General features: G+C 46.3%; 16 non-coding genes across 16 annotated transcripts; 2 read left to right on the forward strand and 14 right to left on the reverse strand.

Moving 5' to 3' along the window:
• The first annotated feature begins 13,897 nt into the window (after positions 1-13,897).
• On the forward strand, positions 13,898-13,969 carry trnaw-cca (transfer RNA tryptophan (anticodon CCA)). Its single transcript has one exon. It is a non-coding gene; the product is annotated as a tRNA-Trp (tRNA).
• Positions 13,970-16,631: 2,662 nt separating this feature from the next.
• trnav-uac (transfer RNA valine (anticodon UAC)) lies at positions 16,632-16,704 on the forward strand. Its single transcript has one exon. It is a non-coding gene; the product is annotated as a tRNA-Val (tRNA).
• A 2,374-nt stretch (positions 16,705-19,078) lies between these two features.
• On the reverse strand, positions 19,079-19,151 carry trnav-aac (transfer RNA valine (anticodon AAC)). Its single transcript has one exon. It is a non-coding gene; the product is annotated as a tRNA-Val (tRNA).
• Positions 19,152-22,544: 3,393 nt separating this feature from the next.
• Positions 22,545-22,617, reverse strand: trnav-aac (transfer RNA valine (anticodon AAC)). The gene has a single exon. It is a non-coding gene; the product is annotated as a tRNA-Val (tRNA).
• A 5,451-nt stretch (positions 22,618-28,068) lies between these two features.
• Positions 28,069-28,141, reverse strand: trnav-uac (transfer RNA valine (anticodon UAC)). Its single transcript has one exon. It is a non-coding gene; the product is annotated as a tRNA-Val (tRNA).
• Positions 28,142-30,469: 2,328 nt separating this feature from the next.
• Positions 30,470-30,542, reverse strand: trnav-aac (transfer RNA valine (anticodon AAC)). The gene has a single exon. It is a non-coding gene; the product is annotated as a tRNA-Val (tRNA).
• A 3,539-nt stretch (positions 30,543-34,081) lies between these two features.
• On the reverse strand, positions 34,082-34,154 carry trnav-aac (transfer RNA valine (anticodon AAC)). The gene has a single exon. It is a non-coding gene; the product is annotated as a tRNA-Val (tRNA).
• A 3,763-nt stretch (positions 34,155-37,917) lies between these two features.
• Positions 37,918-37,990, reverse strand: trnav-aac (transfer RNA valine (anticodon AAC)). Its single transcript has one exon. It is a non-coding gene; the product is annotated as a tRNA-Val (tRNA).
• A 2,928-nt stretch (positions 37,991-40,918) lies between these two features.
• On the reverse strand, positions 40,919-40,991 carry trnav-aac (transfer RNA valine (anticodon AAC)). Its single transcript has one exon. It is a non-coding gene; the product is annotated as a tRNA-Val (tRNA).
• Positions 40,992-44,417: 3,426 nt separating this feature from the next.
• trnav-aac (transfer RNA valine (anticodon AAC)) lies at positions 44,418-44,490 on the reverse strand. The gene has a single exon. It is a non-coding gene; the product is annotated as a tRNA-Val (tRNA).
• Positions 44,491-49,255: 4,765 nt separating this feature from the next.
• On the reverse strand, positions 49,256-49,328 carry trnav-aac (transfer RNA valine (anticodon AAC)). The gene has a single exon. It is a non-coding gene; the product is annotated as a tRNA-Val (tRNA).
• A 4,013-nt stretch (positions 49,329-53,341) lies between these two features.
• Positions 53,342-53,414, reverse strand: trnav-uac (transfer RNA valine (anticodon UAC)). The gene has a single exon. It is a non-coding gene; the product is annotated as a tRNA-Val (tRNA).
• Positions 53,415-54,227: 813 nt separating this feature from the next.
• On the reverse strand, positions 54,228-54,300 carry trnav-aac (transfer RNA valine (anticodon AAC)). The gene has a single exon. It is a non-coding gene; the product is annotated as a tRNA-Val (tRNA).
• A 9,459-nt stretch (positions 54,301-63,759) lies between these two features.
• Positions 63,760-63,832, reverse strand: trnav-aac (transfer RNA valine (anticodon AAC)). The gene has a single exon. It is a non-coding gene; the product is annotated as a tRNA-Val (tRNA).
• A 2,913-nt stretch (positions 63,833-66,745) lies between these two features.
• Positions 66,746-66,818, reverse strand: trnav-aac (transfer RNA valine (anticodon AAC)). Its single transcript has one exon. It is a non-coding gene; the product is annotated as a tRNA-Val (tRNA).
• A 2,780-nt stretch (positions 66,819-69,598) lies between these two features.
• Positions 69,599-69,671, reverse strand: trnav-aac (transfer RNA valine (anticodon AAC)). Its single transcript has one exon. It is a non-coding gene; the product is annotated as a tRNA-Val (tRNA).
• Between the last annotated feature and the right edge of the window lie 1,761 nt (positions 69,672-71,432).

Raw genomic sequence — 71,432 nt, forward strand, 5'->3', positions numbered from 1 at the left:
CAAGGAATCTCGTCTGTTCTTCTGACTATGGAATCTCCTTTCAACACTGCAGCCCTCTAAACCTCTCTGCTTTTCTGAGCCACAACGCAAGACTCACTTTCAGAGACCCGGTCACTGTGGATCCACGCCCGGAAAGGTCGACCCCCTCAATAGCATCTGAAGCTGTATGCTTCTTATTGAGGGGGATGGTCTCTGTACTCTGCACTGGATGTGCATTTCCCCTCCTTATCCCGACAGACACTCAATTCCTCTCTCTTGCACTCCCGGGCTGACTACCTCCCTATAGGTCCTATCTACCTCTTCTTCATTCTCCCTCTCAGTCGGAGATCACCAAACTGCAGCTCCAGTTCCTTAATCCGTTCTCTCAGGAGCTGCAGGCCTGTAGTCCGTTGGGGGCTAAATCTGGGATTTTCAATATCCAGGACGATTTAAAAAAGCCAAGTATGAATTGCAAATTACCATCTCAAGAGCAAAAGAACAATTTTGAACAAGGTTGGAGGTGGAATCGGATGCACGTCAACTCTGGCTGGGTTTGTAGGCCATTAGTTCCTACAAAGCGAAGTCTGGTATCGTGAAAGGCAGTGATGCTTCACTAGTAGACAATCTTAATGCCTTTTACGCACACTTTTTTGAGAGAATCTTTAATGGGAGACGGTTATTTCTTGAGTGGTTTGATGGGAGCACGACTGCGCAAGCGCGAGGACGTCAGCCAGTGAGAACAACGAGAGGAGTTCAACAGGAGATTTCTTATAGAGCGGACGTCGGAGGAGCGGGCGACGGTGTAGAGCTGGATAGAGTAGAAAGGCTATGGCTCAACGGGGCTTCGGCGATAACGGGTGGAGGCGAGGTAGGTTGTCTGTGTGGAATACAGACAGGAAGAATATGTGTGAGGCCCGTGTTCTGTGCTCGGCGTCAGGTGTGGGAGGTCCTGGAGACTCCCAGCCTCCCGGACGGCCATCTCTGTACCGGGTGCGTCGAGCAGCAACTCCTTAGGGACCGCGTTAGGGAACTGGAGATACAGCTCGATGTCCTTCGTCTGGTCAGGCAGAGTGAGGAGGTGATAGAGAGCAGCTATAGGCAGGTAGTCACACCAGGGCCTGGGGAGATAGATAAGCGGGTAACAGTCAAGAGAGGGAAGGCCAGCAGTCAGACGCTAGAGAGCACGCCTGTGGCTGTACCCCTTGACAATAAGTACTCTAGTTTGAGTACTGTTGGTGGGGGAGGGGGGGGGAGACGGCCTACCTGGGGGAAGAAACAATGGCTGCGTCTCTGGCCCTGTTGCTCGAAGCGTAGGGGGAGTAACAGGATGGCAGCAGTGATAGGGGACTCTATAGTTTGGGGGTCGGACAGGCGATTCTGTGGATGCAGCAAAAAAGCACGGGTGGTAGTTTGCCTCCCAGGTGCCAGGATCCGGGATGTTTCGGATCGCGTCCACAATATCCTGAAATGGGAAGGAGAACAGCCAGAGGTCGTGGTACATATTGGTTCCAACGACATAGGCAGGAAAAGGGAGGTGGTCCTGAAAGCAGACTGCAGGGAGTTAGGAAGGAAATTGAGAAGCAGGACCACAAAGGTAGTCATCTCGGGATTACTGCCTGTGCCACGTGACAGTGAGTATAGGAATAGAGTGAAATGGAGGATAAATGCGTGGCTGAGGGATTGGAGCAGGGGGCTGGGATTCAGATTTCTGGATCATTGGTGCCTCTTTTAGTGCAGGAATTACTTGTACACAAAGGACTGGTTGCACTTGAATCTGACAGGGACCAATATCCTGGTGGGGAGGATTGCTAAGGCTACTGGAGCGAGTTTAAACTAGAATTGCTGTGGGTGGGAACCAAACTGAAGAGACGGAGGAAGAGGCGGTTGGCTCACAAATAGAGAAAGCTTGGAGACAGTGCGAGAGGGAGGATAGATAGGTGATAGAGAAAGGATGCGCTCAGACCGATGGTTTGAGATGTGTTGATATTAGTGCAAGGGGTATTATGAACAAAGTGGATGACTTTCGAACTTGGAGCGATGATGTTAGGGCCATTACAGAGACTTGGATGGCTCAGGGACAGGACTGGTTACTTCGAGTGCCAGGCTTAAGATGTTTCAGAAAGGACAGGGAGGGAGGCAAAAGAGGTGGGGGAATGGCCCTGTTGATTAGAGATATTGTCACGGCTGCAGAGAAGGAGGAAGACATGGAGGGATTGTCTACGGAGTCTCTGTGGGTAGAAGTTAGGAATAGGAAGGGGTCAATAACTCTACTGGGTGTTTTTTATAGATGTAACAGGGAGCTCGAAGAGCAGAGAGGGAGACAGATTCTGGAAAGGTGCAAAAATAACAGGGTTGTTGGGGTGGGAGGTTTTAATTTCCCAAATACCGATTGGCATGTCCCTAGAGCGAGGGGTTTAGATGGGGTGGAGTTTGTTAGGTGTGTTCAAGAAGGTTTCTTGACACCGTATGTAGATAAGCCTACAACAGGAGAGGATGTACTTGATCTGGTATTGGGAAATGAACCTGGTCAGGTGTCAGATCTCTCAGTGGGAGAGAATTTTGGAGATAGTGATCAGAATTCTATCTCCTTTACCATAGCATTGGAGAGGGATAGGAACAGACAAGTTAAGAAAGCGTTTAAATTGAGTATGGGGAAATATGAGGCTACCAGGCAAGAACTTGCAAGCAGAAATTGAGAACGCATGTTCTCAAGGAAATGTACGGAAGAAATGTGGCAAATGTTCTGGGGATATTTGCATGGATTTCTGCACAATACATTCCAATCAGACAGGGAAAGGACGGTAGGGTACAGGAACAGTGGTGTACAAAGGCTGTTGGAAATCTAGTGAAGAAAAAAAGAAGAGCTTACGAAAGGTTCATAAAACTGGGTAATGATAGAGATCTAGAAGATTATAAGGATAGCAGGAAGGAGTTTAAGAAAGAAAATAGGAGAGCCAGAAGGGGCCACGAGAAGGCCTTGGCGTGCAGGATTAGGGAAAACCCCAAGGTATTCCACAAGTATGTGAAGACCAAGAGAATATGACCAAGCAAGTGTGACAGTGGAAGCGGAGGAGATAGCAGAGGTTCTTAATGAGTACTTTGCTTCAGTATTCACTACACAAAAGGATCTTGATGATTGTAGGGATGACTTACAGCGGACTGAAAAGTTTGAGCATGTAGATATTCAGAAAGAGGATGTGCTGGAGATTTTGGAAAGCATCAAGCTGGATAAGTCTCCCGGAGCGGGAGAGATGTACCCCAGGCTGCAGTGGGAGGAGAGGAATGAAATTGCTGAGCCTCTGGTGATGATCTTTGTATCATCAATGAGGACGGGAGAGGTTCCGGAGCATTGAAGAGTTGTGAATGTTGTTCCATTATTCAAGAAAGGGAGGAGAGATAGCCCAGGAAATTATAGACGAGTGAGTCTACCTCAGTGGTTAGTAAGTTGATGGAGAAGATCCTGAGAGGAGGATTTATGAATATTTGGAGAGGCATAATATGATTGGGAATATTCAGCATGGCTTTGTCAAGGGCAGGTCGTGCCTTACGAGCCTGATTGAATATTTTGAGGATGTGGCTAAACACATTGATGAAGGTAGAGCAGTACATGTAGTGTATATGGATTTCAGCAAGGCATTTGACAAGGTACCCTATGCAAGGCTTACCGAGGAAGCGAGGAGGCATGGGATCCACGGGGACACTGCTTTGTGGATCCAGAATTGACTTGCCCACAGAAGACAAAGAGTGGTTACAGGTGGTTCATATTCTGCATGGAGGTCGGTGACCAGTGGTGTGCATCAGGGATCTGTTCCTGGACTCCTAATCTTCGTGATTTTTAAAAATGACCTGGATGAGGAAATGTAAGGATCGGATTAGTAAATCTGCTGATGACACAAAGGTTGGATGCGCTGTGGATAGCGTGGAGGGCATTCAGAGGTACAGTGGGACATTGACAGGATGCAAAACTGGGCTGAGAAGCGGCAGATGTTCAACCTAGGTAAGTGTAAGGTGGTTCATTTTAGTTGGTCAAATATGATGACAGAATATAGTATCAATGGTAAGACTATTGGCAGTGTGCAGGATCAGAGGGATCTTGGGGACCGAGTCCATAGGACATTCAAAGCTGCTGCGCAGGTTGACTCTGTGATTAAGAAAGCATACGGTGCATTGGCCTTCATCAATCGTGGGATTGAGTTTACGAGCCGAGAGGTAATGTTGCAGCTCTATCGGACCCTGGTCAGACCCCACTTGGAATACTGTGCACAGTTCTGGTCGCCTCACTATAGGAAGGATGTGGAAACCATAAAAATGGTGCAGAGAAGATTTACAAAGATGTTGACTGAATTAGGGAGCATGACTTATGAGAATAGGTTGAGCGAACTCGGCCTTTTCTCCTTGGAGCGTTGGAGGATGAGAGGTGACCTGATAGAGGTGTATAAGATAATGAGAGGCATTGATCATGTGGATAGTCAGAGGCTTTTTCCCAGGGCTGAAATGGCTAGCACGAGAGGGCACAGTTTTAAGGTGCTTGGAAGTAGGTACAGAGGAAATGTCAGGAGTAAGTTTTTTACACAGAGAGTGGTGAGCGCGTGGAATGGGCTGCCGGCGACAGTGGTGGAGGCGGATACGATAGGGTCTTTTAAGAGACACCTGGGCAGGTACATGGAGCTCAGAAAATTAGAGGGCTATGGGCAACTCCAGGTAATTTCTAAGGTAAGGACATATTGGGGACAGCTTTGTGGGCTGAAGGGCCTGTATTGTGCTGTAGGTTTTCTATGTTTCGATGTTTAGAATAAAACTACCGCTCTGAGTATCCTTGCAGCACCCGGTGATCCTGCGATCTTTGTCTCGGAGGTCGACGTCGGAACGTCTTTCAAAAGGGTGAACGGTTGCAAGGCGACAGGCCCCGATGGGGTACCTGGTAGGGTTCTGAAATCCTGTGTCAGCCACCTGGAGGGTGTGTTCAAAGACATTTCAATCTCTAATTGCTACAGTCGGACGTTCCCTCCTGCTTCTAAAGGGCAACAATCATACCCGTCCCTTTTGTGCTGAACTTACCTTCACCAAAAAAGACCCCAGTGATCCATAAATCCGACCCCTGCCCCTTGCACCATTTCACAGCAACGTATTCACCTGCCAAATCATCCTCTTCTTACCACTTCTGGTGCGTGGCACAAGCATCCAGGCCCAAGAAGAGTAGGGCGAGTTGACTTAACGACTATCGTCCAGCGGCACTCACATACACAGTGGCGAAATGGTTTCAGAGGTAGTAATCTTGTTGTTTTGAGAAGCAGGAGACGTTAAGGCGATGAACTGCTAAACCATTTCCTTTGAACGTGTGGTTCCGAAACCGATCCGCGCAGTGAGTTGTTTTAATGGGGGACCAACTGTTGAAGCTTTAAGTTGAATGACTTCCGAGCCTTCAACTTTTGTTATTTGGAAGCATGGAGTATGTGGTTTGTGATTCATTAAAACCAACATTCACAATTAGATTTTGTCACCAGGTTTGGCGCAGTGGGAGTGACATGAAAGTCGAGTTAAAATGTGATGACCGAGATCGCTCTTCCCTTGTTTCTTCGCAGAGTTGAACGCTGATTGGACGAGTACTGCGATAACTTCTGAGGACGCGGCACATTGCACACTTACTGAAGGACTTGCGGTCGAAATAATCTCTCAGAGTGGACATAAGCAATTATTAAACATAGATCGGTGCTTATCCATGCGCTAGGATGCCGACTGCGGACCAAAAACAGATCTAATGTTCTGCATGAGATACAGGTGGTAGCGGAAGAGGGAAGCAATATCTGGTCCGACGAACTGAAGAGCAACAGCTGTTGTCAAGCAGGCACGGAGCTAATAAGTTATGACGCCCAATGGCTTCGTTGTGTCGTTGGGGGAGTCGGAACACCTGCTGTGTGCCTGGGGATCCGGGATCTTAGCGATCTTCAGGCACAGGGCTCGAAAAAAGCTACGTAACGGACTTATAACATCGTAATCCATCGAGTTGTTTGTTATGTCTCCCAGCTCGTTGGAAACTGGAGTCACCCCTTTCTCCCTTATTAGGAGAGAGAGAGTCTGCAGCATGTCGAATTATCGGGTGAACAATGTAGTCTTTGGGGTAACTGCAAGTCTGTGTCTTTGGCATTGCTTTGCTCACGCTTGAGTGCTGGTAGCGGGTGTGCTTTACTTTTGCCAATGGGGGGAGAGGGATTTTTGCTCGCTGCCGCTTACGCGAGGGAGGGAGGGGAGCTGAGGGGGCACTTTGGGGTTCTAACATTTAACTGTCGTACAATCTTGGGGCACTCCTCTGTTTTCGTGGATGGTTGCGAAGAAAAAACATTTCAGGATGCATATTGTTTACATTTCTCTGACATTAAATTGCACCTTTGAAACCTTTCAAATCTTCGAAACATAGAAACGCTGCTATGAGTGAAAGCGATTATACTGCCGGTTATCCTACATCGGGCTGTGGAAGATTACGCCAGCGAGCCACGAAAGTACTTTCACTTCTTTTCCTTTCAAATGGAGTTCTGCTACAGTGATCTTCATTTTGGTGGTGCGTCTTCGGGCCGATTGAGCCGTCCTCAAAGTGGTACCGTAAGGTTTCGAGCGAACTGTGAGGCCGTGAGGCCAAGAAGCGCGTACCCAGGGCGCAGGCCCACTGTTGACTAAATTTCTTGCAGATTTTGCTGGTGAAAGTGTCTAGGGAGACTGAAATCATCGAGGAGTGATGGTGGTCAGCGCTATCTATCAGCCTGTCGCTTGATGCCAATGGAGGAAGGTACTAGCTTCTTCCTCCCGCTAAATGCTGCCGGAGGATGGTCCAGGTCCTCGACCTCCGGCGAGGTTTACTCGACACTCTTTGTAGATTGGACGTTGTAGTTGAGGTTCCTGTGTGCTTTTGGTTTCTGGTCTCTCCTTTTTGCTGCTATTTTGTGCGATTTTGGATCGGGGGCCGACTGCATCTGCGTCCTGAAGTTAACAAACGACACAGGGATGTACCGAGTTGAACTGAACTGAACTGAATCGACGGTTTCGATGCTTTATGCTTTAACGTTTTATATTCTGTGTTTTTCGATCTTTTTTTCTCCATTTGTCCGATTTGCTTGGAACGGAGCCGTTGGTTTTCCTTCTTTGTTTCGTGGCTGACTATCGGAAGGCAAAACTCACGGTTTTATACTGTATATATACTTTCTTAGTGGGCACGTGGCCAAGTGGTTAAGGCATTGGACTAGTGACCTGAAGGTCGTGAGTTTGAGCCCCAGCCGAGGGAACGCGTTGTGTCCTTGAGCAAGGCACTTAATCACACATTACTCTGCGACGACTCTGGTGCCAAGCTGCATGGGTCCTAATGCCCTTCCCTTCGACAACACTGGTGTCGTGGAGAGGGGAGACTTGCAGCATGGGCAAATGCTGGTCTTCCATACAACCTCGCCCAGGCCTGTGCCCTGGAGAGTGAAGACTTTCCAGGCGCAGATCCATGGTCTCGCAAGACTAACGGATGCCTTTACTTTATACTTTCTTAATAAATTGCCAATCGCAGACCCAGTACTGTGCACACAGTGATATTAATTGAGTAACAAATCCCTAGGTGCAAACAAAGTCGGCGTAAAAATTCAGGCTGAGATCAAAATATCCAGAGAAATCCAAAAACCCAGAATCAGGAAACAGGCAGAGTCGATATTCAGACAGACAGGGCACCGATACGAATTCTAGAAAGGCTCAGAAAAATTCACTGGCATAATCTGGCAACAAACAGGTGAAAACACAGGATTAAAATACACTGAGCAATGAACAGAGAGGCAGATGATAGGTGGAGCACAATGAGACGCAGGTGGCAACAATACAGGCAATAAAGAGAAACAGGTGAGAGACGGAGTACTCAGTAATACGGGGCCGGAGTAGAGCAGGAGCGGGGATTGGAGCACATGGCAATACAAAACCACAGACTGACAGCTAGGGGGAAATGCACAGAAAGACAGAGTTCTACTGGAGGTACTAACATACATGCACTTTAAATCTCTTAATCTGTTTCTTAAATTCCAGTGTCCAGTTTTCCGGTTGCCCCTACACCCAATCATGTATACTAATATTATATATATTATCATATATTATACTGTATATATTAATCGTCTTTGGTCAAAGCTGATGAGCCATATGAGTGGAGTTTGGCCAATGTATACATTTATTGGAGGCGGACATAAGTATTAGACTTAATTAGACAGTCAATTAACGACATGCTCATCTAAAGTTCAAAGTTCTAAGAGCATCTATTATCAAAGTATGTGTACCGATGTAACCTCGAGGTGCATCTCCTACAGGCAGCCACAAAACAGAGAAACACAACAAAAAGAAGACTCTCAACCACCCAACGTGCAGAGAGGGAAAACAGTCGTGCCGGACCCTCAGTTCAGCGCAGAGCCGAGTAAACGAACCGAACCTCGGGGCTTTCCTCGCTCTAGCGGACGGACCCAGGCTCCGCCTGCACTCCGCTCGTCTCGCCATTGTTTGCAGTGATCATTTATCAGAAAAAAAAACGTGACTAATAAGGTATTTCGTTGTTTTCGTTGTTCCGTTTGCCACCAATGCTGCTAAGCTTCACCAGCGCCAATTTAGAACACTCCGCGTTAAATATCGTGAACAAAAATCCAAACATCTGGAATAATCTACTGAAATTCCGTAGGGAGTTCACGGAGTAGATTGTGCCTGAATACCCTGATACACATTCTTGAGGAAATAATTGTTATATACAAAATAATAAACTACCCACTTGATCACCGTGGTTTAAAGTTCTGCTGACTAAGTGCCCGTAACTGGGTTTCGTGTGCCTTGTTAAGAGGGTGGAATGATGGGGCAAAGTGCCTGTCATGGCGCTGTCAGCCCCACGTGGGGCGGAGCGGCACAGCTTCGCCAGAGATTCGCTGTCTGAAACCGGGAGAAGCGCATTGAAACACTTCAACGGCTTCTGCTTCTTGCGTCAACCATTCTGTTCACTGAAATTGCATATTTCTATTCTCCCCATTTCCATTTTTTTTAACTTCCTGCTGGTTTCCATGGTCTGTATTATTGCCCTAGCTAGCTCTGTGATACCCAGGTTATCATGTTCTCATTGCACGCCAAATGTCCCAAGTTCGATCCTGTTTTTCAGCGGAATGCAATGTCTGGCTGTTCCGTTTACATTGACTACAGTTGCCCGAAGCCCTGCTGGAGAAGCATTGGAATACACTGGTACTTTGAAACATCCCGCCGAACTTTATACTTCCATGACCACCTCCAGCTGGACGAAGGAAAGGAATAGTGCACAGCCGTACAGCTGGTACGGACACAATTATCCGCCCCGTGTTGTCGATGTGCCTGAGCCAATGTTCCAGCCTACATTCAACACGCATTCTGGTGGCTCTCTCCATCCCTCCCTCTCCCTCCCTCCTTCCCCCCGCCCCCCCCTCTCTCTCTCTCTCTTTCTCTTTCAGGCCGTCTTCGTGTGATAACCCACCTCCCTTGACCTATTAAGTAATATCACACTTTATTATCTTTTGTGTCAGGAAACATCAGTGTTTGCCCACGTTTCTTTGTTTTTGTTTGGGTTTCTAGGGAGCCTTGGAAATTAAACTTTAAAATTTATGCAGGGTGTGCGCAGTTAACAAGGTTCGCACTTCTCAACAAGTGGTGATTTTCAATATTTCCGACCCGCAGAAGAATTTGAAAATTGAATACAAATACCTTAACTGACCGTCTCTGACTCGGCGGGCTCGCGGTTTCGGTTAACAACCGAAACTGGTGGCTGATTACGCCGGAGGTAGAGGATACCGATGCTGATTTACACTTCATGTGAAGCTGCAAAGGCAGAAATATCGTTACGTTGCAGAGACACAAATGAATGAAATCAAGCAACACACATCAAAGTTGCTGGTTGAACGCAGCAGGCCAGGCAGCATCTATAGGAAGAGGCGCAGTCGACGTTTCAGGCCGAGACCCTTCGTCAGGACTAACTGAAGGAAGAGTGAGTAAGGGATTTGAAAGGTGGAGGGGGAGGGGGAGATGCAAAATGATAGGAGAAGACAGGAGGGGGAGGGATAGAGCCGAGAGCTGGACAGGTGATAGGCAAAAGGGGATACGAGAGGATCATGGGACAGGAGGTCCGGGAAGAAATACGGGGGGGGGGGGATGACCCAGAGGATGGGCAAGAGGTATATACAGAGGGACAGAGGGAGAAAAAGGAGAGTGAGAGAAAGAATGTGTGCATACAAATGAGTAACAGATGGGGTACGAGGGGGAGGTGGGGCCTAGCAGAAGTTAGAGAAGTCAATGTTCATGCCATCAGGCTGGAGCCTACCCAGACGGAATATAAGGTGTTGTTCCTCCAACCTGAGTGTGGCTTCATCTTTACAGTACAGGAGGCCGTGGATAGACGTGTCAGAATGGGAATGGGATGTGGAATTAAAATGTGTGGCCACTGGGAGATCCTGCTTTCTCTGGCGGACAGAGCGTAGATGTTCAGCAAAGCGGTCTCCCAGTCTGCGTCGGGTCTCACCAATATATAAAAGGCCACATCGGGAGCACCGGACGCAGTATATCACCCCAGTCGACTCACAGGTGAAGTGATGCCTCACCTGGAAGGACTGTTTGGGGCCCTGAATGGTGGTAAGGGAGGAAGTGTAAGGACATGTGTAGCACTTGTTCCGCTTACACGGATAAGTGCCAGGAGGGAGATCAGTGGGGAGGGATGGCGGGGACGAATGGACAAGGGAGTTGTGTAGGGAGCGATCCCTGCGGAATGCAGAGAGAGGGGGGGGAGGGAAAGATGTGCTTAGTGGTGGGATCCCGTTGGAGGTGGCGGAAGTTACGGAGGATAATATGTTGGACCCGGAGGCTGGTGGGGTGGTAGGTGAGGACCAGGGGAACCCTATTCCTAGTGGGGTGGTGGGAGGATGGAGTGAGAGCAGATGTACGTGAAATGGGGGAGATGCGTTTAAGAGCAGAGTTGAATGAATGAAATCAATTGCGATTCCCATTCTGCGCTTTCGCTGCTACTGGACGGTACAAAGTTTCGCTGTCCTTACATCAATTGTAATTGATAGGAAAGGATGGGGCTTTCCCAGTGGAACAAGATCTAAAAGAACAAAAAAATACATAGAACATAGAATAGTACAGCTCAGTACAGGCCCTTCAGCCCACAATGTTGTGCCGACCCTCAAACCCTGCCTCTTATGTAAGCCCCCACCTTAAATTCCTCCATATACCTGTCTAGTAGTCTCTTAAACTTCACTAGTGTATCTGCCTCCACCACTGACTCAGGCAGTGCATTCTACGCACCAACCACTCTCTGAGTAAAAAACCTTTCTCTAATATCCCCCTTGAACTTCCCACCCCTTACCTTAAAGCCATGTCCTCTTGCATTGAGCAGTGGTGCCCTGGGCAAGAGACGCTAGCTATCCACTCTATCTATTCCTCTTATTATCTTGTACACCTCTATCATGTCTCCTGTCATCCCCCCTCTCTCTAAAGAGTAAAGCCCTAGCTCCCTTAATCTCTGATCATAATCCATACTCTCTAAACCAGGTAGCATCCTAGTAAATCTCCTCTGTACCCTTTCCAATGCTTCCAGATCCTTCCTATAGTGAGGCGACCAGAACTGGACCCAGTACTCCAAGTGTGGACTAACCAGGGTTTTATAGAGCTGCATATTACCTCGCGACTCTTAAACTCTATCCCTCGATTTATGAAAGTTAACACCCTATAAGCTTTCTTAACTACCCTATCGATCTGTGAGGTAACTTTCAGGGATCTGTGGACATGTACCCCGAGATCCCTCTGCTCCTCCACACTACCGAGTATCCTGCCATTTACTTTGTACTCTGCCTTGGAGTTTGTCCTTCCAAAGTGTACCACCTCACACTTCTCCGGGTCGAACTCCATCTGCCACTTCTCAGCCCATTTCTGCATCCTACCAATGTCTCTCTGCAATCTTTGACAATCCTCTACACTATCTACAACACCACCAACCTTTGTGTAGTCTGCAAACTTGCCAACCCAGACTTCTACCCCCACATCCAGGTCGTTAATAAAAATCACGGAAAGTAGAGGACCCAGAACCGATCCTTGTGGGACACCACTAGTCACAATCCTCCAATCTGAATGTACTCCCTCCACCACCACCCTCTGCCTTCTGCAGGCAAGCCAATTCTGAATCCACCCGGCCAAACTTCCCTGGATCCCATACCTTCTAACTTTCTGAATAAGCCTTCCGTGTGGAACCTTGTCAAATGCCTTACTAAAATCCATATAGATCACATCCACTGCACTACCCTCATCTATATGCCTGGTCACCTCCTCAAAGAACGTCGAAAAATACTTCCAAGGGCTTACTGCAGTGTTTTTTTTGTTTCCTTTAATTGACGCTTTGCACATCTGTTTACATTGGAGTCATTTTGCAATGTATCGAACAGAGCTGTAGAGCAGTTCGTAGTCAGTACAAGTGGCTACAAAGGGATATAACCGATGTCACGATCCTGATTCATGATGTCTCATCGAGCGTGAGAAAAGCTTTCTTCGCCATCTTCTGTCTGTGTCACCATAAATCGAAATACCTACGCTCAGATGTCTCACTGATCTGCAACACTCCCCAGAGCTCTGGCGTTTACTGTGTAGGCCCTGCCCTGATATAAAATACCAAGATGCCGCAAGTCGCACTTGTCCGACCTGAATTCCATCTTCTACTCATTGGCCCATAATCCCAGTAGATCCAGATCCTTATATGTTCTTACTGTCCACCACGCTACCAACATCGGTGTCATTCGCTACCTCACTCAGCATGCCACTAATATTCTTAACAAAACATTTAATAGAGATGACAGACCACGGGAGGTGCGGCAGGGAGCACTGGGTAATGTCACTGCTCAGAGGCGTCCAGTCTAGAAGAAAAAGTCGACTCCACTACCATCCATTGATTCCTCCTCAAGTTAGTGCAGTAATCAGTTGAAGACCTCACATCGGATCCCATGTGATATGATTTTCCGGACAACAATACGCATGAGTCCTTCTAAAAGGGCCTTCCAAAAGACAGGTAGACATGTATCGCCCTGTCTCTTCAATCCTGTTGGACGGTCACCTCCGCAGAAAACTCTGCTTAAAACGTGAGGCCCAAAGCCATATGGACTATCTCTAACCAGTCCTTGTCTTTCTAAATGCAGGTAGATCTCGTCTCTCAGAAACCCTTCGATAAATTACTCACATTATTACGCTGATCACACGTCCTCTTGTTACCCGGCTTGTCCTTACGGCTGTTCTCAGATAAACGTGCCACTTTAGTCAGTTGTCAGTAGCTGATCTATGTGTTGCATACCACAATGCCATTACTTTCGAAGTAAATATGCAAAAAGATAGGTCTGGTTCGCTGGTTGAGATTCTAACTTGGAGGAAGGACTATTTTGATAGCATTAGATACGATTTGGCAAGCTGTTTGTTGGCAAAAATGTACTTGGTAAGCGGGAGGCCTTCAAAAGTGAAATTGTGCGAGTACAAAAAGCCTGTCAGAATAAAGGATAAAGATATCAGGTGTAGGAAACTTTGGTTTTCAAGTGATATCGAAGCCTTGGTTAAGAATGAGAGGTGATTTACAGGTATACGTAGGTTGGACAGATGAGGTGCTTATATCAAATGTAAGGAAACACATAAGGATGAAATCAGGGTGGCTAAAAATAAAACATGAGCTTGCCTTAGCATACAAGGTGAAGAAAAAGCCAAAGGCATTCTACATTAAAGACGAGAAGGGAGACAGTTACAGTCGGAGAAAACAGTTTCCTCGACTGATTTACGGAAACAGAAAGTTTGCCAAGTTCAAGTGGGAAAGTGAGCGACAGATGGATCTAAAGAAATTCCTGAGATGCATATTAATTTCAGTATTTCAGCAGGTCCCTCAGACCTCGTGGCGCAACGGTAGCGCGTCTGACTCCAGATCAGAAGGCTGCGTGTTCGAATCACGTCGGGGTCATGTTTGTCTCGTGTTTTATAGCGCTCGTGGCGAGGCTGCTCTTCAGTTTAAAGCGTTTTCACTGCAATGTGCACAGTCCATTAGTGTAGCCTCGCTTAGAGGTTCCATGTTTCCTTTTGTCATCAGGCCTTCCATTGCTATTCCTTACAAAGAACGGGTACTTGGTTGAGAGAGAAGTGGTGAGATGATATTCTAAAACGGAAAACAATGTAGAGCGGCTTCACATTCTGCATTTCTCTACTTCACCTCTCTGTGAGTTTATGAATCTGTTATTGTTCTGCTATTTGCTTCCAGTACGGTGGCAGCGCGCTCGGTACAAAGACGTTATTGTCTGTTGTAAACGATCACAAGACCCAGCTGTACATTAAGAACTCATTGTTCGGCAGATCTGCTCCATCAGCGATTTGCTTGTTAGCGGAGAAGCTGAAGGAGTCGGGCTTGGTCAGAGAGGCGTCGGAGGAGTTCGGTCGGGAAGGCGGTGTGCAGTCAAACAACGAGTGATTGCTTTAGTCGCTCTTCCTGTGACCTTGTTACTGTAATGTGGAAGGCAGCGTCCGATTCACCGGTTACAGTCACAACACGCTGGAGGAACTCAGCAGGTCGGGCAGCAACCGTGGAAACGATCAGTCAACGTTTCGGGCCGGAACCCTTCGTCAGGACTGTAGGGGGAAGGGGCAGAGACCCTATAAAGAAGGTGGGGGGAGGATGGGAAGAAAAAGGCTGGTGGGTTCCAGGTGAAAAGCCAGTAAGGGGAAAGATAAAGGGGCGGGGGAGGGGAAGCAGGGAGGTGATAGGCAGCAAAGGTGAAGAAAGAATAGGGGAAAACACAATGGGTAGTAGAAGGAGGCGGAACCATGAGGGAGGTGGTAGGCAGTTGGGGGAGGGGGAAGAGTGAAATAGAGATTGGGGAAGACAGGGGGAGGGAATTACCGGAAGTTGGAGAATTCTGTGTTCATACCAAGGAGCTGGAGACCACCTAGATGGTATATGAGGTGCTGCTCCTCCAACCTGAGTTTGGCCTCATCATGGCAGTAGAGGAGGCCATGTAGGGACATATCGGAATGGGAATGGGAAGCAGAGTTGAAGTGGGTGGCTACCGGGAGATCCTGTCTGTTGTGGCGGACGGCGGGGTATCTGCCTTACCTCAATCATATCGCCTATTTCCAGCCGCCCAGAAGAGCCGGAGGAGTCAGAGTCGGACTGCTCACCGTAATGCTGGAGGCTGTGCGGCGAGGCGTCTCTGCTGGAGTCGGTATTATTCCCCAGTGTTTGCCCGGCAGATGACAAGCTACGCTGTGTCCGACTGCAGACGGTTGCAATATTCTCAGACACTTGGACTATTATTGGTTGGATTATATTTTATTCTTAACCTATCTGCGCTTGCTGTCTTATATGTGCTGTATGTGCCATTTACTGTGCATGCCTGTTTGTAATGTGCTTTACATATTCATCCCAGCATAATTCTATTTCGTCTGCTGTAATCATGGCTACTCCTGCCTGGTTGAGTGACAATTAATCTTCAGCTTGTGTTTATTCCTGTGCTGAGCGCATCAGACCATCATTCTGTTTAGTTATCACCTCTCCACTCCTCCACTGTTAGCTTTTATGAGTTTTTGCTGCATAATATTAGTGAGCTCGTTGTTTATTTCTTATTTATTTTTCCTTATTTAACTCTTGAGAGAATAGAGGGGTGTTTCTGCAGATCGAGTGTTACATTTCTATTTTTGACCACGATCGGAATGGGGACCTTCCGCGTGTGATGCGAACGTCATAACCTCGATCAAATAAAACTGCCCCGGAGAAACATACACAAAATGACAAAAACCGGACGGTAAAAACGAAATGAAAGGATGCAATTTCATTTAACTGATCGGATATGGGAAGAAGCAAAACCTGTTGAAAGGTTTCAACACGTTTCCCTGGTTTCACATGGCATGAACCTGTTAATTTCCGCACCACTTGGTGCGAACACCACCATGAGAAAGCGAATGCACAACCAAGGAATAATTCCAGGGCAGGTTGCGACTCAGTTTAAGCACAGCAGTCTTGTTGCAGAAACATGGGAACACTCCGGCAGTTTGAAAATACGCTACCAAACTTTCAAATATCCATGTCCACCTCTGGCTAGAGGAAGGGAAGAATCAGTTCAATGATATGAACACAATTACTTCCACTGTGTTCTCGTTTTGTCTCGGTCTCTAGTACCGTCTACTTTCAACACTCGTCCTCATCGTGGGTCCGCCTCTCTCTCTCTCTCTCTCTCTCTCTCTCTCTCTCTATCTATCTATCTATCTATCTCTCGCTTGTACTCGTTCTCTGTCTCCGATTTTTCTCCCCTTTTACACAGTACGCGGCGTTTTGTGTTTCCTTTTCTCTCTGGATTTGAAACTCCGGCTCGCGTCACAGAAAGTGACTCAATGTGCAAAGCGTGAGGGCAGTTCAAACGGCAACTTTCAATTGCGGCAGAAGTGTCAGTCATTAAGGTTGTTGTCAGAAGAAATGCCCCAAGGATTATTTTTTATTGATAATGAAAATAATTTAAATAAATAAATGTTTTAGCTGTCAGTGTCGTGTCGCAAAGTTGAACAATCATCCAGACGTGTGAATTATAGCTTGGGCTGTTGGAATTTGTACATGTGGAATATATTATTGCGTGCGTTATGTTTCTGTAGTGTAGTGGTTATCACGTTCGCCTTACACGCGAAAGGTCCCTGGTTCGAAACCAGGCAGAAACATTTTAAAAAATCCCAATAACACAAAAGGGGCACAATCAGATATTTAAAAACGCAAACAACAGGAATTCTGCAGATGCTGGAAATTCAAGCAACACACATCAAAGTTGCTGGTGAACGCAGCAGGCCAAGCAGCATCTATAGGAAGAGTGGCAGTCGACGTTTCAGGCCGAGACCCTTCGTCAGGACTAACTGAAGGAAGAGTGAGTAAGAGATTTGAAAGTGGGATGTGGAGGGGGAGATCCAAAATGATAGGAGAAGACAGGAGGGGGAGGGATAGAGCCAAGAGCTGGACAGGTGATTGGCAAAAGGGATACGAGAGGATCATGGGACAGGAGGTCCGGGAAGAAAGACCGGGTGGGGGGGGGGAACCAGAGGATGGGCAAAGGGTATATTCAGAGGGACGGGGGAGAAAAAGGAGAGTGAGAGAAAGAATGTGTGTATAAAAATAAGTAACAGACGGGGTACGAGGGGGAGGTGGGGCATTAGCGGAAGTTAGAGAAGTCGATGTTCATGCCATCAGGTTGGAGGCTACACAGACGGAATATAAGGTATTGTTCCTCCAACCTGAGTGTGGCTTCATCTTCACGGTAGAGGAGGCCGTAGATAGACATATCAGAATGCGAATGGGATGTGGAGTTAAAATGTGAGGCCAGTGGCCTCCTCTACTGTAAAGATGAAGCCACACTCAGTTTGGAGGAACAAGACCTTATATTCCGTCTGGGTAGCCTCCAACCTGATGGCATGAACATTGACTTGTCTAACTTCCGCTAATGCCCCACCTCTCCCTCGTACCCCATCCGTTATTTATATACACACATTCTTTCTCTCTCTCTCCTTTTTCTCCCTCTGTCCCTCTGAATATACCGCTTGCCCATCCTCCGGTTTCCCCCCCCACCCCCCGTCTTTCTTCCCGGACCTCCTGTCCCATGATCCTCTCGTATCCCTTTTGTCAATCACCTGTCCAGCTCTTGGCTCCATCCCTCCCCTTCCTGTCTTCTCCTATCATTTTGGATCTCCCCCTCCCCCTCCAACTTTCAAATCTCTTACTCACTCTTCCTTCAGTCTGTCCTGACGAAGGGTCTCGGTCTGAAACGTCAACTGCACCTCTTCCTAGAGATTCTGCCTGGCCTGCTGCGTTCACCAGCAACTTTGATGTGTGTTGCTTACAATCAGATATTTATTCAATTAAATGCAGAGGGTGCGGGTTTGAATAAAATGACGCTCACTGAATGTAACGAAGGTTACGTCGTGACGGGAAAATGCGTTGTACTATCTTCAGATAGACTGTCAAAAAGGGAAAACAGATTCCCAGCAATGCTGAGGCAGAGATAGGTCACTATCCTACCGCAACTCCTCCGTGACAAATTAGTGAATGGAGATTCTTGCATGAAACGCCTCATCAATAAAGGGAGCTCACCCAGTAAAGTATAATCGTCGCAGGGAGGTCCAAGCCGGCATCTTGTTTTCACTGGGCAGATTTTTGACCACTTAAGCTACGTGGCTATCGCACCCTCCTCGATCTGTACTGATGAGATGTAGCTTGCACTGTATCGTCTGACAGTGAGGGAATTATTTCAGCTTCTGCTAACTTCTTCAAATCCACGGTTTCCTTTCATGTGAAACGTTACATAACCGTGTTCAGGGACGGATTCTCCCCGGTGCTGTGTACTCCTGATTTACTAAATGCTGCATTTGCAACATCCGAATCCTTTTCCCGCCATTTCACGATCAGTGAAGCCAGGTACTGGAGGAGACGTGGGTAGGGGAAGATGGGGGATGAAATTGCAAACTGGCTGGTGAGTGAATCGAACGCACGTACCTGAGATCGAAGAGTCGCAGGTCAGAGGAAATCGCAATGTGAGAACAGAGAGCTGGTACAATGGGGTACTTCAGAGACCGGTGGTCGCCCCGCGGTATTGACGGCTTTATAGACGGTAATAACCATATTTTCTTTTGAGTATACGGGCTGCCTTGTAAATATTCATTGTTGCACCTTTGCGTATTTTTTTGTAAATTAACTCTTATAGTTTTGTCAAAAAATCAGAGAGAGTGCTTCACCGTGAAAGTCGTCTGAGATGAGAATTCTAAACAAATCTTCGCCACTCCCCCTACACCTTACCTTCCCTTTCAGCTTCACCTCCTATCCCCCGACGGTGTGTACACACCTTTACCAACCTTCTTATTTTGGTTAGCGCCCCTTCTTTTCCAGTCCCGATAAATGATCACGGCATAAATGCTGACTGCTCTTGCTCCAGCGTTTTGAGTACTGGGGATGCTTTGTTTATGGAACCAGACACAGAAGTACTTTATTCAATAAACGTCTGGTTGCATCCCTTTCCAAGGACTTGATTTATTAAAAATAAGTATAGCGGAGTGTTTCTGCCTGGTTTCGAACCAGGGACCTTTCGCGTGTTAGGCGAACGTGATAACCACTACACTACAGAAACACTGCGACTACCTACGCTTTTCCGGATGCAGCAAATACGAAAAGACTCAGAGACAACACTTACTTCCAGTTCGTAGAAACCGACACTAGCAGATAAATTATATACTGTAATAATATCATACTCAATATCAATAAAATAATAAATAATATGGCTCATTTTCATCGATAACAATCTTCACGAATCGCACCAGAACTCAATCTGGCTCCCGCTGAGTCCGATTGAGGCTGTAGAAATGCACTACGTGTTTCAAAATCAGCGTGTCGTCCTGTGACTTCCTTCATGTGTGTGCGAAATGGAGTTTTGAACGCGAAGGAAAACAATAAACAATTTTAAAATTGTCCATTACGGCCGATACTGAGAAAGTGGGGACAGAAACGAAGATGCAGACAGGCGCCCGAGAGGGGTAAGGCTTTGAACGTAGACTGAACGAGAGATTCAGACACACAGAGTAGATAGCGATTGGTAATTCTGTTCATCCCATGTGCGCCGTATTGAACACGTCCTGCCCGTCTTCCCGTCTGGGAACTATTGGCGTGTAATCTGATCATGATAACCACTGCACTACAATAACCTCTGGGGTGTGAAAAACAAAGCAACACACATCAAAGTTGCTGGTGAACGCAGCAGGCCAGGCAGCATCTCTAGGAAGAGGTACAGTCGACATTTCGGCCCGAGACCCTTCGTCAGGACTAACTGAAGGAAGGGCTAGTAAGAGATTTGAAAGTGGGAGGGGGAGGGGGAGATCCAAAATGATAGGAGAAGACAGGAGTGGGAGGGATGGAGCCAAGAGCTGGACAGGTGATTGGTAAAAGGGATATGAGAGGATCATGGGACAGGACTCCCAGGGAGAAGGAAAAGGGTGGGGGGGGGGACCCAGAGGATGGGCAAGGGGTATAGTCAGAGGGACAGAGGGAGAAAAAGGAGAGAGAGAGAGAGAAAGAATGTGTGTATATAAATAAATAACGGATGGGGTACGAGGGGGAGGTGGGGCATTAGCGGAAGTTAGAGAAGTCAATGTTCATGCCATCAGGTTGGAGGCTACCCAGACGGAATATAAGGTGTTGTTCCTCCAACCTGAGTGTGGCTTCATCTTTACAGTAGGGGAGGCCGTAGATGGACATATTAGAATGGGAATGGGATGTGGAATTAAAATTTATGGCCACTGGGAGCTCCTGCTTTCTCTGGCGGACAGAGCGTAGGTGTTCAGCAAAACGATCTCCCAGTCTGCGTCGGATCTCGCCAATATATAGAAGGCCACATAGGGAGTACCGGACGCAGTATATCACTCCAGCCCACTCACAGGTGAAGTGTCGCCTCACCTGGAAGGACTGTCTGCGGCCCTGAGTGGTGGTAAGGGAGGAAGTGTAAGGGCATGTGTAGCTCTTGTTCTGCTTACGAGGATAAGTGCCAGGAGGGAGATCAATGAGGAGGGATGGGGGGGGGGGGGACGAATGGACAAGGGAGTCGCGTAGGGAGTGATCCCTGCGGAAAGCAGGGGGGGGGGTGGAGGGAAAGATGTGCTTAGTGGTGGGATCCCATTGGAGGTGGCGGAAGTTACGGAGAATGACATGTTGGACCCGGAAGCTGGTGGGGTGGTAGGTGAGGACCAGGGGAACCCTATACCTAGTGGGGTGGCGGGAGGATGGAGTGAGAGCAGATGTGCGTGAAATGCGGGAGTTGCGTTTGAGAGCAGAGTTGATGGTTCCCATTCTCATTCTTATTCCCATTCCCATTCTGATATAGCTATCCACGGCCTCCTCTACTGTAAAGATGAAGCCACACTCAGGTTGGAGGAACAACACCTTATATTCCGTCTGGGTAGCCTCCAACCTGATGGCATGAACATTGACTTCTCTAACTTCCGCTAATGCCCCACCTCCCCCTCGTACCCCATCCGTTATTTATTTATATACACACATTCTTTCTCTCTCTCTCCTTTTTCTCCCTCTTTCCCTCTGTCTATACCCCTTGCCCATCCTCTAGGTCCCCCCCCCTTTTTCCTTCTCCCTGGCCCTCCTGTCCTATGATCCTCTCATATCCCTTTTGCCAATCACCTGTCCAGCTCTTGGCTCCATCCCTCCCCCTCCTGTCTTCTCCTATCATTTTGCATCTCCCCCTCCCCCTCCTACTTTGAAATCTCTTACTAACTCTTCCTTCAGTTAGTCCTGACGAAGGGTCTTGGCCCGAAACGTTGAATGTACCTCTTCCTAGAGATGCTGCCTGGCCTGCTGCGTTCACCAGCAACTTTGATGTGTGTTGCTTGAATTTCCAGCATCTGCAGAATTCCTCGTGTTTACGTGTGAAAAACAAAAACAGCTTACACAGAACGTGGAAACAAAGAAATTTACAGAACATTACAGACCCTTCGGTTCACAAATGTTGCGCCGACCTTGTAACCTACTGTAGAGAATGTCTAAAATTTCCCTCGCTCATAGCCCTCTATTTTTCTAAGAGGCTCTTAAAAAACCCTATTGTATCCACTTCCACCACTACCACCGGTAGTGCATCCCAGGAACCGACCACTTAATGTGTGATAAATTACCCCTGATACACCTTCGATACCTATTTCCAAGCACCTTAAAACTATGCCCCCTCGTGTTTGCCATTTCAGCCCTGGGAAAAATCCTCTGGTGATCCGGGACAATGTCCAATCCCACCACTGTTGCTTCCCCCAGGTAAGCTGTCCCCCCCAACAGTACTCAAACAGGAGTACTTATTGTCAAGGGGCACAGCCACTGGGATACTCTCTAGAACCTGACCCTTCCCCTTCCCCTTCCTAACCGTGACCCTCTTGTCTTCCTGCCGTGGCCTCGGTGTGACCACCTGCCTGTAACTCCTCTCTATCAACTCCTCACTCTCCCTGACCAGACGAAGGTCATCGAGCTGCAGCTCCAGTTCCCTAACGCGGTCCTTTAGGAGCTGCAGCTCGGCGCACCTGGCGCAGATGTGGACGTCCGGGAGGCTGGGAGACTCCAGGACCTCCCACATCCGACACCGAGAACAGCAAGCTGCCCTCACTCTCATACTTCCCCTCTTTCCTCAAATAACAGGAAAAATTGAAAACCAAACCTTCTTCGCCTCGCCCGTTTCCACCTAAACCCGTTGAGCCAAAGCCCTTAGGCCTTCACTCTGCTCCCGGCTCACTTCGCAGCCCGCAAAACTATGCTGCCCGCTGTATCAGGCTGTGTTCCTTTTAAAACTTCTGCGCTTCACGGCCCGACGTCACACGTCTGCGCAGTCCGGCTTCTCAACACCAATGATGAAAAAACCGAAAAATTCAAAATGGCTTTCGCCGCACTCCCGCTCCGATTCTCAGAACAGAAGTATTCCATTGAATAAACGTGTGGTTGCGTCCTTTTCCAAAGACTTGATTTAAACAAAAGTATCTCAGAGTGTTTCTGCCTGGTTTCGAACCAGGGACCTTTCGCGTGTTAGGCGAACGTGATAACCACTACACTACAGAAACACTACGGCTACATATCATGTAGCCTGCAGCAGATATGAGTGGCCTTATACAAAACAGGGTTGGGGTTCCTCCAACCTGGTGGCACCCGGTTGGAGGAACAACACCTTATATTCCGTCTGTGTAGGCTCCAACCTGATGGCATGAACTTTGACTTCTCAAATTTCCGCTAATGCCCCACCTCCCGCTCGTACCCCATCCGTTATCTATTTATATACACACATTCTTTCTCTCACTCTCTCCTTTTTCTCCCTCTGTCCCTCTGACTATACCCTTTGCCCATCCTCTGGGTTCCCCGCTCCCCCTTTTCCTTCTCCCTGGGCCTCCTGTCCCATGATCATCTCATACCCCTTTTGCCAATCAACTGTCCAGCTCTTGGCTCCATGCCTCCCCCTCCTGTCTTCTCCTATCATTTTGGATCTGCCCCTCCCCGTCCCACTTTCAAATCTCTTACTAGCTCTTCTCTCCTGACGAAGGGTCTCGGCCTGAAACGTCGACTGTACCTCCTCCTATAGATGCTGCCTGGCCTGCTGCGTTCACCAGCAACTTTGATGTGTGTTGCTTATACAAAACACTCACTTTCCGCTGATAGAATCCCGACAGTAACGACTGAATTATATACTTAACTCATAGTTAATATCAAGAAAAAAAATAAAAGCCATGGATTATTTTTTCTCATAATGATCTTAAAGAATCCCGCTATGAATGAACCCCGCTCCCGCTGAGTCCAGATGAGGATGTACAATTGCACCACGTATTTCAAAATCCGCCTGTCGTCCTGTGACTTTCTTCATATGTGTACGAAATGGAGTGTTCAACACGAAGGAAAAAAATAAATGAAAACAAAATCGTTCATAACAGCCGATAGTGAACAAACGGGTAAAGAAACGACGATGTAGACAGACGCCCCATAAGGAGAAGTAGTCTGAATGAGAGACACACACACACAGAGTAGATAGCGATGGTAACCCTCAGTATACACGCTCTTCCTGACAAACTGGAGCACGAGTAATGTTCACGCTCCCGTACTCTATCGCCTTGGGGAGTCTTGGTCTATAATATGACCGTGATAACCAGTTCACTATAAAAACCGCTGGGGTGTTAAAAACAAGAGCAGTTTATATAGAACGTGGTAACTGCTGGCCGTTGAAGAGGAAATGGAAGGATACCACTCTGGTGAATCTGTCGGCTGTGAGAGAAAGCGGAATCTGGCGAAAAGTTGCAACGCGTTGCACCCCGATCCTGATTGTGAATTTCTGTCACAATGCGCACACAATGGTGGTGTAACTCCTTTGGTCATGCAGCAGCGGCGAGAGAGAGGAATAACTAAGAAGGCCTAAGGGGATACTACGCTTCATTAATTTATTTTTTTAGATTATGAAGACACGCAGCCCTCTTTTATTGTCATTTAGTAATGCATGCATTAAGAAATGATAGAATATTTTCCACTGAGGCAAGGGGAGAAAAAAACCAGAGGACATGGATTAAGGGTGAGGGGGGAAAAGTTTAAAGGGAACATTGGGGGGGGGCTTCTTCACACAGAGAGTGGTGGGAGCTGCCAGATGAGGTGGTAAATGCGGGTTCTTTTTTAATATTTAAGAATAAACTGGACAGATACATGGATGGGAGGTGTATGGAGGGATATGGTCCGTGTGCCGGTCAGTGGGACTAGGCAGAAAATGGTTCGGCACAGCCAAGAAGGGCCAAAAGGCCTGTTTCTGTTTCTATGGTTTCTATGGTTTCTATTTCCTCCGGTGTGATATCACAAAACACAGGACAGACCAAGACTGAAAAAAACTAACAAAACCATTTAATTATAACATATAGTTACAACAGTGCAACAATACCATAACTTGGTGAAGAAGTCCATGAGCACAGTGGAAGTTCAAAGTCTCTCAAATGTTGCACATCTCACGCAGACGGAGAGAAGGAAGAAAAACTCTCCCTGCCATACCCGACCACGGTCCGACTCTGTGTCATTCGAAAACTTCGAGCTCTGATCAGCTCTCCGACACTGAGTACTGAGCGCCATCTCTGTCCGAACGATTCGACCTCCTTCTCGGTCGCCAACAGTAGGCAAAGCAGGGGATTTTGAGGACTACCCTCTGAAAGATTCCCGACAGCGCAGTAACGACAGCAGCGAACGAGAATTTCAGAAATTTTTCCAGATGTTCCTCTGTGCTTTCACGTCCATCTTCATCAAATCAGAATTGTCCACGGCCCCTATTTAACAGATACGATATCATTTTTCATTGGCGGGCTGCGCACACGCGGCGCGCTGCTCCTCTTCTCCTCCCGCCGTATTGGGGGATTGAGGTCAAGAGTAGACAGGTCATGTTGCAACTCTATAAATCTCTGTTGAGACCAGACTTGGAGTATTGTGTTCAGTTCTGGGCACCTCATTACAGGAAGGATGTGGAAGCTATGGAGAGCGTGCAGAGCAGATCTACCAGGATGTTGCCTGGATTGGAAAACGAGTCTTATCAGGCAAGGTTAGCAGAGCTGGGACTTTTCTCTTTGGAGCGTAGAAGGGTGAGAGGGATCTTGATAGAGGTCATCATGTACCGCGTGCAGCGGATACCACTGGAACTACACACATCACACACTTCCAGCCTGTAGAAACCAAACACTAACAACCGAATTATATACTAAAATCATTCTAAATATCAATAAAATGAATGCCATGAAACATTCCCTGTAGTAGTAATCTTAACGAATCACTCCACAACTGAAACTGTCCCCTTCTGAGCCCAGATGAGGACGTAGACATGCACCACGTATCTCAAAATCGGCCTTTTGTCCTGTGACTTCATTCAAGTGTGTGTCAAATGGAGCTTTTAACGCGAAGGAACAAATTGTCCCTAACGGCTGATACCAAGAAAATGGGGACAGAAACGAAGATGCAGACAAACCCGCGAGGCCGGGGTGGGGGTGCGGGAAAAGTGAGGCTTGAAAGTAGACTGAAGGAGAGATTCAGACACGCAGAGTACATGGCGATGGTAATTCTGTTCATCCCGTGTGCGTCGTGTTGAACTGATCCTGCCCTTCTTCCCGTCTGTGCTGGACGAACAAAATTGACCGAATATTTGCAAGGTACAAAAGATAACTTGGGGCAGCAGTTGTCCATTTGAGTAGTGATCTTCACTCTATACTCTCTTACTGAGACACTGGAGCACGGGCGATAGTTACGTTGCCGTTCTCTATCGAATTGGGAACTATTGGCGTGTAAGTTGACCGTGATAACCACTGAAGTATAAAAACTGCTGGGCTGTAAAAAACACAAACAGTTTACATAGAACGTGAAGGCTTGCTAGGGCGTTGAAGAGTAAATGGAAAGATACCATTTCAGTGAATATTTCGGCTGTGAGAGAAAGCGGAATCTGGTGAAATGTTTCACAGTGTTTCTCCCGCATCCAGATTGTGAATTCCTGTTACAATGCGCACACAATAGTAGAATAACTCCTCTGGTCTTGCAGTAGCGAGCGAGAGGAATTCGCCGTCAACGATTTCTGGCGCAGTCGCTTTATTCGAGCAACGATGGGGCGAACCCGTTCATCACCGCACCACTGAATCCGTCGGTTGGTCTATGACGCCTTAAGTGAAAGGGACCAGAGGAACGATCCCCGTACATTTTCAGTGCCGATTGGGAGACAGTTTCAAACAAGCAGGCCCGGTGCTGAAATTCATCAATTGTCTTTGCCTTCCTCTTGCTTTCTTCCCTTCAATCTTTCCCATAATTACCGTGCATTCTAACTCCTCTTTCGTAATCACATGTCCAATTAAGTTACATTGCCTTTTCATGATCTCATACATTATTTCTCTTTTTCTGTTTTCTATGTTCATGACATCCTCGTTAGATAATTCGTTTCGTCCATGATATTCTTTGCATCCTACTCACTGTACTGGCCAGGTTTTACCAATTCATTTCCATGTTGAAATCCCCAACTATTATCAGAGCATTACCTTTCTGATACGCCTTTTCCATCTCCTGCTAAAATTTGTAATCCACATCCCAGCTGCTGTTTGGAGGCCTGGATACAACTGCTATTACGATCCATTTACCCTTTCCATGTCTTAACTCAACCCACAGAAGTTCTAGACCTTCTGATCCTATGTCATCCCTTTCTAATGATGGAATATTATTTCTTATACACAGGGCCACACTATCTCCTCTGCCTACTAACCTACCTGTCCGATACACCGCATATCTTTGGACGTTCAGCTCCCAATAGCAGTCATCCTTTAGCCAAGTTTCAGAGATGGCCATATGGTCATACTTGCCAATCTGTAGCTGAATTTCAAGATCATCCATTTTATTTCTTATGCTGTGTTGATTTAAATATAACACTTTCAGTCCAATATTTGTCGCTTTCTGTTTTAACTGCACCACGCCTCTGTTGTCCTGTAAATCACCCCACTTGCTGTGATTATCCCTCCTCTCCTGCCTGTCCTTTCTATCATCTCTGTTGCACGCTATCTTTGATTTATTTCTATTTTCCCCTTCCTCAGCCCTATCATTCCGGTTACCATCTCCTTGCTAATTTTCATTTAAATCCTAGCTAACAGCTCTATTAAACCTGCCTGCTAGGATACTGGACCCCTTTGGGTTCAGGTGTAGCTCATTCTTCTTGTGAAGGTTATACCTCCCCCAGAAGAGGCCCCAAATGACCCAGCAACCCTACGCCCGCCCCCTTTACCAGTCTGTCAGCCACGCATTAATATGCCTGATCATACTATTCTTGCGTTCGTTTGCACGTGGCACAGGCAGCAATCCTGAGTTTACTACCTGCTTTTCAGTTTCCTACCCAACTCGCTGAACTCGCTCTTCAGGCCACCTCCCTTACTCTACCAATGTCATTGGAACCAACGTGTACCAAGTCTTCTGGCTGTTTACCATCTGCCTTCAGAATACTCTGCACCCGATCAGAGACATCCCGTACCCTGACACCTGGGAAGCAATACTGCATGCGGGTATCTCTATCAGACTGATAGAACCTCATATCTGTACCCCTGAATATTGGGAAAGATTGGGGATGAAATGACAAGTTGGGTGCTGAATTAATCGAACGCACGTACCTGGGATGAGAAAAGTCGCATATCAGAAGAGATCACAGTGCAGGACAGAGAGAATGTGTCACCGCTAACAGCGGTCTCAGATGAGAATTTTATACATTTCTTCTCTAGGCTCACTACATCTTACGTTCCCTCTCAACTCCCTCTTCCTATCACCTGCCGGGGTGTACACACCTTTACCAAACTTCTTATTCTGGTTCGTGCCCCTTCTTTTTCAGTCCTGGTGAACGGTCACGGCATAAATGCTAACTGCTCTTGCTGCAGAGTTCTGTGGGTGAGGGAATGCTCTGCTTACGGAACAAGTAACAGAAGTACTCCATTGAACTAACGTGTGGTTGTGTCCCTTTCCAAGGACTCGTTGTATACAAAAATATCACAGAATGTTTCTGCCTGGTTTCGAACCAGGGACCTTTCGCGTGTAAGGCGAACGTGATAACCACTACACTACAGAAACTCTACGGCTGCCTATTATCTACCACATGCAGCAGATACGAATAGACTTATACGAAACACTCACTTCCAGCTTTTAGAAAACCGATTTTAATGACTGAATTGTATAAGAAATTCAATCTCATATCAATAAAAATTGTAAGCAATGGCTTATTTACACACCTAATATTCTTCACGAATCCTGCCCCAACTGTAACTAGCTCCCGTTGAGTCCAGCTGGCGCTGTAGGAACTCACCACTTATTTCAAAATCCGCTTGTCGCCCTGTGACTTCCTACATGTGCGGTCGAAATAGAGTTTTCAGCACGAAGGAAAACAATAAACAAATTAAAAGGTTAATAACGGCAGACACTGAGAAAATGCGGCAGAAACCAAGGTGGGGAATGGGCCCGATAGGGGGTAGGCTTCAAACTCGACTGAACGAGAAATTCAGACACACAGATGATAATTCTGTTCATCCCATGTGCGCCACATTGAATCGGTCATGCCCTCCTTCCCACCTGTGATGGGCAAACAAACTTGTCCGAATGCTTGCAAAGTACAGCAGTTGTCCGTTTGAATAGAAACACACAATATACACGCTCATAGTGACAAACTGGAGCACGAGAAATATTTACTTTGCCGTCCACTATCGAACTGGGAACTATTGGCGTGTAAGTTGACCGTGATAACCACTGCACTATAAAAACCGCTGGAGTGCAAAAAAACAAGACCAGTTTATATAGAACACGGAAAGCTACTCGGCGTTGAAGTAAATGGAAGGATACGATTTCAGTGAATATGTCGGCTGTGAGAGAAAGGGGAAATTGGTGAAATGTTTCACCGTGTTTCTCCCGGATCCAGATTGTGAATTCCTGTCACAATACGCACACAATAGTGGAGTAACTCCTCTGGTCATGCAGCAACGAGAGAGAGGAATTCGCCATCAGCGATTCGGGCGCAGACCCATTATCCGAGCAACGAGCGGCCGAACGTGTTCATCACCGCACCACTGAATCCGTCGGTTAGTTGACGGCGCCTTAAGGGAAGGGATCAGATGAACGCCACACTAACCGTATATTTTCAGTGCAGATTGGGGGTCAGTTTCAAACAAGCAGGCCGGGGGCTGAAGTTCTTGAAATCAAGCCAGTGAACTATAGGTTGCCGCTACGCTGAATTCCAGAGATCTCCGCATCAGTTTAAACAAGGTATCGATCAAGTGTCTTGGCATGAATTGGCTATTGTTTATTCTCGTCGAGAGATACCGCCTGACATCTTGATTTCCGCGCACATTTGAGCATTTGCGGAGTTTCTGTTGCTGGTTGATTCCTGCAGCATTTTGTATTTCTTGCAACATACAAACTCGGCGGGAAGAACGGAGCTGTGGGGACGGGATGCAGTTGCGAATTAAATCAAACTCAGTTAATGCAACGAAAATTAAGTCGTGTCAGGAAAATCCGTTCTTCTGCCTGCGGATGGATTGAGTCAGAGAAGGAAAAGAGGTTCCCAACGCTGCTCAGGCTGAGATGGGTCGTTCTCCTGCGGAAACTGCTGCGTGACACATCACGGAATGGCTATTCTTGCATGGAACGCTCCTTCAGAAAAGGAAGTTCACCGTATAAACGGAGTTCCAAACCGCTGACTCCTTTTCACTGGACAGACGTCGTGACCTGTTAATCTACGTGGCATTCGCACCGTCCACGAGCTGTACTGATGGGACGAGACTTGCTCTGAATCGTCTGACCGATGGATTTGCTTCAAATTCTGCCAACTGCTTTAAATGCAGTATTCCATCTAATTGCAAATGTTACATAACTGTGTTCAGAGACGGATTCTCCCCAGTGTAATGTACGCCTGGTTTGCTAAATACTGCATTTGCTCCATCCGAATCCTTTTCCTGCAACTTGTCGATCAGTGAAGCCAGGTGCCAGAAGACACGTAAATAGGGGAAGATTGGGGATGAAATGAGAAACTGAGTGCTGAGTGAATCAAACGCACGCTCCTGGAATGAGAAGAATCGCAGTTCAGAAGAGATCACTGCGTGGTACAGAGTGCGTCACGGCGAACAGCGTTCTCAGAGGAGGATTTTACACTATTCCTCTCCAGGCTCCCTAGATCTTACCTTCCCTCTCAACTGCCTCCTCCTCTCACCTGCTGGCGTGAGCACACCTTTACCAATCTTTTTATTTTGGATCCTGCCCATTCTATTCCAGTCCTGATGAACGGTTGCGACGTAAGTACTGACTGCGCTTACTGGAGAGTTTTGAGGGTCCGGGGATGCTTTTTTTACAGAACGAGTAACGGAATAAACGTGCGGTTGCCAACGACTTGACTTATACAAAAGTATGACAGAATGTTTCTGCCTGGTTTCGAACCAGGGACCTTTCGCGTGTTAGGCGAACGTGATAACCACTACACTACAGAAACGCCACGGCTACCTGTCATGTACCGCATTCAGCAGATACGAATGGACCCATACAAAACACTCACTTCCGGCTAATAGAAACCCGACAATAATAAGTGAATTATATTCTTAAATCATACATATTATCAAAGTAATGCAATCGATCATATCCTGTAATGATAATCTTGAAGGATCCCGCTACGATTGGATCTGACTCCCACTGAGTCCAGATGAGGATGTACAATTGCATCACGTATTTCAAAATCCGCGCGTCGTCCTGTGATTTCATTCATGTGTGTGCGAAATGGATTTTTCAGCGCGAAGGAATAGACTATATGGTATAATATGATACCATAATTTCAGTGAATCTGTCGACTGTGAGTGAAAGTGGAATCTGGGGACAAGTTTCAGCGTGTTGCACCCCGATCCGGATTGTGAATTACAGTCACAATGCGCACAGAATAGTGGAGTAACTCCTCTGGTCACGCAGCAGCGAGAGAGAGGAATTCGCCGTCAACGTTTCGGGCGAAGACCCTTTATCCGATCAACGATCAGGCGAACCTGTTGCCTGTTAACCGACCGCACCACTGAATCCGTCGGTTTGTTGAAGGCGCCTTAAGGGAAGGGATCAGATGAACGACACACTCACCGTATATTTTCAGTTGGGTTGGGGACAGTTTCAAACAAGCAGGCCGGGTGCTGAAGTTTTTCAAGCCAAACTGGTAAATCATAAGTAGCCGTCACGCTGTATTCCAGAGATCTCAGTATCAGTGTAAATAAAGTATCGATCAAGTCTCTTGGCATGAATTGTCAATTGTTTATTCTCCTCCGTAGCTACCGTTTGACTTGTTGATTTCCCCGCACATTTGAGCATTCGTTCTGGGACCCGTACTCTTCGTGATTTTTATGAATGACCAGGAAGAAAACGTGGAGGGATGGGTTAGTAAATTTGCTGCAGACGCAAGGGTTGGGGTGTTGTGGATAGTGTGGAGGGCTGTCAGAGGTTACAGTGGGACATTGATAAGATGCAAAACTGGGCTGAGAAGAGGCAGGTTGAGTTCAACCCAAATAAGTGTGCAATGGTTATTTTGGTAGGTCAATATAATGGCAGAATATAGTATTAATGGTAAGACACTTGGCAGTATGGAGCATCATACTTGGGGTCCGAGTCCATAGGATACTCAAAGCTGCTGTGCAGGTTGACTCTGTGGTTAAGAAGGCATACAGTGCATTGGCCTTCATCAATCATGGGACTGAGTTTAGGAGCCGAGAGGTAATGTTGCAGCTATATATGTCCCTGGTCAGACCCCACTTGGAGTACTATGCTCAGTTCTGATCACCTCCCTACAGGAAGGATGTGGAAACCATAGAAAGGGTGCAGAGAAGATTTACAAGGATGTTGCCTGGATTGGGGAGCATGCTTTATGAGAATAGATTGAGTGAACTCGGACTTTACTCTTTGGAGTGACGGAGGATGAGAGACGTCTTGATAGAGGTGTACAAAATGACGAGAGGCATTGGTCGTATGGATAGTCAGATGCATTTTCCCCAGGGTTGAAATGGCTAGCACGAGAAAGCTCAGTTTTAAGATATTTGGAGGTAGGTACATAGGAGATCCCAGGGGTAAGTTTTTTAAGCAGAGAGTGGCGAGTGCGCGGAATGGGCTGCCGTCGACGGTGGTGGAGACGGATACGATAGGGTCTTTGAAGAGACACCTGGATAGGTAGATGGCGCTTAGGAAAATAGAGGGCAATGGGTAAGCTTGGGTAATTTCTAAGGTAAGGACATGTTCGACACAGCTTTGTGGGCCGAAGGGCCTGTATTGTGCTGTAGGGTTTCTATGTTTCTATGTTTAGAATTATACTACCGCTCTGAGTATCATTGCAGTACGCGGTGATCCTGCGATCTTTGTCTCGGAGGTCGACGTCAAAACGGCTTTCAAAAGGGTGAACGGTTGCAAGGCGACAGGCCCCGATCGGTGTTTCTTCCCCTATCCAGATTGTAAATTCCTGTCACAACACGCACACAATAGTGGAGTGACTCCTCTGGTCATGCTGCAGCGAAAGAGAGGAATTCGCCGTCAACGATTACGGGCGAAGACCCTTCATCTGAGCAACGATGGGACAAACTGTTCATCACCGCAACACTGAATCCATCGGTAGTGTTGATGGCGCCTTAAGGGAAGGAATCAGAGGAACGACACATTCACCGTATATTTTCAGTGCGGATTGGGAGACAGTTTCAATCAAGCAAGTCGGGTACTGAAGTTGCTCAAGTCTTGGTGAATCATAAGTACCCGCCACGCTGCATTCCCGAGATCTCTGTAGATGCCGTCTGACTTGTAGATTTCCCCGCATATTTTCAGCATTTGCGGAATTTCTTGTGCTGTTGCGTTCCTCCAACACTTTGGGTTTCTTGCTACATACAAACTAGACGGGGCGAACGGAGGTGTGTGGATGGGGTGCGGTTTTGAGTTAAATTCCACTTAGTGAATGTAACGAAGATTCAGTCATGTTAGAAAAATGCGTTCTACGACCTTCGGATGGACAGAGTCAGAAAAGGAAAAAGAGGTTCCCAGCGCTGCAGAGGCAGAGAGAGAGGGTTGTCCTACGGCAACACCTGCGTGACATATCAGGGAATGGCGATTCTTGTAAGTAACGCCCATTCAATCAAGGAAGTTCACCCTATAAGCCAAAAGCGCCTCTGGGAGTTCCAAACTACAGTCTCCTTTTCACCTGACGACGAAGGGTCTCGGCCTGAAACGTCGACTGCGCTTCTTCCTATAGATGCTGCCTGGCCTTCTGCGTTCACCAGCAACTTTGATGTATGTTGCTTGAATTTCCAGCATCTGCGGAATTCCTGTTGTCTCCTTTTCACCGGATAGATTTCCTGACCAGTTAAGCTACGTGGCATTCGCACGGTCCGTGAGCTGTACTGTTGAAATGGAACCTGCTCTGTAACGCTTCAAATTCTGCTAACTTCTTTAAATTGAATATTTCATCTAATCTGGAATTTGGAGTAACCGCGTTCAGGGAAGGATTCTCCCCAGTGCGATGTACGCCTGGTTTGCTAAAAACTGCATTTTGCAACATCCGAATTCTTCTCCCGCCATTTGACGATCAGTGAAGCCTGGTGCTAGAAGGCACGTAGATAGGGGAAGATTGGGTATGAAATGAGAAACTGGTTGCTCAGCAAATCGAACGCACGTACCTGAGATGAGAGGAGTCGCAGGTCAGAAGCCATCACAGTGTGCGACAGAGAGTGTGCTACCGTGTACAGTGGTCTCAGATTAGAGTTTTACACAATTCATCTGCACGCTTCCTCTCATCTTCCACCTCCTATCACGAGCCGGCTTTACCAAACTTCTTATTCTGGTTCGTACCACATCTTTTCTAGTCCTGATAGACGGTCACGGTCTAAAGGCTGACGTCTCTATCTCCAGCGTTTTGTGGGTGACGCAATGCTCAGTTTATAGAACGAGTAACAGAGGTACAGTACTCCATTGAATAAACGTGGTTTTGTCCCTTTCCAGGAAACTCTTCTATACAAAAGTATCACCTTCTGTTTCTGCCTGGTTTCGAACCAGGGACCTTTCGCGTGTTAGGCGAACGTGATAACCACTACACTACAGAAACATTGCGACTGCCTGTCATGTACCGCATGCAGCGAATAACACAACACACAGTTCCGGCTGAGGGAATCCAAACGCTAAGGACTGAATTATATTCTAAAATCATACTCAATATCAAGGAGAGAAATACACACTTTCGAAATTGTCCATGATGGCCGATACCGAGAAAATCGGGACAGAAACGAAGATGGAGACAGGCACACGAGAGGGGGAGGGCTTCAGAGCAGACTGACCGAGAGGTTCAGACACACGGAGTACATAGCGATGGTAATTCTGCTCATCCCATGTGCGCCATATTGAACTGGCCCTGCCGTTACGATCCCGTCCTCTATCGAACTGGGAACTATTGGCGTGAAATGTGACTGTCAGAACCACCGCACTATAAAAATCGCGGGCGTGTGAAAAACAAGACCAATTTACATCGAACGTGGAAACTAGCTAGGCGTTGAAGAGTGAATGGAAGCATACCATTTCAGTGAATCTGTCGACGTCGAGAGAAAGCGGAATCTGGTGAAATGTTTCAACGTGTTTCTCCCGGATCCAGATTGTGAATTCCTGTTGCAATACGTACACAATAGTGGAGTAACTCCTCTGGACATGCAGGAGCGAGAGAGAGAAGAATTTGCCGTCAACGTTCGGGGCGAAGACCCTTTATCCGAACAACGATCAGGCTAACCTGTTCATCACTGCACTGCTGAATCCGTCGGTGGGGTTGACGGCGGTTTATGGGAAGAGATCAGAGGAACGGCACATTCACCGTGTATTTTCAGTGCGGATTGGGAGACAGTTTCAAATCAGCTGGACGGGTGCTGAAGTTCTTCAAGTGAAGCCCATGAATCATAAGTAGCCGCCCGCTGCCTTCCAGAATTCTCAATATCTGTGTAAATAGTGTATCGATCAAGTGTCTTGGTATGAATTGTCAGTTGCTTATTCTCCTCCGTAGATCCCATCTGACTTGTTCATATTCCCGCACATTCCCATCTTTTGCGCATTTTCTTGAGTTGTCGCGTTCCTCCAGCACTTTGTGTTTCCTGCTACATACAAACAAGGCGGAACGAACGGAGGTGTGTTGATTTAAATTCCACTTAGTGAATGTAACGAAGATTAAGTCAAGTCAGAAAAATGCGTTCTACTATCTTCGGATGGACAGAGTCTGAAAGGGCACAAGGGTTCCCAGCGCTGTTAATGCTGAGGTAGGTCGTTCTCCTCCGGCAACATCTGCGTGACAAATCAGGGAATGGCGATTCTTGCAAGTAACGCCACTTGAATAAAGGAAGTTCATCCTATAAGCTAAAAGCACCTCAGGGCGTTCTAAACCGCAGTCTCTTTTTTACTAGACAGACTTCGTGGCATCCACACCGTCCTGGAGCTGTACTGATGAGGTGGAACTTGCTCTGTATCGCCTGACCGATGTAATTGCTCCAAATTCTGCTAACTTCTTTAAATTCAGTATTCCCTCTATTTTGAAATGTTGCATAGCCGTATTCAGGGACGGATTCTCCGCAGTGCAATGTACGCCTAATTTGCTAAATACTGCATTTGCTACATCCGAATCCTTCACTCACCACTTGTCGATCAGTGAAGCCAGGTGCTAGAAGGCACGTAGATAGGGGAAGACTGGGGATGAAATGACTAACTGGGTGCTGAGTGAATCGAAAGCATATACCTGGGATGAGAAGAGCCGTAGTTCAGGAGAGTTCACAGCGTGGGGCAGAGAGAGTGTGTCACGGTACACAGTGGTCTCAGAGGAGAACTTTACACAATTCTTCTCCACGCTCCCTACACCTTACCTTCCCTCTCATCTGTCTCCTCCTATCACCAGCCGGCTTTATGAAAGTTCTGTGTGACAGTGTGACAGTGGGAAAGTATGTATGGAACTGGAGGAAATAGCAGAGGCAGTCAATGAATACTTTACTTCAGCGTTCACTATGGAAAAGAATCTTGGTGATTGTAGTGATGGCTTTCAGCAGACTGAAAAGCTTGAGCATGTAGATATTAAGAAAGAGGATGCGATGGAGCTTTTGGAAAGCATGAAGTTGAATAAGTAGCCGGGACCGGTTGAGATGTACCCTAGGCTATTGTGGGAGGTGAGGGAGGAGATTGCTGAGCCTCTGGCAATGGTCTTTGCATCATCAATGGGGACAGGAGAGGTTCCGGAGGATTGGAGGGTTGCGAATGTTGTTCCTTTATTCAAGAAAGGGAGTAGAAATAGCCCAGGAAATTAATAGTAAGTTGATGGAGAAGGTCCTGAGAGGCAGAATTTATGAACATTTGGAGAGGCATAATATGATTAGCAATAGTCAGCATGGCTTTGTCAAGAGCAAGTTGTACCTTTCGAGCTTGATTTAATTTTCTGCGGTTGTGATTAAACACATTGATGAAGGAAGAGCAGTAGATGTAGCGTATACAGATTTCAGCAAGGCATTTGATAAGGTACCCCATGCAAGACTTATTGAGAAAGTAAGTAGGCATGGGATCGAAGGGGACATTGCTTTATGGATCCAGAACTGGCTTGCCCACAGAAGGCAAAGAGTGGTTGTAGAAGGGTCATATTCTGCATGGAGGTCGGTCACCAGTGGTGTGCCTCAGGGATCTATTCTGGGACCCTTAGTCTTCGTGGTTTTTATAAATGACCTAGATGAGGAAGTGGAGGGATGGGTTAGTAAGTTTGCTGATGACACAAAGGTTGGAGATGTTGTGGATAGTGTAGAGGGCTGTCAGAGGTTACAACGGGATATTGATAGGATGCAAAACTGGGCTGAGAAGTGGCAGATGGAGTGCAACCCAGATAAGTGTGGAGTGGTTCATTTTGGTTGGTCAAATATGATGGTAGAATATAGTACTAATGATAAGACACTTGTCACTGTGGATGATCAGAGGGATCTTGGGTCCGAGTCCATAGGACACTCAAAGCAGCTGCGCAGGTTGACTCTGTGGTTAAGAAAGCGTACGGTTTATTGGCATTCGTCAATCGTGGAATTGAATTTAGGAGCCGAGGGGGAATGTTGCAACTATATAGGACCCTGGTCAGACCCCACTTGGAGTACTGTGCTCAGTTCTGATCGCCTCACTAATATACAGGAAGGATGTGGAAGCCATAGAAAGGGTTCAGAGAAGATGTACAAGGATGATGCCTGTATTGGGGAGCATGCATTATGAGAATAGGTTGAATGAACTCGGCCTTTTTTCCTTGGAGCGACGGAGGATGAGGGGTGACCTGATAGAGGTGTATAAGATGCTGAGAGGCATTGATCGTGTGAATAGTCAGAGGCTTTTTCCCAGGGCTGGAATGGTTGCCACAAGAGGACATAGTTTTAAGGTGCTTGGAAGTAGGTACAGAGGAGTAGTCAGGGTTATGTTTTTTACTCAGAGGGTGGTGAGTGCGTGGAATGGGCTGCCAGCAACGGTGGTGGAAACGGATACGATAGCGTCTTTTAAGAGGCCTTTGGACAGGTACATGGAGCTTAGAAAAACAGAGGGCTATAAGTAAGCCTAGTAATTTCTAAGGTAGGGACATGTTCGGCACAACTTTGTGGGCCGAAGGGCCTGTATTGTGCTGTAGGTTTTCTATGTTTCCATGTTTCTTATTGTGGTTCGTGCTTCATCTTCTTTAGTCCTGATAGACGGTCACAGCACAAATGCTGACTTCTCCTTGTCTGTGTGTGAGGTTGAGCTCAGTTCATGCAACAAATAACAGAAGTACCTCATTGGATTAACCAGGATGCGACCCTTTCTAATGATTTGATTTATGCAAAAGTATGATAGAATGCTTCTGCCTGGTTTCGAACCAGGGACCTTTCGCGTGTTAGGCGAACGTGATAACCGCTACACTACAGAAACATTGCGGCCGCCTATCTTTTACCGCATGCAGCGAATACCAATGGAACTAGACACAACTGACACTTCCAGCCAATAGAATCCAAACACTAACGACTGAATTATATACTAAAATCAACCTCAATGTCAACAAAAAATGATTGCAATGAATCATTTCCTCTCATAATAATCTTAAAGAATCCCGCCAGAACTGAATCTGGCTCCCGCTGAGTCCACATGAGGATGTAGAATTGCACCACGTATTTCAAAATCCGCCTATTATTCTGAGACATCGTTCATGACTGTGTCAAATGGAGTTTTCAACGCGGAGGAAAAAATAAACACTTTCAAAATTGTCCATAACGGCCGATACTGCGAAAATGGGGACAGAAACGAAGGTGCAGACGGGGGAGGGGTGGCTTCAAAGTAGACTGAACGAGAGATTGAGACACACAATCTCTGGCAATTCTGGTGGTAATTCTGTTCATCCCATGTGCGCTGTTTTGAACTGGTCCTGCGCTTCTCTCCGCCTGTGACGGGCAAAAAATATTGACCGAATGCTTGCAATGTACAAAAAATAACTTGGGACAGAAGTTGCCCGTTTGAGTAGTAACCTTCAGTATAAACGCTTTTACTGAGAATCTGGAGCCCGAGTAATATTTACGTTACCGTCCTCTTACGTTTCCTCAATTAGAAAATTTCTTCTTGTTTGGAACGTATCTGTCCTGCACTTCCCACATTTTTCGCAGAAACTCCAGCCATTGCTGCTGTGCTGTCCTTCCTGCTCGTGTCCCTTTCCATTCAACTTTTGCCATTTCCCCTCTCATGCCATTGTAAGTTTCTCTATTCCTCTGAAATACTGACACATTCTCAAATTTCAAAGTGAACTCGATCATATTGCGATCTCGGTACCCTAAGGATTCCTTAACTATAAGCACCCTTAGCACCCAATCCAGCACAGTCGATCGCCTAGTGGGCTCAACAACAAGCTGTTCTAAAAAGCTATCCCTTAAGATATTCCACAAATTCTCTCTCTTGTGGTCCAGTACTGGCCTCGTTTTCTCAATCCACTTTCATGTTAAAATCCCCAACGATTATCATGACATTGCCCTTCTAACACGCCTTTCCTATTTCCTGCTATAGCTGTAATTTGTAACCCACATCCCAGCCGCTGTTTGGAAGTCTGTCACTAGGATCCTTTTACACTTGCCATTTCTTAACCCATAGAGACTCCAGACCTTCCGATCTTATCTCATTCCTTTCTATTGGTTTAATATTATTTCTTATACACAGGACCACACTACCCTCTCTGGTTACTAACCTATCTTTCCGATACTCCGTATATCTTTGGACGTTCAGCTTCCAATGGCAGTCATCCTTTAGCCAAGTTTCAGAGTCGGCCAAATGCCCATACTTGCCAATCTGTAGCTGAATTTTAAGATCGTCCGTTTTGTTTCTTATGCAGCGTGTTTCTAAATATAACACTTTCAGTCCAGCATTTGTTGCTTTCTGTTTTAACTGCAACACGCCTCTGTTGCACTGTAAATCACCCCACTGCCTGTGACGATGTAATATTTCCTGCCTGTCCTTTCTATCATATCTGTTGCACGCTATCTTTAATTTATTTCTATTTTTCCCTTCCTCAGCCCTATCATCGGTTCCCATCCCCTTCCCAAATTCATTTAAACCCTTTCTAACAGCTCTATTCAACCTGCCTGCTGGGATACTGGACCCCTTTGGGTTCAGATGCAGCATATTCCTTTTGTACAGCTTATACCTCCCACAGAAGAGGTCCCAATGATCCAGGAGCCCAAGGTCTGCCCCCTACAGCACTTTCTCAGCCACGCATGAATATGCCTGATCATACTGTTCTTGCTCTCGTTAGCACGTGGCACAGGCAGCAATCCTGAGATTACTACCCGGGAGGTCCAACCCAACTCTCTTCAGGCCACTTCCCTTTCTCTACCAATGATATTGATACCAACGGGTCCCAAGACTTCTGACCGTTCACCCCGTGCCTTCTGCACCCGATCCGAGACTACCCGTAGCCTGGCACCAGGGAGGCAAAGCACCATGCGGGCATCTCTATCAGGCTGATAGAACCTCCTGCCTGTTCCCTTGAATATTGAGGAAGACTGGGGATGAAATGGCAAACTGGGTGCTGAGTGAATCGAACGCATGTACCTGGGATGTGAAGCGTCACAGGGCAGGAGCCAACACAATGTGCGACGGAGAGAGTGTGTCATAGTGTACACTAGTCTCTGATGAGAATTCGAAACAATTCTTCTCCACGCTCCCTACACCTTATCTTCCCTCTCAGCTGTCTCCTCCTGTCAACAGCCGGCTTTACCAAACTTACTATTCTGGTTCGTGCCCCATCATTTCTAGCCCTGACAGACGGTCACGGCATAAATGCTGACTTCTCTTTGTCCAGCGATTTCTGGGTGAAGGTATGCTCAGTTTACGGGACGAGTAATAGAAGTACTCCATTGAATAAAAGCGGTTTCGTCCCTTTCCAAGGATTTGATTTGTACAAAAGTATCAGAAACTGGGTGCTGAGCGAATCGAACGCACGTAGCTGGGATGAGAAAAGTCGCATTTCATGAGAGATCACAGTGTGGGACAGAGAGAATGTGCCACCGCTAACAGTGTCTCAAATGAGAATTTTCCACAATTCTTCTCTATGCTCCTTGAACCTTACCTTCCTTCTTAACTGCCTCCTCCGATCACCTGCCGGGGTGTACACACATTTACCAAACTTCTTATTCTGGTTCGTGCCCCTTATTTTGCAGTCCGGATGAACGGTCACGGCATAAATGTTAACTGCTCTTGCTCCAGAGTTTTGTGGGTGAGGGGATGCTCTGTTTATGGAACGAGTAACAGAAGTACTCCATTGAATTAGCGTGTTGTTGCGTCCCCTTCCAAGGACTTGCATACAAAAGTATGATAGAATGTTTCTGCCTGGTTTCGAACCAGGGACCTTTCACGTGTTAGGCGAACGTGATAACCACTACACTACAGAAACTCTACGGCTGCCTATCCTCTACTACATGCAACGGATAAGAATGGAGCTATACAAAACACCCACTTCCAGCTGATGGAAAATCGATATGAACGACCGAATTGTATACTAAAATCAAACTCAATATCAATAAAAAATGAATGCAATGGCTTATTTCCACTCCTAACAATCTTCACAAATGCCGCCCCAACTTTAACTGGCTCCCGCTGAGTCCATTTGGAGCTGTAGGAACGCACCACGTATTTCAAAATCCGCTTGCCTTTTTTCACGTGTGGTAGATAAGGAGTTTTTAACGCCAAGGAAAAGAATAAACAAATTACAAAATGTCAATAACGCCCGACACGGAGAAAATGGGGCAGAAATCTGTCATGGTCCGGTCCGAACTCAGCATTCCTGTTCACGGTCCGGTCCGTGGACTCTGGACTCCGGGCCCTCAGCCTGTCCCTGGTTTCGGTTGAACTTAACCATAAGCACCTGATGCTCATCTTGGGGTTGGGAATATAAGTGGTCCTGGGATCGAGTGTGATTGCTAGGTCGTCTCTTCAGTCTCCCTCTGGAACAACCCACCGGTGGAAGGCTAGTGCAGTCATCGAGGTATGGATTTGGCTGTTCCGTAGCCCGCCGAGATTACCGGCCGCCTCGACTCTTGGAGCAACCCCGGACCTAGATCCCTTCCTGGCCCTTGTTGCCGTCGGGTAAGCCAGGCCAATTGCTGTTACCCTGCGATTGGGTCTATTGCTCACTGTCCTTGCCTCTGTGGGGTGGAGTCCCGCGTCCTGCCCAGGAATTGCTTCGAAGTACCCTTGCCTCGTCAAGTCCTCGTCTAACCTTCATGAACCCAAGCCTCGTCATGTCTTCGCCTGATCTCCAGGAACCACAGCCTCGTCACGTCTTCGCCTGGTCTCCAGGAACCAAAGCCTCGTCACGTCTTCGTCTGGTCTCCAGGAACACAAGCCTCATCACGTCTTCGCCTGGTCTCCAGGAACCCAGGTCTCTTCATGTCTTTGCCTGGTCTCCAGGAACCCAAGCCTCATCACGTGGTCACCTGGTCTCCAGGATCCCAGGCCTCGTCACGTCTTTGTCTGCTCTCCAGAAACCTAAGCCTCGTCACGTCTTCGCCTGGTCTCTAGGAACCCAAGCCTCGTCACGTCTTCGCATGGTTTTAGGGTCCGAGCCCGAGTCAAGACCCAGGTTCTGGGTCCTTGTCCAGTCTCCGGCTCGGAGTCTACGCCCAGGATCCTTGCTCCCAATCCCTCGTCCTGGTCCTGTTCCCCTACCCTAGTCTGTGTTCCTGTCCCTACTCCTAGTCTGCGTCCCGTCCCGACATTTAGTTTTGTCCGTTCCTGTTCCTAGTACTGTAGTGTCTGTGTCTTGCATTTGGGTCCGTTCCCAACGCCTTCTTCCCATATGTCAAAATTACGATGGAGACAGGGCCCGAGAGGGGGAAGGCTTGAAGGTCGACTGAACGAGAGATTCAGACACACACTGTACATAGCGATGGTAATTCTGTTCATCCCATGTGCGCCGCATTGAACCGGTCCTGCCCTACTTCCCGCCTGTGACAGGCAAACAAACTCGTCCGAATGCTTGCAAAGTAGAAAGTTATCTTTGGGCACCAGTTGTCTGTTAATCGATACACACAATATACACACTCTTACTGACAAACTGGAACACGAGCAATATTTACGTCGTCGTCTTCCGTCGAACTGGGAACTATTGGCGTGTAATTTGACCGTGATAACTACCGCAGAATAAAAACCTGGGAGGTAAGAAATAAGACCAGTTTACATAGGACGTGAAAACCGGCTGAGAGTCGAAGAGTAAATGGAAGGATACTTTTTCAGTGAATATGTCGGCTGTGAGAGAAAGGGGAATCTGGGATAATGTTTCAACGTGTTTCTCCCCGACCCAGATTGCGAATTCCTGTTACAAAACGCACGCAATTGTGGAGTAACTCCTCTGTTCTTGCAGCAGCGAGTGAGAGGAATATGCCGTCAATGTTGCGGACGAACACTCCTTACCCGAGCAACGATGGGGCGCACCTGCTGATCATCGCACCACTGAATCCGTCGGTGGTGTTGACGGCGCCTGAACAGAAGGGATCAGAGGAACGACACACTCACAGTGTATTTTCAGTGCGGATTGGCGGACAGTTTCAAACAAGCAGGCCCGATGCTGAAGTTCTTCAAGTCAGGCCGGTGAATTATAAATAGCCGCAACTCTGCATTCCAAAGATCTCTGTGATAGTGTAAATAAATTATCGATCAAGTACCTTGGCATCAATTGTCAATTGTTTATTCTCTTCCGTAGATGCCGTCTGACATCTTGATTTCCCCGCACATTTGAGCATTTGCGGAATTTCTTTTGTTGTTGATTCCTGCAGCACTTTGTGTTTCTGGCAGCATACAAACTAGGCGGGAGGAACGGAGATGTGGGGAGGAGATGCTGTTGTGACTTAAATTCCACTCAGTGAATGTAACGAAGATTAAGTCGTGTTAGGAAAATTCGTTCTTCTAACTGCGGATGGGCTGAGTCAGAAAAGGAAAAGAGGTTCCCAGCGCTGCTCAGGCTGAGACAGGTCGTTCTCCTACGGAAACCCCTGCGTGACAAATCACAGAATGGCTATTCTTGCATGGAACGCACGTTCAGTAAAGAAAGTTTACCATATAAACTAAAAGCGCCTCTGGGAGTTCCAAACCGCCCTGTCCTTTTCACTGGACAGGCTTCTGGACCAGTTAACCGACGTGACATTCGTCCGTTCTCGAGCTGTACTGATGAGATGAGACTTGTTATGTATCGTATGATGGAGGGAATTGCTTCAACTTCTGCTTTGAATTCAGTATTCCATCTATTTTGAAATGTTGCATAACCATGTTCAGGGACGGTTTCACCCCTGTGCAAGCTACGCCTGATTTGCTAAATACTGCATTTGCTACATCCGAATCCTTCTCCATCCACTTGTCGATCAGTGAAGCCAGGTGCTAGAAGGCACGTAGATAGGGGAAGATTGGGAAAGAAACGAGAAGCTGGGTGCTGAGTGAATCGAACGCACATACCTTGGATGAGAACAGTCACACGTCAGAAGAGATCACGGTGTGGGACTGAGTGTGTCACCGCTAACAGCGGTCTCAGAGGAGAATTTTACATATTTTTTCTCCACGCTCTCTACATCTTACCTTCCCTCTCGACTGCCCCTGCTATCACCTGTCGGCGTGTGAACACCTTTAGCAAACTTTTTATTTTGTATCCTGCCCCTTCTTTTCCAGTCCTCAGGAAGGATTGCGATATAAATGCTAACTGCGCTTATTCTAGCGTTTTGTGGGTGAGTGGATACTTTGCCTATGGAACGCGTAACGGGAGTACTCAATTTACTAAATGTGTGGTTGCGATCCTTTCCAAGGACTTGAATTATACAAAAGTATCATCGAATGTTTCTGCCTGGTTTCGAACCAGGGATCTTTCGCGTGTTAGGCGAACGTGATAACCACTACACTACAGAAACGCGACGGCTTCCTATCATCTACCGCATGTCCCGGATACTAATGGAGCAGTGCAAAACACTCACTTTCGGTAACAGAAACTCGACAGGAACGAGTGAATTATATACTAAAATCATACACAATACCAATAAAAATGAAAGCAATGGATCTTTTCCTCTCCTAGCAATCTTCACGAACGCCGTCACGACTGAATCTGGTTCCCGCTGAGTCTAGATGAGGATGTAAAATTGCACCACGTACTTCAAAATTCGCGTGTCGTCACGTGACTTCTGTCATGTCTGTGCGAAATGGAGTTTTCAACGCGAAGGAATAGAATAGGCGGTATAATAGGATACCATTTCAGTCAATATGTCGACTCTGAGATAAAGCGGAATCTGTTGAAGGCATTTGATAAGGTACCCCATGCAAGGCTTACTGAAAAAGTAAGGAGGCATGGGATCCAAGGGGACATTGCTTTGTGGACCCAGAACTGGCTTGCCCACAGAAGGCAAAGAGTGGTTGCAGACCGGTCATATTTTGCGTGCAGATCGGTGACCAGCTGTGCCTCAGGGATCTTCGTGATTTTTATACATGACCTGGATGAGGGAGTGGAGGAAATGGTTAGGTTAATAAATTTGCTGAAGGTTGGAGGTGTTGTGGATAGTGTGGAGGGCTGTCAGAAGTTACAGCGGGACATTGATAGGATGCAAAACTGGGCTGAGAGTTGGCAGATTAAGTTCAACCCAGATAAGTATGAAGTGGTTCATTTTGGTAGGTCAAATATTATAGCTTTCAGGTACCCCGTGACGGGAATAAAGAACCAGCAGAAATAAAAAGCACTTTGGAGTCCAGTATTGCTATTACCTAATAATATTTTTAGTATTTAAGCAATACAGTAATATAATTGTGGTTAACTCAAACAGGTTAGCAACGATTATACATATTATACATATAAGTAAGTATATCAGTAAGTGTGGAAATATATATGATAAACCAACCTTCTTCAAGCCTATAGGTAAAAAGTTACAGTCTTACGATGATGAGTAAAGTTCAGTTCAGTTCAGTTCGTGGTATTGAGTTGAGTAGTGATGGAGAGAGAGAGAGAGAGGGAGAGATTTGAGTCTTCATGTGAGCTGATGCCGTCGATCTTCTCGTTGTCCTTTGAAATCCTTTAAAAGTCACCGACTGTGACTTTAACAAAGGGGACCGGTTTACTGTGGTGGAGCTATCCCCCAGGCGAGGGTGGACACATGGACAACTCCTCACCAGTCAACCCTTTCCCTTTTCACTGCAAGAGCAACTGATCGATCCTCCAAACCCACCTTTTTTCTGCGGGCACAACAATGCTCATTCAGTGTCCAAAACATGTGTCTGAGGTCTATATCATCTGACCTCCTACTTATCTCACCGTACTGGGTACCACCTGTCATTCAAATAACTCCGCCCTTTTCTGTCTGTGTAAGAATACAAGCAGGCAATGTCGACATGATTTTCTCACTCCGTCAATTCCAGGAGAAGTGCAGGAAACAACAGAAACCCCTCTATGTCGCTTTCATCTACTTGACTAAGGTTTTCGACCTTGTCAGCAGGGATGGGCTCTTTCAGATTCTCCTCAAGATCAGCTATCCCCCGAAACTCCAAAGTATCATCAAGTCATTCCATGACGACATGAAGGCTACTCTTCATTACGATGGCAGCCAATCAGAACCCTTCGTTATTAGTAGTGGAGTCAACCAAGGATGCGTGTTGGCCCCAACTTAATTCGGCATCTTCTTTTCTCTGCTATTGAAGCACGCGTTTGGGACGTCGACAGAAGGCATCTACATGCACACCAGGTCTGATGGGCGGCTGTTCAACCCTGCGCGCCTGAGAGCAAGAACAAAGGTGCAAAACATCTGAATACGTGTCATACTCTTCGCCGATGACGTTGCATTCCAAACAGCAACGACAAACTCTCATGGACCGCTACTCCAAGGCATGCAAGGACTTCGGGCTTACCATCAGCCTAAAGAAAACAAATGTCCTTGCCCAGAACGTAGTAGAGACACCAGTCATTACCACCTGGGTGGGAGGCCTTGATGGGCCCCTGCCGACACCGTTAAATGCTGCTGTACCAAGCAAAAAAAGGCAAGAACAAGAGCAAAGGTCGTACAGGTCTAAATATGAAAGCTGTGGACCAAGGCATTGGTTTAGGCTATAAACGTACAGGCCTTAAGAGGGAGGGCAGGAAGTAATGCAGATTCTTAGTTTGAAGGACAGCATCTAAAGCACTCAAAATTGACCTTGGCTTAGTTGGCTTAGTAAAGTTATGAGGGAGATGAAGTATGATGTACCCAATCTTAAATCTTTGTTTAGCTATTGCTGCACATACCATAGGCCTCATTTCTCAACCAATACCAAAGCATTTTTATCTAGGTATTTTTCTCAACCGTGTGTTCTGAGAAAATAAAATAGAAATGAGAGACAAAAAGGCCAAGAGAGATGGCACTATGGCAAACTAGGAAACTTGACAATACTCCAACAATCTTTTTGAAAAATGGGATCCAGCACATACTAACCTATTGCAGAGTAAAGACCACTTATTACTTGCTGGGTTTGTAAACAGTCAACTATTAGCCTATTGTCACAAAAACAGGAACAGCAGTGACAAACAAGCCTAGATATTTGCAAAGTCAGATGCTTGTTTTTCAAAATTAAAGCCTAGTTCTTCTGGATTTCTTTGCAGCAAAGTCCTTGTTCAGATCACTAAAATCCAGTTTCCGAACAAGATCATTTTCAAGTGACATCAGAGTAAGATGACTCAGCCTCTCCTGCCCCATTGTGGATCTGAGCCTATGTAGTTGCCCTTATCAGGCCTGCCAGATATGTCACTGGAGCCTCTGATAGCCAGTCCCCTCTTGACCAAAAACTTCACAACCACCAACACTATTCTCAACACGTAGGTCCAGTAGACACACTCTGACTCGAACTGTTTTTGCAGTTCTGTATCTATTCTTCCGCTGTCAGACACAAGCGTAACGTAGGTCAGTATCATTTTCCTGTGGTGTTCGCTATTTTCATGCTCTCCTATGCGCTCAGCGGCATGCTTCCAGTCGCTAAAACCAGTTTCGAAGATGGACTGACAGTTACCATCACTGAAGATGCGGCATGCAAAACAAAACACACAGCCGGTGGAAGGGGAATATAAGAGCCGGTGCCTTGACATGTACTCACCATTTACGAGCTTGCGTTTGAAGTGAAATTTCGAGAAAAAACGTCTCTGCTGTTTGTATACTCGTTCCGAAGCTTTGATATCCACATCCTTATTCTGGCAGGACTCCGGCCCTTTCTTAACCCAGTACGCTCGGACTCAATCATCTAAGGTTTCCTTTTCCCAGCGAGCTGGATCAGTGCTGTAAGGATCCTCAGTTGCGGAAACGTTAACATTAATGGCGACCCGACTTGGTTGTTCGGAGGCCTCTGTGGTCGAGAATCCCAAAGCAATGCTCTCTGCCTCTTCAACGTTAGCTGCTGACTGCGACAAGGCGGTCTTGTGCTAACGCTGGTGCTAGCGCTAACTGTTGAACAAGTCTCTATTTGTCCACCGGTCTCAGACTGTGAAAAGAGCGACGGTACTGCTGCATGATCGAGAACAGGTTAAAAAAAATTCTGTCAATTTCAATGTCTTTTTTAACGCTTCTTTCTCACGCTCCTGTTTTTTTTCTTTCTTTTTTTTCTTTTCTGTGCTCCACTCTCGTATTTTCTTTGTCCGCCATGATGATAGCTACCTATTTTGGGCCCCTGAGCTGCAGCCCAGCCTAGTTCTGCCTAAATTCCGGCCCTGATTACCATCGACAATTACGATCTAGAAGTGGTCCACGAGTTCACACACTTGGGGTCGACCATTAGAGACACTGTCTCCCTCGATGCTGAAATTAATAGGCATATCGGCAAAGCAGCATCGATCCTTGCTCGACTCCCCTCGCGGGTCTGGGAGAATCCGAAACTCGCTACAAAAATCAAGACTGCTGTATGCAATGCTAGCGTTATCAGACTTGGACCATCTCCTCCAAGCAGGAGAGGAAACTCAATAGTTTTCACCTGCACAGCTTTCGCCGCATCCTCGGCATCACCTGGAGAGATAAAGTCCCAAACTCTGAGGTCGTCTGGACTTCCCACAATGTTCACGGCTTTAAGACAACGCAGACTGTCCGTTCTATGAAGGATGGTAGACTGCCAAAGGCGAACTCTACGGAGAGCTAGCAACAGACAAGAGGAACGTTGGTAGACCCCAGCTTTGATTCTGCAAGCGCGACATGAAAGCCTTAAAAATCAGCACAGAGTGCTGGGAGGATACAGCAGATGACCGCAACAAATGGCGAGGTGCTTTTCAGCAACACCGAGAGCAAGGCGAAAGAGTGATCCTGAGTCAGTCTGAGGAGCGGAGAGCTAAACGGAGAGCACAGCGGACATCGGACAACAATTCCACGACGCCCTACACATGCAGCAACTGTGGCAGACCCTGCCGTTCCAGGATCGGCCTCAATAGCCACAGTCGACGCTTCTCGACAAACCAGTGACTACCGGAGGCGCAGGACCCATGGTCAACCACGACCAACGGAGGCCACACACAGACCATCCTTTCTAGCCATGATAAACTGTCATGTTATAAATTCTGACTTCTCTTTGTCCAGCGTTTTGTGGGTGAGATTATACTCAGTTTACGGAACGAGTAACAGGGGTACTTCATGGAATAAAAGTGATTTCGTCCCTTTCCAAGGATTTGATTTATGCAAAAGTATCATATTCTGTTTCTGCCTGGTTTCGAACCAGGGACCTTTCGCGTGTTAGGCGAACGTGATAACCACTACACCACAGAAACCTCACAATTATCTACGATGTAACACATATCATGGACACCAGTGGAACTACAGACAACGCACAGTTCCAGCCAATAAGGTCGAAAAACTAATGATTGAATTATATTCTAAAATCATATTCAGTATCAAGGAGAAAATTATACACTTTCAAAATTGTCCATAACAGCCGAAACTGAGAAAATGGGACGGAAACGAAGATGCAGACAGAAGCACGAGAGAGGGAAGGTTTCAAGGTTGACTGAATGAGAGATTCGGACGCATAGAGTACATAGCGATGGTAATTATGCTCATCCGATGTGCTCTGCCCTACATCCCTCCTGTGATGGACAAACAAAATTTCCCGAATGCTTGCAAAGTACAAAAAATAACATGGGAAAACAGTTGTTCATATGAGTGGTAATCTTCAGTACAGTATAGACCATAAGACAAAGGAGCAGACGTCGGCCATTCGGCCCATTGAATCTGCTCCGCCATTTTATCATGAGCTGATCCATTCTCCCATTTAGTCCCACTCCCTGGCCTTCTCACCATAACCTTTGATGCCCTGGTTACTCAGATACCTATCAATCTCTGCTTTAAATACACCCAATGACTTGACCTCCAGTGCCCCCCGTGGCAACAAATTCCATAGATTCACCACCCTCTGACTAAAAAAATTTCTTCGCATTTCTGTTCTGAATGGGCGCCCTTCAATCCTTAAGTCATGCCCTCTCGTGCTAGTCTTCCCCACCATGGGAAACAACTCTGCCACATCCACTCTGTCCATGTGTTTCAACATTCGAATTGTTTCTATAAGGTCCCCCCTCATTCTTCTACACTGCAAGGAGTACAGTCCAAGAGCGGTCAAACGTTCCTCATATGTTAACCTTCTCATTCCCGGAATCATTCTAGTGAATCTTCTCTGAACCCCCTCCAACGTCAGCACATCCTTTCTTAAATAAGGTGCCCAAAACTGCACACAGTACTCCAAGCGAGGTCTTACCAGTGCCTTATAGAGATTCAACATCACATCCCTGCTCCTATACTCTATTCCTCCAGAACTGAATGCCAACGTTGCCTTCGCCTTCTTCACCACCGACTCAATCTGGAGGTTAAGCTTAAGGGTATCCTGCACGAAGACTCCCAAGTCCCGTTGCATCTCGGAACTTTGAATTATCTCCCCATTTAAATAATAGTCTTCCAGTTTATTTCTTCCACCAAAGTGCATAACCATACACTTTCCAACATTTTATTTCATTTGCCACTTCTTTAGTCCATTCTTCCAATCTATCCAAGTCTCTCTGCAGACTCTCCGTTTCCTCAGCACTACCGGCCCCTCCACCTATCTTTGTATCGTCAGCAAACTTAGCCACAAAGCCATCTATTCCATAATCCAAATCGTTGAAGTACAATGTAAAAAGAAGCAGCCCCAACACGGACCCCTGTGGAACACCACTGGTAACCGGCAGCCACCAGAATGGGATCCCTTTATTCCCACTCTCCGTTTCCTGCCAATCAGCCAACACCCTATCCACATATGTAACTTTCCCGTAATTCCATGGGCTCTTATCTTGTTTTGCAGCCTCATGTGTGGCACCTTGTCAAAGGCCTTCTGAAAATCCAAATACACAACATCTATTGCATCTCCCTTGTCCATCCTACTTGTAATTTCCTCAAAAAATGCAATAGGTTTGTCAGGCAGGGTTTTTCTTTAAGGAGACCATGCTGAGTTTCGCCTATCTTGTCATATGCCTCCAGGTACTCCGTAACCTCATCGTTGACAATCGACTCCAACAACTTCTCAACCACCCATGTCAAGCTAACAAGTCTATAATTTCCTTTTTAGCTTCCTTGCCCCTTTCTTAAATAGCGGAGTGACATTTGCAATCTTCCAGTCCTGCGGAACCATGTCAGAATCTATTGACTTTTGAAAGATCATTGTTAATGCCTCCGCAATCTCCACAGCTACTTCCTTCAGAACACAGGGGTGCATTCCATCTGGTCCGGGAGATTTATCCATCTCTAGACTATTCAGCTTCCTGAGTATTTTCTCTGTCGTAATTGTGATTGTGCACACTTCTCTTCCCTGCCACCCTTGAGTGTCCGGTATACTGCTGATGTCTTCCTTAGTGAAGACGGATGTAAAATACTTGTTCAGATCTTCCGCCATCTCCTTATCTCCGATTACAATTTCTCCAGCATCATTTTCTATCGGTCCTATGTCTACTCTCACCTGTCTTTTACTCTTTATATACTTGAAAATGCTTTTAGTATCCTCTTTGATATTATTTGCTAGTTTCCTTTCATAGTTCATCTTTTCCCTCTTAATGACCTTCTTAGTTTCCTTTTGTAAGCTCTTAAAAACTTCCCATTCCTCTGTCTTCCCACTAATTTTTGTTTCCTTGTACGCCCTCTCCTTTGCTTTAACTTTGGCTTTGACTTCTCTTGTCAGCCACGGTTGCATCCTATTTCCATTCGAAAATTTATTTTTAAAAATATATCTGTCTTGCTCCTTCCTCACTTCTCGTATAAACTCCAGCCACTGCTGCGCTGCCGTCCTTCTCGCTAGTGTCCCCTTCCAGTCAACGTTGGCCCATTCCTCCCTCATGCCACTGTAATTTCCTTTACTCCACTGAAATACCGACACATTGGATTTCGGTTTCTCTTTCTCAAATTTCACAGTGAACTCAATCATGTTATGATCACTGTCTCCTAAGGGTTCCTTCAGCTCAGTCTCTCTAATCACCTCCGGTTCATTACACAATACCCAATCCAGTGCAGCCGACCCCCTAGTGGGCTCAACAAAAAGCTGTTCTAAAAAGCCATCTCGCAAACATTCTACAAATTCTCTGTCTTGAGATTCAGTGCCGACCTGATTTTCCCAATCCACTCACAATTATCATAACACTGCCCTTCTGACAAGCAGTTTCCATTTCCTTTTGTAATTTGTAGTCCACATCCCTGCGAAGACCCTTTATCCGAACAACAATGTTCATTACCGCACCACTGAATCTTGCTACATACAAACTAGGCATGACGAACGGAGGTGTGTGTTTGGGGTGCGGCTTTGAGTTAAATTCCACTTAGTGACTGTAACAAAGATTATGTCAAGTCAGAAAATGCGTCTACTAACTTCGGATGGACAGAGTCAGCGAAGGAAAAGAGGTTCCCAGCGTTGCTCAGGCAGAGACAGGTCGCTCTCCTACAGCAACACCTGCGTGACAAAGGTTATCCTTGCAAGTAAATACCCTCCAATAAAGGGAGTTCATACTATACGCTGAAAGCGTCTCTGGGAGTTCCAAACCACAGTCTCCTTTTCACTGGGCAGTCTTTGTGACCAGTTAATCTCCGTGGCATTCGCACCGTCTGCGCGCTGTACTGATGCGCTGGAACTTATTCTGTATCGTCGGTCCGATGGAATTGCTTCAAATTCTGCTAACTTCTTTAACTTCAGAATTCCATCTAATTTGAAACGTGTGCATAACCATGTTTTGGGAAGCATTCTCCCCAATGGCATGTACGGCTGAATTTCTAAAGACTGCATTTGCAACATTCGAATCCCTTTTCCGCCAATTGTCGATAAGTGAGGCCGGGTGCTGGAAGGAACGCAGATACGTGGAAGATTCGGGATGAAATGACAAATTGGCTGCGAAGGGAATCGAAGGCACTTACCTAGGATGCGAATAATCGCAGGTGAGAAGCCATCGCAGTGTGTGACAGAGAGAGTGTGTCACTGCGCATTGTTGTTTCAGATGAGAGTTTTACACAATCCTTCTCCACGCTCCCTACACCTAACCTTTCCTCTCATCTGCCTTCTCCTAGAACCAGCCAGCTTTACCAAACTTCTTATCCTTGTTCGTGCCCCATCTTTTTTAGTCCTGATAGACGATCGAGGCATAAATGCTGACTTCTGTTTGTCCAGCGTTTTGTGGGTGAGGTTATGCTCAGTTTACGGACGAGTAACAGAAGTTCTCCATTGAATAAACCTGGTTGCTACCCTTTCCAATTATTTGATTTATACAAAATTATGACAGAATGTTTCTGCCTGGTTTCGAACCAGGGACCTTTCGCGTGTAAGGCGAACGTGATAACCACTACACTACAGAAACTCTACGGCTGCCTATTATCTACCACATGCAGCAGATACGAATAGACTTATACGAAACACTCACTTCCAGCTTTTAGAAAACCGATTTTAATGACTGAATTGTATAAGAAATTCAATCTCATATCAATAAAAATTGTAAGCAATGGCTTATTTACACACCTAATATTCTTCACGAATCCTGCCCCAACTGTAACTAGCTCCCGTTGAGTCCAGCTGGCGCTGTAGGAACTCACCACTTATTTCAAAATCCGCTTGTCGCCCTGTGACTTCCTACATGTGCGGTCGAAATAGAGTTTTCAGCACGAAGGAAAACAATAAACAAATTAAAAGGTTAATAACGGCAGACACTGAGAAAATGCGGCAGAAACCAAGGTGGGGAATGGGCCCGATAGGGGGTAGGCTTCAAACTCGACTGAACGAGAAATTCAGACACACGGATGATAATTCTGTTCATCCCATGTGCGCCACATTGAATCGGTCATGCCCTCCTTCCCACCTGTGATGGGCAAACAAATTGTCCGAATGCTTGCAAAGTACAGCAGTTGTCCGTTTGAATAGAAACACACAATATACACGCTCATAGTGACAAACTGGAGCACGAGAAATATTTACTTTGCCGTCCACTATCGAACTGGGAACTATTGGCGTGTAAGTTGACCGTGATAACCACTGCACTATAAAAACCGCCGGAGTGCAAAAAAACAAGACCAGTTTATATAGAACACGGAAAGCTGCTCGGCGTTGAAGTGTAAATGGAAGGATACCTGGTTGCTACCCTTTCCAATTATTTGATTTATACAAAATTATGACAGAATGTTTCTGCCTGGTTTCGAACCAGGGACCTTTCGCGTGTTAGGCGAACGTGATAACCACTACACTACAGAAACGTTGCTGCTGCGTATCATATATCACATGCAGGGGATACAATGCACAACACACACTTCCCTCTATTAAAACCCAAACGCTAACGACTGAATTATATACTAAAATCAAACCCAATATCGATAAAAATGAATGCAATGAATCATTTCCTTTCATAATACTCTTAACGAATCCCGCCACAACTGAAACTGCCTCCTGCTGAGTCCAGATGAGGATGTAGAAATGCACCACGTATCTCAAATTCCACCTACCGTGTTGTGACTTCATTCCGGTGTGGGTGTCAAGTGGAGTTCTCAACGCGAAGGAAAAATATACGCGTTCAAAATTATCCATAACGGCTGTTACTGGGAAAATAAGGATAGTATCAAAAGATGCAGACGGGCGCCCAGGAGGGGGAAGGCTTCAAAGTAGACTGAACGAGAGATTCAGACACACAGAGTACATTGTGATGGTAATTCTATTCATCCCATGGGCGCCGTAGTGAATTGGTCCTGCCCTTCCTCCTGCCTGTGATGGACAAACACAATTTTTCGAATGTACAGGAAATGATTTGGGACAGTAGTTGTCCATTTGAGTTGTAATCTTCAGCATACACGCTCTTACTGACAAACTGGGGCACGAGTAGTATTTACGTTACCGTCCTCTATCGAGCTTGGAACTATTAGCGTGTAAGTTGACTGTGATAACCACTGAAGTATAAAAACCAGTGGGGTGTAAAAAACAAGACCAGTTTCCATGGAAGGTGGAGACCTGCTGGGAGCTGAAGAGGAAATGGAAGCATGCCATTTCACTGAATCTGTCGGCTGTGAGAGAAAGAGACTCCCAGCGCTGCTCGGGCAGAGACAGGTCGCTCCTCTACGGCAACCCCTGTGTGACAAATCAGGGAATGGCAATTCTTGCAAAGAACGTCACTTTAATAAAGGACGATAACCTCAGAAACTAAAAGCGCCTCTACGAATTCCAAACCTCCCTCCCCCTTTCAGTGGACAGACTTTCTGACCAGTTAAGCTACGTGGCATTCGTCTGCCCTCGAGCTGTACTGTTGAGATGGAACTTGTTCTGTATCGTCTGATTGCGATGGAATTGCCTCAACGTCTGCTAACTTCTTCAAATTCTGCGTTCCCTCTCCTTTGAAATGTTTCATAACCGTGTTCAGCGACAGATTTTTCCGTGTGTAATGTACTCCTGATTTGTTAAATAGTGCATTTGCAACATCCTAACCCTTCTCCCGCCATTTGACGATCAGTGAAGTAAAGTGCTGGGCTGTGAAAAACAAGAACAGTTTACATAAAACGTGGAAACTTACTGGGCGTTGAAGAGTAACTGGAAAGATACCATCTCCGTGAATATGACGGCTGTGAGAGGAAGCGGAATCTGGAGAAAATTTTCAGTGTTTCTCTCCGATCCAGATTCTGAATTCCTGTCACAAGACTCACACGATAGTGGAGTAACTGCTCTCGTCATGCAGCATTGAGAGAGAGGAATTCGCCGTCAACGATTACTGGCACAGACCCATTATCCGAGCAACGATGGGACGATCCTGTTCATCACCGCCCCACCGAATCCGTCGATTGGTTGACGGCGCCTTAACTGAAGGGATCAGAGGAACGACACCCTGACAGTATATCTTCAGTGCGGATCGGGAGACGGTTTCAAACAAGCAGGCCTGGTGTTGAAATTCTTCAAGTCAAGCCGGTGAATCATAATTAGCCGGCCCGCTGCATTGCAGAGATCTCAGTATCAGTGTAAATAAAGTATCGATCAAGTGTCTTGGCACGAATTGTCAATCGTTTATTCTGTTCCGTAGATGCCGTCTGACTCGTTGATTTTCCGGCACATTTCCAGCATTTGCGAAATTTCTTATGTTGTTGCGTTCCTCCAGCACTTTGTGTGTCTTGTTACATGCAACCTCGGCGGAACGAACAGAGGTAGTGGGATGAGGTGCGTTTTGAGTTAAGTTCCACTCAGCTACGTGGCACTCACACCGTCCTCAAGCAGTACGGATGAGATGGAACTTGTCCTGTATCACCCGATGGCGATGGAAATGATTCAAATTCCGCTAACTTCTGCAAATTCAGTATTCCATCTACTCTGAAATGCTGCATAACCGTGTTCAGGGAGGGATTTCCCCCAGTGCCTGGTTCAGGGACGGATTTCCCCCAGTGCGAAGTCTGCCTGATTTGCTAATACTGCATTTGCAACATCCTCATCCTTCCCCCTGCATCTGATGATCAGCGAAACTACGTGCTATAAGGCACGTAGAATGGGGACGATTGGGGATGAAATGACAAACTGGGTGCTGAGTTAATCGAACACACGTACGTGGGATGAGAGTAATCGTAGATCAGTAGATATGACAGCGTGGGACAGGACATGTGTCCATTTGTCAGCGGACTGAGCTGAGAATTTTGCACAATTATTCTGCACGCTCCCTACACCTTACATTCGCTCTCACCTTCCTCCTCCTATCACCTGCCGGCGTGTACACGCCTTTACAAAACTTCTGATTGCGGTTCGTGGCCCTTCTTTCACAGTCCTGATGAACGGGCACGTTGCTGACTAGATGCTGACTAATCATGCTCCAGCGATTTGTGGGTGAGAGGATGCTTTGTTTATGAAACGAGTAACAGTAGTACTAAACAAGAGCATAAGCGATAGCAGCAGAAGTAGGTTATTCGGTCTATTGAGTTTGCTCCGCTATTCAATCATGGGCTGATCCACTTCTCCAGTCATCCACACTCTATTGACCTCTCTCCATGCCGGTTCATGTCATGGCTAATCAAGAACCTATCTCTGTCTGCCTGAAATTCATTCAATGACTTGGCCTCAAAGTCATTGTGGCAACAAATTCAACAGATTTACCACCCTCTGAGTAAAGTAATTTCTCTGCATCTCTGTTCTATCTGGACGTCCTTCAATCCTGAAGTCGTGCCCTCTTGTCCTAGACTCCATTACCTTGGGAAATAACTTTGCCATATCTAAATTTTTCAGGTCATTTAACATTGGGAATGTTTCCATGAGATGCCCCCTCATTCTCCTGAACTCCAGGGAATACAGCGGAAGACGTTCCTCATATGGTAACATTTTCATTCATGGAATCATTCTCGCGAATCTTCTCTGAACCCTCCCCAATGTCAGTATATGCTTTCTAAAATAAGGAGTCCAATACTGCACTTAATACTCCAAGTGTGCTCCCATCAAGAGTGCCTTATAGAGCCTTAACATCACATCTTTGCTCTTTTATTCTATACGTCTAGAAATGAAAGCCAACATTGCATTCGCCTTCTTTACCACTGACTCAACCTGGAGTTTAACATTTAGGGTATCCAGCATAAAGACTCTAAAGTTCCTTTGCATTTCTGCATTTTGAATTTTCTCCCCATTTAAATAATAGTCTGCCCATTTATTTCTTCCACGAAAGTGCATGACCATACACTTTCCAACATCGTATTTCATTTGCCACTTCTTTGCCCATTCCCCTAAACTATCTAAGTCTCTCTGCAGGTTCTCTGTTTCCTCAACACTACCCGCTCCTCCACCTATCTTTGTACCACAGTACAAATCAATGACATACATCGTAAAAGGAAGCGGTCCCAACACCGAGTCCTGTGGAACTCCATTAGTAACCGGCAGCCAGAATACGATCCCTTTATTCCCACTCTCTGTTTTCTGCCGACCAGCCAATGCTCCACCCATTCTACTATCGTCCCTGTAATTCCATCTGCTCTTATCTTGCTAAGCAGCCTCATGTGCGTACTGTGTCAAAAGCCTTCTGTACATCCAACTGCACCACCTCTACTGCATCTCTTTTGTCTACCCCGCTTGTAATTTCCTTAAAAATTGCAGTAGGCTGGTCAGGCAGGATTTTTTTTTCAGGAAACCAGGCTGGCTATAGAACCATGGAACCATAGAAACTACAGCACAGAAACAGGTCCTTTGGCCCTTCTTGGCTGTGCCGAACCATTTTCTGCCTAGTCCCACTGACCTGCACACGGACCATATCCCTCCATACACCTCCCATCCATGTATCTGTCCAATTTATTCTTAAATGTTAAAAAAGAACCCGCATTTACGACCTCGTCTGGCAGCTCATTCCATACTCCCACCACTCTCTGTGTGAAGAAGCCCCCCTAATGTCCCCTTTAAACTTTCCCCCCCTCACCCTTAACCCATGTCCTCTGGTTTTTTTCTCCCCTTGCCTCAGTGGAAAAAGCCTGCTTGCATTCACTCTATCTATACCCATCATAATTTTATATACCTCTATCAAATCTCCCCTCATTCTTCTACGCTCCAGGGAATAAAGTCCTAACCTATTCAACCTTTCTCGGTAACTGAGTTTCTCAAGTCCCGGCAACGTCCTTGTAAACCTTCTCTGCACTCTTTCAACCTTATTTATATCCTTCCTGTAATTTGGTGACCAAAACTGAACACAATACTCCAGATTCGGCCTCACCAATGCCTTATACAACCTCATCATAACATTCCAGCTCTTAGAGTCAATACTTCGATTAATAAAGGCCAATGTACCAAAAGCTCTCTTTACGACCCTATCTACCTGTGACGACACTTCTAGGGAATTTTGTATCTGTATTCCCAGATCCCTCTGTTCCACTGCACTCCTCAGTGCCTTACCATTAACCCTGTATATTCTACGTTGGTTTGTCCTTCCAACGTGCAATACCTCACACTTGTCAGTATTAAACTCCATCTGCCATTTTTCAGCCCATTTTTCCAGCTGGTCCAAGTCCCTCTGCAGGCTCTGAAAACCTTCCTCACTGTCTACTACACCTCCAATCTTTGTATCATCAGCAAACTTGCTGATCCAATTTACCACATTATCATCCAGATCATTGATATAGATGACAAATAACAATGGACCCAGCACTGATCCCTGTGGCACACCACTAGTCACAGACCTCCACTCGGAGAAGCAATTCTCTACCACCACTCTCTGGCTTCTTCCATCGAGCCAATGTCTAATCCAATTCACCACCTCTCCGTGTATACCTAGCGACTGAATTTTCCTAACTAACCTCCCATGCGGGACCTTGTCAAAGGCCTTACTGAAGTCCATGTAGACAATATCCACTGCCTTCCCTTCATCCACTTTCCTGGTAACCTCCTCGAAAAACTCCAACAGATTGGTCAAACATGACCTACCACGCACAAAGCATTGTTGACTCTCCCAAATAAGTCCCCGTCTATCCAAATGCTTGTAGATTCTGTCTCTTAGTACTCCCTCCAATAACTTACCTACTACTGACGTTAAACTCACCGGCCTATAATTTCCCGGATTACTTTTCGATCCTTTTTTAAACGACGGAACAACATGAGCCACTCTCCAATCCTTCGGCACTTCACCCGGAGACAGCGACATTTTAAATATTTCTGCCAGGGCCCCCGCAATTTCAACACTAGTCTCCTTCAAGGTCCGAGGGAACACCCTGTCAGGTCCCGGGGATTTATCCACTTCAATTTTCCTCAAGACAGCAAGCACCTCCTCCTTTTCAATCTGTACAGTTTCCATGGTCTCACTACTTGATTCCCTCAATTCCATAGATTTCACGCCAGCTTCCTTAGTAAATACAGACGCAAAAAACCTTTTTAAGATCTGCCCCATTTCCTTTGATTCCGCACAAAGCCGACCACTCTGATCTTCAAGAGGACCAATTTTATCCCTTAAAATCCTTTTGCTCTTAATATACTTCTAAAAGCTCATTGGACTGCCAAGGCAACCTCATGTCTTCTTTTAGCCCTCCTGCTTTCTTTCTTAAGTATTTTCTTGCACTTCTTATACTCCTCAAGGACCTGATTTACCCCCTGTTTCCTATACACTTCATACAACTCCCTCTTCTTTATCAGAGTTGCAATATCCCTTGAGAACCAAGGTTCCTTATTCCTATTCAATTTGCCTTTAATCCTGACAGGAACATACAAACTCTGCACTCTCAAAATTTCCCCCTTGAAGGCTTCCCACCTACCAATCACATCTTTGCCAGAGAACAACCTGTCCCAATCCACGCTTTTTAGATCCTTTCTCATTTCTTCAAATTTGGCCTTCTTTCAGTTCAGAACCTCAACCCTAGGACCAGATCTATCCTTGTCCATGATCAAATTGAAACTAATGGTGTTATGATCACTGGAACCAAAGTGCTCCCCTACACAGACTTCCGTCACTTGCCCTAATTCGTTTCCTAACAGAAGATCCAATATTGTATCCCCTCTAGTTTGTCCCTCTATATATTGATTTAGAAAACTTTCCTGAACACATTTTACAAACTCTAAACCATCTAGACCCCTAACAGTATGGGAGTCCCAATCAATTTATGGAAAATTAAAATCCCCTACCACCACAACTTTATGTTTCCTGCAGTTGCCTGCTATCTCTCTGCAGATTTGCTCTTCCAAGTCTCGTTGACTATTGGGTGGTCTGTAATACAATCCCACTAATGTGACCATATCTTTCCTGTTTCTCAGCTCCACCCATAAGGACTCAGTAGACAAGCCCTCTAATCTGTCCTGCCTGAGCACTGCTGTAATATTTTCCCTAACAAGCAATGCTACTCCCCCACCTTTCATTCCTCTGCCTCGATCACACCTGAAACATCGGAACCCTGGAATATTAAGCTGCCAGTCCTGCCCCTCCTGTAGCCAAGTTTCACTCATTGCTACAACATCATAATTCCACGTGTCAATCCACGCCCTCAACTCATCCGCCTTCCCCGCAATACTCCTAGCATTGAAATATATACACCTCAGAAGATTTTTACCACCACTCACAACCTTTCTATCAGCGGATTTGCTTAAACTTTCAACATCATTTATTTTCACCCCAGCCACACTGTCAGCTCTGGCACTCTGGTTCCCATCCCCCTGCTATCTTGTCATGTACCTCCAGGTTTTCGATAGTCTCATCCCTAACAATCGATTCCAATATGTTTCCACTGATGTCAGGCTAACAGCTTTATATTTTCCTTTCTGCAGCCTCCCACCCTTCTTAAATAGCTGAGCAACATTCATAATATTTCAGTCATCCGGTACAATGCCGGAATCTATCGATTCTTGAAAATCATTGCTGATGACTCCACAAATTCTCCAGCTACTTCTTTCAGGACCCGACAGTGCATTTGGGACTTTATATATTTAATAAAGCTTTTACTATCTTCTTTGATTTTAGTTACCAGCTTCCTTTTACAATTAATCTTTTCCTTCCTAATGACATTCTTAGTTTCCTTCTGCAAGTTTTTAAAAAATTCCGAATCCTCCATCTTCCCACTATCTTTGATTTCCTTGTATGACTCTCTTTTGCTTTTACTTTGGCTCTAACTTCACTTGTCAGGCACGGTAGTGTCCTTCTTCCGTTCGAAAATCTATTCTTATTTGGAATATATAACCATATAACAATTACAGCACGGACACAGGCTATCTCGGCCCTTCTAGTCCGTGCCGAACTCCTACTCTCACCTAGTCCCACCGACCTGCACTCGGTCCATAACCCTCCATTCCCTTCCTGTCCATATATCTATCCAATTTAACTTTAAACGACTATATCTGTCCTGCATTTCCCTCAATTTTCGCAGAAACTCGAGCCATTGTTGCTGCGCTGTCCTTCCTTCTCGTGCCCATTTCCAGTCAACTTTGGCCAATTGCCCTCTCACGCCATTGTAATTTCCTTTATTCCACTGAAATATCGACACATTGCAATTTAGTTTCTCCTTCCCAAAGTTCAAAGTGAACTAGAACATATTGTGATCTCTGTACCCGAAGTGTTTCTTAATCTTAAGCTGTCTTATCACCTCCGCATCATTGCACAGCACCGAATCCAGTACAGTCAATCGCCTAGTGGGCTCAACAGCAAGCTGTTCTAAAAAGCCATCCCTTAGACATTCCACAAAATCTCTCTCTTGAGGTCCAGTACTGGCCTGCTTTTACCAATCCATTTTCATGTTAAAATCCCGAACGATTGCCATGACATTGTCCTTCTGACACGCTTTTTTTATTACCTGCTATAATTTGTAATCCACATTCCGGCTGCTGTTTGGAGGCCTGGATACAACTGCCGTTATGGTCCTTTTACCATTGCCATCTCTTAACTCAACCCATGGAGATTCTAGACCTTCCGATCTTATGTCATTCGTTTCCAATGATTTAATATTGTTTCTTGTACACAGGGCCACACTAAGCTGTCTAGCTACTAACCTATCTTTCCGATACACCGTATATCCTTGGATGTTCAGTTCGAATGGCAGCCATACTTTAGCCAAGTTTCAGAGATGGCCACATCGTCATACTGAATTTCAAAATTGTCCATTTTCTATGCTCCGTGCTTTTAAATATAACACTTCCAGTGCAGTATTTTTTGAATTCTGTTTTAACTGCATCACGTCTCTGTTGCCCTGTAAATCATCCCACTGGCTGTGATGAAGCCTCATTTCCTGCCTGTCCTTTCTATCATCTCTGTTGCACGCTATCTTTGATTTATTTCTATTTCCCCCTTCCTCAGCCCTATCAGTCCGGTTCCCATCCCCTGCCAAGTTCTTTTAAACCGTCCCTAACAGCTCTATTCAACCTGCCTGCTCGGATACTGGACCACTTTGGTTTCAGGTTCAGCCCTTTCTTTTAGTACAGATCATAACTCCCACAGAAATGGCCCCAGTGATCCACGAACCTGAAACCCGCCCCCTACTGCCGTCTCTCAGCCACGCATTAATATGCCTGATCATACTGTTCTTGCTCTTGTTAGCACGTGGCACAGGCAGCAATCATGACATTAGTACCCTGGAGGTCCTGCTTTTCAGCTTCCTACCCAACACCCTGAATTCTCTCTTCAGGCCACCTCCCTTTCTCTACCAATGTCATTGGAACCAACATGTAGCAAGACTCTGACCGTTCACCCCATGCCTTCAGAAGACTCTGCACCCGATCGGAGACATTCGATACCCTGGCAACTGGGAAGCAACACTGCATGCGGGTTTCTCTATCAGGCTAATAAAGCCTCCTTCCTGTTCCCCTGAATACTGGGAAAGATTGGAGTTAAAATGACAAACTGGGTGCTGAGTGAATCGAACGCACATACCTGGGATGAGAAAAGTCGCATGTCAGAAGAGATCACAGTGTGGGACAGAGAGAGTGGGTCACTGCTAACAGTGTCACAGATCAGAATTTTACACAGATCTTTTCCACGCTCCGTGCCTCTTACCTTCTCCCTCAGCTCCCTCCTCCTATCACCTGCCGGGGTGTACACACCTTTACCAAACTTCTTATTCTGGTTCCTGCCCCTTCTTTTGCAGTCCGGATGAACGGTCACGGCATAAGTGCTAACTGCTCTTGCTCCAGAGTTTTGTGGGTGAGGGGATGCTCTGTATCAGAAATATCAGAATACTCTGTAACAGAAGTACTCCATTGAATTAACCTGTGGTTGCGTCCCTTTCCAAGGACTTGATGTAAACAAAACTATGCCCGAATGTTTCTGCCTGGTTTCGAACCAGGGACCTTTCGCGTGTTAGGCGAACGTGATAACCACTACACTACAGAAACGCGACGACTGCCTGTTATGTCCCGCATCCAGCTGATACGAATGGACTATACAAAACACTCACTCCAGATACTGGAAAACCGGTATTAAAGACTGAATTGTATACTGCACTGAAATCAAACTCAGTAACAAGTGCATACAATGACTCATTTCCACTCCTCACGAAACCCGCCCCAACTGTAACTAGTTCCCGTTGAGTCCGGTTGGGGCTGTAGCAACGCACCACGTATTTCAAAATCCACTTGTTCCCCTTTGACTTTTTTCATGTGTCGTCGATGTAGAGTTTTCAACGCGAAGGAAAACAATATAAACAAAATTTAAAAAAAGGTTAATAACGGACGATACGGAGAAAATAGGGCAGTGATCACGATGGAGACTGGACCCGAGAGGGGAAAGGTCGAATGAACGAGAGATTCAGACACACATAGCGATGGTAATTCTGTTCACCGTATTGAACCGGTCCTGCTCTACTTCCCGCCTGTGATGAGCCAGCAAAGGGGAGGGGAAAGGTCGAATGAACGAAGGGGACCCGAGAGGGGAAAGGTCGAATGAACGAGAGATTCAGACACACATAGCGATGGTAATTCATGTGCGCCGTATTGAACCGGTCCTGCTCTACTTCCCGCCTGTGATGAGCCAGCAAACATGTCCGAATGCTTGCAAAGTAGAAAGATACCTTCGGGCAGCAGTTGTCTGTTTAAATACAAACCCACAGTATACACGCTCATAGTGACAAACTGGAACAGGAGAAATATTTACGTTGCCGTTTTCTATCGAACTGGGAACTGTTGGCGTGTAATTTGACAGTGATAACCACTGCAGTATAAAAACAGCTGAGCTGTTTAATACAAGATTAGTTTACATAGGACGTGAAAACCGGCTGGGCGTTGAAGAGTAAATGGAAAAATACCATTTCAGTGAATATGTCCGCTGTGAGAGAAAGGGGAATCTGGTGAAATGCTTCAACGTGTTTCTCCCCGACCCAGATTGTGAATACTTGTCACAATACGCACACAATAGTGGAGTAACTCCTCTTGTCATGCAGCAGCGAGAGAGAGAGGAATACGCTGTCAACGTTTCGGGTGAACACTCTTTACCCGAGCAACGGTGGGGCGCACCTGCTGATCACCGCACCACTGGATCTGTCGGTGGTGTTCACGGTGCATGAAGAGACGGGATCAGAGGACGACACACTCACAGTGTATTTTCAGAGTGGATTGGGAGACAGTTTCAAACAAGCAGGTCCGATCCTGAAGTTGTTCAAGTCAGGACGGTGAATTATAAGTAGCCGCCACTCTGCATTCCAAAGATCTCTATATCAGTGTGAATAAAGTATCAATTAAATATCTTGGCATGAATTGTCAATTGTTTATTCTCTTCCGTAGATGCCGTCTGACATCTTGATTTCCCCGCACATTTGAGCATTTGCGGAATTTCTTTAGTTGTTGATTCCTGCAGCAGTTTCTGTACCTTGCAATATAGAAACTAGGCGGGACGAACGGCGGTGTGGGAGAGGATGCAGTTGCGACTTAAATTCCATTTGGTGAATGTAACGAAGTTTAACTCGTGTCAGGAAAATGCGTTCTTCTACCTGCGGACGGACTGAGTCAGAAAAGGAAAAGAGGTTCCCAGCGCTGCTAAGGCTGAGACAGGTCGTTCTCCTACGGAAACCCCTGCGTGAAATATCTCGGAATGGTTATTCTTGCAAGTAACGCTCCTTCAATAAAGGAAGGTAACGGTATAAACTAAAAGCGGCACTGGGAGTTCCAAACCGCCGTCTCCTTTTCACTGGACGGACTTCTTGACCAGTTAAGCGACGTGGCATTCACAGCGTCTTCGAGCTGTACTAATGGGATGAGACATGCTCTGTATTGTCTGATGGATGGAAGTGCTTCAACTTCTGCTAGCTTCTTTAAATTCACTTTACAGTGCACGCTGTCGGAGCAGTGCTGCCAGGATAATCAAGGACACGACCCACTTTTCGTCCGTCTTCCCTCCAGGAGAAGGCTCAGGAGATTGAAGACTCGTACGGCCAGATTTGGGAACCGCTTCTTTCCAACTGTGATAAGACTGATGAAAGGATCCTGACCCGGATCTGGGCCGTACCCTCCAATATCCAGACCTGCCTCTCAGTATTTTTGCACTACCTTACTTTCCATTTTCTATTTTCTATTTATAATTTGAATTTGTAATATTTACTATCGACTTGTACTCCAGGGAGGGGGAAGGGCAGAATCAAATATCGCTGTGATGATTGGACGCTCTAGTATCAATTGTTTGGCGACAATAAAGTATAAAATAATAAAGTATAAAGTAAATTTCAGTATTCAGTCTATTCTGAAATGATGCATAACCGTGTTCAGGGACGGATTCACCCATATCCACTCTACGCCTGATTGGCTAAATAGTGCATTTGCTACATCCGAAACCTTCTCTCGCCTCTTGTCGATCAGTGAAGCCAGGTGCTAGAAGGCACGTAGATAGGGGAAGATTGGGAATGAAATGAGAAACTAGGTGCTGTGTGAATCGAACGCACATACCTGGAATGAGAAGAGTCGCATGTCAGAGGAGATCACAGCGTGGGTCAGATTGTGTCACAGCTAACAGCGGTCTCAGAGGAGAATTCTTCTCCGCGCTCTCTGCATCTTGCCCTCCCTCTCAACTGCCCTCTCCTGTCACCTGCCGGCGTGTACAGACCTTTACCAAACTTCTTATTCTGGTTCCTGCACCTTCTTTTGCAGTCCTGATGTACGGTCACGGCATAAATGCTAACTGCTCTTGCTCCAGAGTTTTGAGGGTGAGGGGATGCTCCGTATCAGAAATATCAGAATGCTCTGTAACGGAAGTACTCCATTGAATTAACCTGTGGTTGCGTCCCTTTCCAAGGACTTGTTATAAACAAAAGTGTGCCCGAATGTTTCTGCCTGGTTTCGAACCAGGGACCTTTCGCGTGTTAGGCGAACGTGATAACCACTACACTACAGAAACGCTACGACTGCCTGTTATGTCCCGCATCCAGCGGATATGAATGGACCTATACAACACACTCACTTCCAGATACTGGAAAACCGATATTAACGACTGAGTTGTATACTAAAATCAAACTCAATAACAAATGCATGCAATGGTTCATTTCCACTCCTCACGAATCCTGCCCCAACGTCAACTAGCTCCCGTTGAGGCCGGCTGGGGATGTAGGAACGGGCCACGCATTTCAAAATCCGCTTGTTCCCGTTTGACTTTTTTCATGTGTGGTCGATGTAGAGTTTTCAACGCGAAGGAAAACAATAAACAAATTTTTAAAATGTCAATAACGGCCGAGACGGAGAAAATGGGGCAGAGATCACGATGGTGGCAGGGCCCCAGAGGGGGAAGGCTTCAAGGGCGACTGAACGAGAGATTCGGACGCACAGTGTACATAGCGATGGTAATTCTGTTCATCCCATGTGCGCCGTATTGAACCGGTCCTGCTCTACTTCCCGCCTGTGATAAGCAAGCAAACATGTCCGAATGCTTGCAAAGTAGAAAGATACCTTCGGGCAGCAGTTGTCTGTTTAAATACAAACCCACAGTATACACGCTCATTGTGACAAACTGGAACACGAGCAATATTTACGTTGCCGTTTTCTATCGAACTGGGAACTATTGGCGTGTAATTTGACAGCGATAACCACTGCAGTATAAAAACCGCTGAGATGTTAAAAACAAGACCAGTTTACATAGGACATGAAAACCGGCTGGGCGTTGAAGAGTTAGTGGAAGGATACTACAAACGTCCTTCAGTGAATATGTCGGCTGTGAATGAATGGGGAATCTGGTGAAACGCTTCAACGTGTTTCTCCCCGACCCAGATTGTGAATACTTGTCACAGTACGCACATAAAAGTGGAGTAACTCCTCTTGTCATGCAGCAGCGAGAGAGAGAGGAATACGCTGTCAACGTTTCGAGTGAACACTCTTTAACCGAGCAACGATGGGGCGCACCTGCTGATCACCGCACCACTGGATCTGTCGGTGGTGTTGACGGCGCCTGAAGAGACGGGATCAGAGGAACGACACACTCACAGTATGTTTTCAGTGTGGATTGGGGGACCGTTTCAAACAGGCAGACCGGATGCTAAAGTTATTCAAGTCAGGACGGTGAATTATAAGTAGCTGCCACTCTGCATTCCAAAGATCTCTGTATCAGTGTAAATAAAGTATCAATCAAATATTTTGGCATGAATTGTCAATTGTTTATTCTCCTTCGTAGATGCCGTCTGACATCTTGATTTCCCCGCACATTTGAGCATTTGCGGAATTTCTTTAGTTGCTGATTCCTGCAGCAGTTTCTGTACCTTGCAATATAGAAACTAGGCGGGACGAACGGCGGTGTGGGAGAGGATGCAGTTGTGACTTAAATTCTATTTGGTGAATGTAACGAAGATTAAGTCGTGTCAGGAAAATGCGTTCTTCTACCTGCGGACGGACTGAGTCAGAAAAGGAAAAGAGGTTCCCAGCGCTGCTAAGACTGAGATAGGTCGTTCTCCTACGGAAACCCCTGCGTGATATATCTCGGAATGGCTATTCTTGCAAGTAACGCTCCTTCAATAAAGGAAGGTAACCGTATAAACTAAAAGCGCCACTGGGAGTTCCAAACCGCCGTCTCCTTTTCACTGGACGGACTTCTTGACCAGTTAAGCGACGTGGCATTCACAGCGTCCTCGAGGTGTACTAATGGGATGAGACTTGCTCTGTATTGTCTGATGGATGGAAGTGCTTCAACTTCTACTAACTTCTTTAAATTCACTTTACAGTGCACGCTTTCGGAGCAATGCTGCCAGGATAATCAAGGACACGACCCACTTATCGTCCCTCTTCCCTCCAGGAGAAGGCTCAGGAGCCTGAAGACTCGTACGGCTAGATTTGGGAACCGCTTCTTTCCAACAGTGATAATTTGCTGAACGGATCCTGACCCGGATCTGGGCCGTGCCTTCAAATACCCGGACCTGTCTCTCGTGTTTTTTTTTGCACTACCTTACTTTCCATTTTCTATTTTCCGGTTATGATTTATAGTTTAAATTTGTAATATTTACTATCGATTTGTAATCCAGGGAGCGGGAAGAGCAGAATCAAGTATCGATGTGATGATTGTACGTTCTAGTATCAATTGTTTGGCGACAATAATGTATAAATAATAATGTATAAAGTAAAATTCAGTATTCAATCTCTTCTGAAATGATGCATAACCGTGTTCAGGGACGGATTCACCCATATCCAGTCTACGCCTGATTTCCTAAATAGTGCATTTGCTACATCCGAAACCTTCTCTCGCCTCTTGTCGATCAGTGAAGCCAGGTGCTAGAAGGCACGTAGACAGGGAAAGATTGGGAATGAAATGAGAAACTAGGTGCTGTGTGAATCGAACGCACATACCTGGAATGAGAAGAGTCGCATGTCAGAGGAGATCACAGCGTGGGACAGGTTGTGTCACAGCTAACAGCGGTCTCAGAGGAGAATTTTATACAATTGTTCTCCACGCTCTCTACATCTTGCCCTCCTTCTTAACTGCCCTCTCTTGTCACCTGCCGGCGTGTATAGACCTTTACCAAACTCCTTGTTTTGGTTCCTGCCCTCTTTTCTAGTCCTGAAGTACGGTTACAGCATAAATGCGGTGATTACTCCAGCGTTTGGTGTGTGAGGGGATGCTTTGTTCATGGAAGTACTCCATTGAATGAGTGTGGTTGCGTCCCTTTGCAAGGACTTGATTCATGCAAAAGTATGACAAAATGTTTCTGCCTGGTTTCGAACCAGGGACCTTTCGCGCGTTAGGCGAACGTGATAACCACTACACTACAGAAACGCGACGGCTGCCTATCATGTACCGCATGCGGTGGGTACTAATGGACCTATACTCACTTCCTGCTAACAGAACCCCGACAGAAACGAGTGAACTACACACTAAAATCATACTTAATACCAATAAAAATGAATGCAACGGATCTTTTCCTCTCCTAACATTCTTCACGAATCCCGCCACGAATGAATCTGTCTCCCGATGAGTCCAAATGAGGATGTACAATTGCACCACCTATTTCAAAATCCACGTGTCGTTCTGGGATTTCCTTCATGTATGTGCGAAATGGAGTTTTCAACGCGAAGGAATAGAATATACGGTATAATAGGATACCTTCTCAGTTAATCTATCGGCTGTGGGAGAAAGCAGAATATGTTGAAGCATTTGATAAGTTAGCCCATGCAAGGCTTACTGAGAAAGTAAAGAGGCGTGGGATCCAAGCGGACATTGCATTCTGGATCCAGAACTGTGTTGCCCACAGACGACAAAGAGTGGTTGTACACGGGTCATAGAAACATAGAAACATAGAAAATAGGTGCAGGAGGAGGCCCTTTGGCCCTTCAAGCCTGCACCGCCATTCAGTATGATCATGGCTGATCATCCGACTCAGAACCCTGTACCTGCCTTCTCTCCATCTAGCCTGTCCAATCCCTTTAGAATTTTATGCGTTTCAATAAGATCCCCCCTGAATCTTCTAAATTCCAGAGAGTATAAGGCTAGTCGATCCAGTCTTTCATCATATGAAAGTCCTGCCATCCCAGGAATCAATCTGGCGAACCTTCTTTGTACTCCCTCTATGGCAAGAATGTCTTTCCTCAGATTAGGGGACCAGAACTGCACACAATACTCCAGGTGTGATCTCACCAAGGACTTGTACAACTGCAGTAATACCTCCCTGCTCCTGTACTCGAATCCTCTTGCTATTAATGGCAGCATACCATTAGCCTTTTCCACCACCTGCTGTACCTGCATGCCCACTTTCAATGACTGGTGTGCAATAACACCCAGGTCTCGTGGCACCTCCCCTTTTCCTAATTGGCCACCATTCAGATAATAATCTGTTTTCCTGTTCTTGCCACCAAAGTGGATAACCTCACATGTATCCACAGTAAATGTCATATTCTGCATGGAGGCGACCAGTTTTATGCCTCAGGGATCTGTTCCCAAACCCCGACTCTTCGTGATTTTTATAAATGACGCCGATGAGGATGTCGAGGGATGGGTTAGTAAATTTGCTGGTAACACAAAAGTTGCGGGTGTTGTGGACAGTGTGGAGGGATGTCAGAGGTTAAAGTGGGACATTGATAGAATGCAAAACTGGGCTGGGAAGTGGCAGATGGAGATCAAACCAGATAAGTATGAAGTGGTTCATTTTGGTAGGTCAAATATGACGGCAGAATATAGCATTAATGGTAAGACTCTTGGCAGTGTGGCGGATCAGAGGGATCCTGGGTCCGAGTCCATAGGCCACTCAAAGATGCTACGCAGGTTGACTCTGTGGTTAAGAAGGCATACGGTGCATTGGCCTTCATCAATCGTGGGATTGAGTTTAAAAGCCGAGAGGTAATGTTGCAGCTCTATAGGACCCTGGTCAGACCCTACTTGAGTTACTGTGCTCAGTTCTGTTCACCTCACTACAGGAAGGATGTGGAAACTATAGAAAGGGTGCAGAAAGTATTTACAAGGATGTTGCTTTGATTGGGGAGTATGCCTTATGAGAATAGGTTGAGTGAACTTGGCCTTTTCTCCTTGGAGTGACGGAGGATG

This window comes from Mobula hypostoma, chromosome 2 (assembly GCF_963921235.1).
Source record: "Mobula hypostoma chromosome 2, sMobHyp1.1, whole genome shotgun sequence".
Taxonomy (NCBI): domain Eukaryota; kingdom Metazoa; phylum Chordata; class Chondrichthyes; order Myliobatiformes; family Myliobatidae; genus Mobula; species Mobula hypostoma.